Source organism: Toxotes jaculatrix, chromosome 19 (assembly GCF_017976425.1).
Source record: "Toxotes jaculatrix isolate fToxJac2 chromosome 19, fToxJac2.pri, whole genome shotgun sequence".
Lineage (NCBI taxonomy): Eukaryota > Metazoa > Chordata > Actinopteri > Toxotidae > Toxotes > Toxotes jaculatrix.
The window spans coordinates 18,352,931-18,425,019 of NC_054412.1; the positions used below are offsets into that span (position 1 = coordinate 18,352,931).

Here is a 72,089-nt window from a genome sequence, read left to right on the forward strand (position 1 = left end):
ACACCGTTTTTTCCAACACTGTACAGACAGAAGGTTTTTAAGTCATCAACAAAACTTGGGTCACCTGTGGGAATTTTTTGCATTCATTTTCTTCCATTGCTGCAAGATGAAAGTTTAGCAGTTCCTTAATCCCTGGAACAGGCCTGTTTTCTGTGAAAGTTACATGATGATTGGTGACCTAAACTTTATTTTTTTTCACCGTGGGCAGTTTTCTGATGACCTTTGTGTCTTTTAATGTTGTTCACTGGACTCGAACTGCTGACATTTCAATAAACACTGGAAAAATTAGGGTGTTGTAAAACTTTTGATCAGTAGTGTGTATCAGAAAATGCTCAGCTACGAGGCAGCTCTGCAGCCTTAATCCACTGCATCACTTTTTGCCATGCAGACTCCTCAGTCGGTCAGTCAGTCAGTTGGTCTATCTATCTTTGCCTGTCTGTCTCTCCTCCTCACAGACATCCTGTCTGTCTCTCATTGGCACTTTTGCACAACAACTTCTTGACGCCTCACAAAGTGGCCGTCGGTGCTGTCATATCGCCACATGTATTGACAAAGTACAACACTGTGACAGCGGAGTGGTTGAGTGTCACAGTGACAAAGATGAGTCCCGGAGTGACTTAGCACAAGTGTGTGTGTGTTTGTGTGTGTGTTTGTGTGTGTGTCTGTGTGATGAGGCTGAAGTGGATCTTCGCTGCTTGAGAATGAAAAGCTGCACTGCAGCAATTTTCTGTAACATCACAGGAGGGCTGAGTGACAGGCTTAAGTGTCAGACTACAAAGCTCTCACATGAAGATGCTCTGAAAGGAAGAAGACGACAATTTAGTGCTCTGCCTTCTTTTTTTTTTCTATTTTACTGAGCACTTGTCATGCTGTGGAGAAAATGGGAAGGCATAAATGATGCAATGAACTGTAAAATTGCCTTTTGCTTGTTGGAATCTTTTTCACTGTTTATCCCAGTAGATCCAAATATATCTCTTTAATACATTACCTCTTTAGTTTAAGCCATTAGACCCAATCTGTTAGCGTACTCAGCACAGAGTGTATAAAACTGAATGCATAGAATGCTCCTGTGATGGCAGACTGATGAATGGCCTAAATAACCTGTAGTTCAGCACATTGTGTTGTCAACACCAACATTTGATTAGTGTACAAGTCGTCAGTATAACCATGTTTTAGAAACTGTGTCTGGCGAACTGATCCAAGACATTAACCAAAAACTAAGAATCAACATGTGAATGTCAGCTGTAGGGTGGATTAAAACTCTTTCTTTGAATTTCCACTTGTTTTGGGCACAAAATCTTCCACGAGTAAAATGAATGAACCAAATTAATTTTATGAATCCAATTAATGAGCCTGATATCAGAAGTCAGGATTAAATAGATCTCCACTTCAAAGGAACAGGCGCAAGACAACAACTTGGTTTAAATCAGGATTTTTAATTTTAAACAGAATCTACTAACACAGGATAAATGCAACGGCTGACAATTACACAATGATGAGCAAAGTGGAGCAAACAAACAATGTTGCTGTGTGGATGATAAAATAAATTGTATTGAATTGGACAATGGTGGGACAGAACATGATTAAACTATTTACTGCATAGCCATAAAACTACTTGATCCTGAGATGTCTGTGAATGAAGTTTAAGGATTAAAATCTTACTGCAGAATCAGCCCAGTTATAAGCAGAAAGTAAGGTGGTCTTGACAACTCTGAGCAGTGGTGGAGCTGTTTGTGGAGACTTTCCTGAAAGTATTTGATGTTTGAAGTCAGAAACCTCTGAGGTATCTGGTCATTGCCAGGCAACAGGTTCTGCCAGTTTCTTTCAGCTGTTTGGTGTTTGGAGATCTACCAGCAGACTTTTCCCCTTTGGTTGTACTATTGTAGGCAGACATACGGCCTGTGTGGTTGATGGCAAAAATAATTCACTAATTACTGTCCTTAACTTTTGCCTGATAACTTTAGAAGGAAGTGACATGAGTCAGACGACACAAAATCTTTGAAAATGTTCCAAGCAAAGCCGTGGTAATAATTACAAAAAAAAAAAAATTATAAAGATGTTCTCAGGCACGTCTGCCCTTCTTTTGATGGTGTTTGCAACGAAGACTGATTTGACACACAGGGTAGTTGGGAAGGTGACACAACATCACCACTCTCTGATTTAACTATCTATTGTTGTTATTATTATTCATCTTCTTCTTCTTCTTCTCATTATTATAATTATTATTACAACAAGTATTTAATTAATATGTGTAAATTTACGAAATTGTGTGTGCAGGATAATTGCAGTGCACGCTGTTGTGTACACTGTAAACATGGTGCACATTATATACAGAAGGCAACAGAGCAAAAATACACATACCTGATCTTTTCTTCATCCAACTAGGATGATTAAAACAAAAACAAAAAAAAACATAAGTTCTATCAGAGCAGCCTACGTGTTTCCCAGGTGTCCAGACACTGTAATTTACAGGCAGTTCATAAAAGCGTCAGACGGTGGCGCCAGTCCCACAGTTTAAATACGCCGTGTGCCTCAGTCCAATCAGACAGTGTACTTCCTTTCAAGTTAACAATTAAACAGCATGTTTCACTGAGTTTATCCTCGGTCTTACTGATTACTTTTTGTAAAATAACCGTACTTTAATTATTTATTCAGTATTTCCTCTTTCATTAATCCTTTTAATGAATTTTCCTTCAGTATGTATATTGTATTAGGTGGTTAATCCAATTATTGTTTACAGGTGAATGCAGCAAATTGAATGGTAATGACTTAGCTATAGATCCAGCAGTCACAAAAACAGCGGGTCACCTTATGGTTCTGGGTTAAGTGAACGGATGGAGTTCACTTAACCCAGAACCATCAGCAGGTTCAGGATGTTCCGAATCATTTGGCACCATAGATATCAACAGAGAACAGTCTGCCTTTATAGCAAGTGTCTTACCTACTGGAAACTTGGACACACACATATATATATATATACACACACACACATATACCAGCAACACACACACGCACGCACGCACACCGGGTGCTGCGTTTTTAAATCCACCTGTTCACGCGCCTTCCTGCGCTGCTCCCTGCTCGCTGCTGCTGATAGGTTTGTGTCAGGGAGTGAAACCAGCATTTATCAGCGCCTTGTGCATGAAGTGGTGAGGAGCCCCTCACACAGCACCGTCACAGCACAGCAGACAGAGAGAGGAGGACTCCTTCTGCCGCTGCTGAATGGATTACCTACAAATCCACCTCTCCCGGATGCTTTTTGCGCATAACCTCGTCATATCAATTTCCTGAGAAAACTGTTTCCTTCCCATGATTACATGATCATCTCACCAACACTGTGGACACTGGTCGCTGATCATGCGAAGTGCACTGATTTGAGACCAGCTTTGACTTCAGTCACATCCCCGCTGCCGGGTGGACGCACGGCTGATCATCTGGAGAGGTTTTCTGCAACAATTTGTTGCAAACATTGTGAAGGGCGAAATCATGGTGCCGGTACCGCCTCGGCTTCTCATGGCACCGTGAGAACTTTCTTCCTGGCCCCTGTTTTTCCCCTCTTTTCCTTTAGATGTTTGCCAGTGGGATCGTGCTTCTTTGGGAAATTATCCATCGTTTCCCTTTTCAATTATGTTCACTTTTGCTGCCTTCTGCTACATGCTGTCTCTGGTCCTCTGTGTGTCCCTGATCTTCTTTGCAATATGGCACGTAAGTACATTAGATTTGGTATATTTTGGAATTTGTCTGGTCTTTTTTTTTTTTGTTGTTGTATTTGATAAGCAGCAGACTGTCTCATCATCGGGGATGTGTGTGCACATTGGACGCGCAGGTGTAATATTTGTGAAAAAAAAAAAAAAAAACAGACTAGACCGCGCACAGCTCTGAGCCTACGTTCATTTCAGATGTTCATTCTCGTTGTTTTTACACAGTTAAACATTTCAGGAGGTTTTTTTCTTTTTTTTTTGGTATTTTGGCAGACATTTTCCTCAACACGACAGGTGCGCACCTGTGTCTTCACGGACCAGGCTCCATCATTCATACATGCATCCAGCATTTCAATCACAATTCTCTCTTATTTGGCTTCTTAGCTCATTCGTGCTGACCCAGTTTGAGATGCCTGCACCCCTGTGCAGCATCTTAGATCAATTAAACACCCTTCCTTCCACATCAATTAAGAAATCTTGTAGAGCATTACCCCCCCCCCCCCCCCCCCCCCCCCCTCCCCATCTTCCTTTGCTCCCTCTGCCTTTAATCAAGCCTCAGCTCAGCAACATATCAGTGCCAATATGACTGACTGCATTATGATATTTGAATAATCTAATTATTTGCTCCCTGAGCAACATCTCCATCATGCAGGGCCTTATGTAAAGACAGATTTGGGTCAGGTCTTCCAGCCTATAGCCCTGTGGCTGCCTTTTGTATGGAAACAGCTACAGACCTGATGCACTTGGGATGACTGATCCTCTGGCAATTACAGCTAATAGTCGGCCTGCCTGTCTATCAGACACTGGCCCATGTGTCTGCTCACAGAGCAGAAATAAAGACACCAGGGCAGGGAGAGAGCAGACACCAATGATAGTGCAGTCAAAAAAGGGATTATGTAAAAAAAAAAGAAAAGAAAATAGAAATAAATAAAAAATAGAATAAATACACAGCATCCTTATGATGGTGGTGACTAAGACACTGACTGACAAAGACAAACATCTCCATATGTCTTGATTCGTAACACAGGGCCGGAAACCACAACACTGAACACCTTCAGTTCTATCTCAGATGTAAATTCAGCACTGGTGGAAGGATCACAATGGAACACATTATTCTGTGGCTTCAGCAATAATCCACATCGCACCAGGCTTTATTTTGCATTCTGCTTAACGCGGCAGAAACAGTAGAGATGCCTCCTCCACTGATTCCCATTCACGGTGACATACAGACATGCAGCAATAATAAGCTGGGGCTCCATACTGCGAGGAAACATAATTAGGATGAGGCTGTGAGGTGGGAATATGTGGAGCTGTGGAAGCCTGCAGCGGAGCCAAGGCTGCACATTAACACCAGCCACCTGCCAAATGCTGGGAAAATTTTAGCTTATAACTGTTTCACTTCTATCAGTCATTTTGGCAGGTGGCCATCGCTCAGTCTTTTCTTTTCCTCTTTAATTTCATCTGGTTTCAAAGAACTTATTAGAAAAAAACCCAACAACAACACAGTGGCCACTGTGACAGCAGGATGCAGGTTACTTTTACGCCCTGAGCAGCAGCCCATTGCTAAAAATGAGCAAGTGTGCTGAGTCAAACTACCCAGGGTAGTTTTACCCAGGGCAAAATCAAACTATAAATAAAATAAAACCAGTGCAAATGAACATGAAAAGACAGAGGCTCTGAAAAAGGACACGCAGAAAAAAACAATGGAAGTAAAATGAGTAATGAAGTGCTCTGACTCAAACGTATTACCAGTCCAGTCAGCAGGTAACTGAGTCACTGAATCACAGAATGACAAATGGCTGCACACAGATGGACTTCTGTCATTAATTGGCCATAATCAATCAAATCATATGCTACAGAGTAAATGAGCTCATATGTATGTGTCTTCTCTGCTTCTCTACTTATTTTCAGGTGCTGATAAAGCTTTCATTAACTTGTTTTAACTCTCAGTCAATGTAACCGATTCTTCTTCCATTCCCCTCATTTATACATCAAGCTATTCTGTCAAATCTGTGCAAGGAAAAAAGAGGAGGACGTGTTTGCTGTCAGAATGTCTCTTATCATTTATCAGTCCTCTCTGGCCACCCCTGGACTCAATGTGACCTCATGTCTTCAACAAGACCAGGTTGAATAATAAGAAAAGAACACAACTAGACTGTGGAACTATAAATGTTCATTAAAGCTGCTAACCATGCTATATAATCCTGGCAGCTGTTTCAGTGGTGGGGAGCAACTAAGTGCATTAACTGAAATAATGTACTTACAGGCAATTTTGTGGCACTTTTACTTTATGCGACTGTTCCCTGTTATATGCCACTCGATACTTTATTTTTAACCACTATATTATTTTACTCCATTTAACTCCACTACATTTATAAGAACTTGACCAGATAGAACAGGAAAATGTGACTTAAGAATAATACAATAATACATTATCTACATAGAACACAGACGCTGACTGATTTCAAAACTCAACAGAAATTCCAGTTCTCGCTGGTATGTCCCTCTGTTCTCATCTCTCTATGTACATAAAGTAGACTCACAGAGCCCTGCATAGGTTTAAATTTGATGCTGTGTATAAAATTTGCTTTGTGTAAAGTACCAGAAGAGAAGAGTCACAATGTCAGTAAATCAACACAGTAAATGTCTGTCACATTTATTATATCTTCATTCAAAGGTTTTCCTTTAATACCAATTCTTAGAACCTGGCCTATAAATAATAAATAATAGATAGAGACTAACTCTTTGAGTAATAAAAGATTTTGGCAGCTCACCAAAATATATCTTTCCACTAGGATTAATATAATATTAATGACAAACATGTCACCGTACTTAATGTTTCACTTCCAACCAGATGCAGCAATCGGCAGAATCAATCTGTTCGTCACATAAAGTGCCACATCACAGTCACCCATGGGAGTGCTCAAGTAAGCGATTTGAAAGCCATTTTAATTAACATACAAGGTGAACTGCGGCCTCCCCTGGGCTCTACGGTTCAGCGCTTCAGCAGTCCCACTCTGCCTGAGTGATTCTCCTCCCATGTAACCACAGCCCCTAATGCGCGCTAAGTGTCATTAAAGTTGGGAGCAAGCCAGACGCTCCGCCGCTGCACATCTGATAGATGGGAAAGCCCTGTGGTGTACATATGATGTAGAGGCTGTCCTGGCTCCGTGGCAGAGGGTGAAATGTCAAAGTGACATAATTTACTCTCCCAGTTGGGGTTTCCATTACGATGTGGCAGTTTTGGTATTTAGTGAATGGAAGGTGCGGTGAAGTATGAAAACATATTTTAATGCGGATGAAGCAACAAGTATGGCTGAATTACCAACTAGGCACTACTACATCAGCAGCACCCCAGACCAAATAGAAAGCCCTGGGTTTACGGTCTGGTTTATATTAGTGATAGCAGTTTTTAATAAAGCATCCTTTATGAGAGGCTATCAGTTGAAACTTTATTATTATTAATAACTTTACTCTTAGTTTTGCTTTTCTGCAAAAACTTTTCCTTGATGTTTATACTCTACCACACTTGCCTTTTACTGTTTAATTCTTCAGGAAGATGAATTAACAGTGGCCTATGGACCATGATTCATTTATTAACTTGTTAACATTTACAGCTGCAGAGTTGATCGCTTATTGGAAAATGAGAAAGCATTAAATAATGGATCATCAGCATGTAGAACTGTATTATGGCCAAACAGAAAGTATGAACACCAGATGAAGGGATTTTTCACAACCTGGCAACCCAAAACTTTTTCTGATTAATGGTTTCTTTATGGCCAGTAAAACATTAGTAAATAGTTTACCATTTTTGGGAATAAGAAGATAGATGCCGCTGCTCATACTCCTACACTAATGGAACACTACAACCATCCGAGCTTAGCTCACTCTAAGAAGTCTCGGACCCAACTAAGAAACAGTGTAGCTGATTCTAACTTTATATTTAGCATGTAGACCTGACAATGATATCAATTTTATTATCTGTCTGCAAAAAGAGCTAATCAGTTCTAGTAGTTCCCAAAATGTCAAACTGCTCCTTTAATAAAGCCACGAGTTACTGCCTATAAAGCTTATATAAAGGGACGCCTTATTACAAAGTGGTAGCCTACTGTCACATCACTTTTATCAGATGACTTTATTTATTCTCCAAAGAGCTATTACAAAAGTGAAAACTTAAAACAATACTAAATTTGGTCATGTTAATATGCATGAATAAAACGCAGTGCAATGAAGGGGACTTAAAAGCTGCTCCTGAATTATTATTATTATTACTATTTTTTTTAAATCAAATTTTGAAGTTGTGTCTTTTGAACAGGCACTGTATCAAAACTGGGTTTCAGTGTTCACCACATTAAATTCAAGACCTTTAAAGAGCTTTTTAATACCCCATAGAATACAGTTTAATATCTAATACAAAGAAATGTGATGGAAAACTAGTAAGACCAATAAGACAGTACTTCCTATCTGTATATAACAATAAATCCTAGCAGTTAAATTAATTAAATAATCCTATAGGTTAATATGGCCCTGGCAGAGAGGGAGGGATGCTTTTATTTCAGAACCTCTCTCCTCCTCACCCTCTCCCTTCCACCTGCCTTCACCTAAATTACCTCACACAAAGCAAATGCTGGTTTAAATAACACCAGGGCGACACTACACATCAGGATTACATGCACACTTCAGTATGGTTGTGGAGCGGAGCAGCTCAGCTAGCATCGCACTTGGCGTTGCTTCCTTGCCGAGCGTGACTTTGCATCACACTGAGATTTTGACAAGTACAGGGCATTCACAGGTTTAACAGAGGTGTCGTGTGAATAATCGTTCACGCCGAACAACCATAACACTCCCTCATCTGTTACTGTCTCTGTGGTGTTCTGATGATGGAGCAAAACAAATTGTTTTTTGGGTTGTTATGAGCAGCAGTGAGAGAGGAGCTAAGGGTGCGTGACAGTGGAGAATGACTTTGAGGAAATGCACTGGGAAGAAAGCAGAAAGACAAACTTTCCCTCGATGAAATTTAGAGGTTAGGGAGGTTGACTTAGTTTCAGACAGTGATATTCAGCCAAACATGGTTTGTGCTACTTTCCTTGGCCTGTCAGAGGCCTAAGCTTGTTCGCCTCAGACATCTACTGTATGGGTTTTCTGGGGATAGACTGGTCATGCCCTAGAGGAAAGGGACAGAGAAAGTCACAGGAAGATAGATGGAAGGGGGATGAGTCAGTGTCTGCCGAAGGAGAGGGAAATGACAGGAGCTGCAGGACTGATGAGACGGGGCAAAGGCCAGAGACACAATGGATTTCACTTACTAGACCAGAGTGAACTGAACTGCATAGATGACTGGAGCAGAATACAAAGGGATAATCAGACATGAAACACAAAGCAGATAGGATGAGATCAAGGGGAAAAAAAAAAATCTGTGTTGGAAGGTTGAAGTTTCCTGGGCGAATAAGGGAAGAGTCCTGAGATGGACCGAGCCATGCTTTATGTTGTGGGGAGGGGATTCTGTGAATGATTTTTGATGCAACTTTCTGGTTCATTCTGCAGTTAGATTTTAGTTCTATTTTTATAGTGTTGGCCATCATTTCTTATGGTTAGGACAATGTATGCATTAAAAGAACTTCAGAGATTTGGGAACACAGCAACAGTGTCACAGTGAAGTAGCCTGATTGCTCAACTCTCACTGTCCACATGTTTGATTTTGTCTCAGCAGTTCAACTGAGCCAATCAGAACTTTGGAGGAAGGACTGAGCTCCTTCCTGTGTAGCTTGCTGGCTATTTGCTGGCTAAATAAAATAGTGACAGAAGAAGAGAGACAAGAGTGGATGACACTGACTCAGCTGTAAGGACAGGTTGCGAGCACCACTAGCCAGATTATATAATCTACTTTTTTGGGGTGGGGGGGAAACCAAAAGTGAAAACATCTTAAAGGTAGATGATAAAGAAAGGTGAACAGGTTAAAGTTTCTCTGGGACGTTCTGTCAGTACACTGTGATGGATATTTTCTACAGCATTTTAACTGTCTATCTCATCTTTCCCCATTTTGTACATCAGGCCAGCCTGGTGTGTTGTTTAAGACCTGTATTTTCAGACCTGAGCAACAAGTCAAATGTTATTATCACTAAACTATAATGAAAATAAGACACAGGCTTAATGAAACCAAGATTTGCTTTAAGATTGAAGCATGCAGTACTGCTGCCATCTTGGCCTTATTGTGGCTTAAAAATGCAGTGATATCCCATTAAATACTATATACAAAAGATGAAGGAATAATGAGAGGAAAAAGGTGGGGGGTATCATTCAATGAAAGCCGATAAGGACCTTGACAGACAATGTTATTTAATGAGACTGTAACAGAAAACCCAAGGAAATATAAAGAGGCAGAAATGTGCTTAAAGCTGGAGACATGTCTGTAAATGTCAGAATAAAAAGAAGTGAATTCAGGTCCTCTGGGTTTCACTGTGTATTTAGCATACACAGTCACTGTGTTTTTCCACCAGGCTCCCCTGAACTGTACAAATGAGGAAGTGGCTCATGCCCAAGGTGCCCTAGTAAGACATCAGGGGGAAGAAATGCACAGGTGATACAGCTGATTGTAATTTCAATGAAGCAGACAGTCAACGGGGCTTTCTGGCACAAGGCACTGGAAGCTAATGGAGGTGGTGTTCAGTATATAGCGTGGTTGGTTCAGCATCGATCCATGTGTTCATTAACCCCTGCTGGCTCCCCATCCATCATTCTGACTCCACTGTTTCTATTGTTCCAGTACACAGTCAGTGCACACACTGGAGGATTATATGGGTGATTCTTGTGCTGTCTCTCCGTTTCCAGTTCTTTCTTTTTTTTCTTCTTACAGTATGTCACATGCTACAGCACCAGCTCTTCACATCTAAATAATAACATAATCGGTGACATTTAACAGCATTGCATTCTTTTTCAGTCTCAGTCATTTGCTTTGCCACTGATAATATAACAAGAGACTGGTAGGAATTTTACAGAAACAACAGGACAAGTCTTCCACCCTTTAATGTCTTTCCAAAAGTCCTGACTGTTCCCATGAAATATCTTCATCATAGACACAATCTCTAGCAACATCAGACAAATGTTTGGTGTGTTTAGTTTCTCAGACTTTCTCTGGGCCAAGTGATCACAAGTGACAAGGGAAAGCTTGTGTGGATTCGTGGATTAAAATCAACAATATCTGCAATGATTATTTTTTTCTGCATAAAGAGAGTGTCACTTCATATATGCAGTAGTGGGGAACAGTCAGTGTTAGGTGCAGAATGGGGAGAAGGAATAGAACTGATGAAGAGGCAAAAATAAGAGGTACAAATAGATCTGTAGGTTTATTAATTCACTAATTTTTTTGATCATTAAATGTAAACACAAAAACTTGTCTGCTCAAACAGCTGAGCGGCCGTCAGTCATGTAGAAATCATGCCTTTCACTTGCAAAGTTAAGTGCATCGTGATTTTCCACTTTTCACAGATTACTGCTGGAGTGTAATGTTTCAGAGGCAGTTTAGCAGTATAGCTTAGTATTGCTCAGTCAGACAGAAAGAAGATAATTAGCAGCTGTGCTAACTGTGAGTGAAACACAAAAGATAGAAAAGAATGTTGTCTTTTCTTTATCCGCTAAACTCCATCACAGGCTATAAACACTGGCTGATAATCACTAGGTTTTCAAACACTAGATGGTCATGCAGCTTCAGGTATGCAACACAGATGAACCTTCACAATAGTGTCTCACTAACAGCCTGAAAGATTAAGGAAGGAAATGCTATTTCAAGCAATATTTCCATGGTAATCTAACGCCTGCCATTGATTTTAGGACAAAAGCCAATATTGTCCTGCAGTAATGTAGTCACAGCAGAATACTTCCTCTGGCCAGTCAGAAGATGCTGTGACAGCAGCTGGTTTAATGTAAACAAATGTTCTGTATGTGCTGAATATGCTTCAGTTGATGATCTGTCCAGTAAACCTGTCACTCTGCATATGTGCTTATCATTTGCCTATGGTTATATGCCTATTCCATGGCTGAAAGTCCTGATAGCTGAATCATGCATACAGAAAACTGATATAGGAATTTTTGGAAAGGAAGCGCTTTGTTTCCTTTGATCTCGTCACAGTAAAGGAAGGGGTTAAACTGTGCCAACAGTGTCTATTCAGGGAAATCAGGGAAACTGCCTCCTCCAGCTGTCTCCCCCTGGCAAGGTGTTCAACACAGATACAGCTACCAAAGTGTTCAGCACAGATACAGGCTGACACTGAAGGGAGCATGTTGGTGATTAAAAAACAAGCCAGTGACCTCTGGGAAGTCGGCAGTATGAAGTCGTAGAAGAGAAAAACTGATCTAAAAAGGCAGAAACTGAGAATCCCAATTCATTCAGTGTCGTTTTACAGGTTAAAGGCAAAAATATGGCAAGAATGGAACCGGAAAACTCTGCTTCTATAAACCAGCGTCAATATGTGAAGCAGGTGATCCTTCCTTTAGCGAGAATCCTTGCATATGGATTTGTCTGGAAGGCATCCAAACTGCTCTGAGCATTGCCAGCCATTTTGATTGCAGAACATTTCAGTACAAAATCTGCCTTTGCTAAAAAGTGAATCACAAGTAACAAAGACCAACACATCAGACCTCTGACTCTTGGTTAGCTAGGTTCTGCTTTTTACTCTCTCCGCCCGAGATAAGATAAAAAATTAATGCTCCTCATGGGGAAATTGGGTAGCCTGTGTTGTAAACTTTGCATCATGGCTTTTGGATAATGCAAAGATTGCATGAATTAAGCCCAGCACTGTTCAGTTTTCAATTGGCTGCATGCATAGTAGGCTTATTGTTTGGCTCCAGCTTCACTGGGTTGTAAATTGCGCGTCCGATTTTGGTGAGGACTGGTTTAGCAGAAAATTAACTCATATTGAGTGGATTTAAAGTTCCAATGAATAATTGAGGCAAAACTTTGAATAATTTACGTGGACCTTGTAGTCTTTCACATTAGAGTCAAGGTTTCCGCGGATTGCTGTTGTTGTTGTTTTTAATCTATTTCTACATGAATTCTTTGAAGATTGCGTGGAGACAAAAGCATGTTTTTGGTTGGTCACAGCTTCAGCCAAGCAAAATGAGCACAAATTTAGATCCATGGACTAAAACTTAACAAATTAGGCTACATTCATCACTCTGTTCCCCTCTTTCTCCCTTGCAGACACACACACACAAACACATACAGCAAGATGTCAGTCCACTAGCAGCCACAGTCTGCATTGAAACACAGAATTCAGCGTGCCAAGAGGGGGACAGAGTGTGCCAGTATGTTTCTGTTTCTGCTAGCCAACCTTGACTTCAAAGCAGTCTGTTAAAGTGAACATCCACATCAAAATAGAATTGGATTTGCAAAAACAGAATCCACAGTCTTTGCCACGGATCTTCTGCAGGAATCACCCTCTGAGCATGTCACATATTTGAGTGTTGGTCCGCTGGTCTGCAGCTCAGAGGCAAACGTTGCTTCTGATCGCTGGCTGAGCAGTCTGAGATCAAGGAAATGAAATTCAGCTTTAAGGTGGATTTTCCCTTAAAGGATAACACAACTTCGTTACAACATGGGCCTTATCTTTATAGCTTTAATCAGTATCTGTATTATGCTTGCTTGAGTTATTAGCCAAGATCTGGAAATGATGTGTCAATGCTAAAAATAAGTTTGATGGGGTAAAAAGCTCCAGTAATCAGATGATTAAACAGCTTGTAAACAAACCTCTAGGTAAGGTAATTGTTCCCCAAACTGTCCATTGTAATTATCCATTACTACTGTCTACTGTCCGATTTTCTGGTTTCATTTTAAAATTTCAACCATAATAGGTTCAGCTCACCAATGAGAGATTTTTATACCCACATTCTGGGTGTGCCCATTTTTGGCTCTACCACCAAATAAAGTGGTTTAGCCAGATTTTGCAGTCTGAGCCCCTGTGCATACCAGAGCTGCCCTCCTAGACCTAGCTTTAGGAGGAAGTCCCACCTGGGTGGCTTTCTTACAAAGTTGTCTCTCAAAAAGGGTTCTTGATCACCCCTTTCTCTGACATTGGACGACCTTGCTCAGTCTCCTGCGACCTCCACCTCCTCCTGAATAAGAGGCAGGAAAATGGCTGGATGGATGAGGTGGATCATATAATAATCCATCCTACCATCTAACCACTCATTGGTCCTTGCTTGATTAAACTTTATTTTGGCAATGTGATTATGTTCCCACAACTCAGCAATGACTGAGTACTAAGGGCCAAAATGACAGATATAAAACCAGAGTTGTACTTAATTTGAATGATCCTTTAAGCCTTACATCACTCCAGTGTTCATCTCATGTGGTGCACATAAGGATATAGACGAGGTATTTCTGCTGCACTTTCATGTGTGTGTCTCTGTGAAATGGTGTGTTCCTATGCAAAGTATGCACAGTGCAGCCCTGTACGCATGGATTTATGCACCATGACGACTTGTATGAGCGTGTGTGTGTGTGTGTATTCCCATTGCCCACGAGGAACAGCCTCGGGGAAGATAACACACTTTAACACAGCGAGGCAATGAGCCAGGGTCACTGTTGGGATCCACTGGGAAATAACATGTAAAGAGCTTCCTGTTAGTGTGTGGGCGAGCCCAGGGAAATAACCCGGGATTGGTGTGAACCTCTGCTGTCTCTCTGATGTTAATTCCCCAAACTGGACTGAAACATTCACATGTACAAATACACACGCCACTGCCTCCTCTGTTTCTTGCTCATATACACACACACACACAATGCATGGATAAAATTTTCATATCACTGATCCAATTTTTTTCTTACTCACACACTGCACTGCACACAGACACACACACTCATTGCTGCTGTCACATCCTACAGGCCCAGCTAGTCAAGAAATAACATCTGTCTTTGCGGTGCAACTGCCTCCATTGCAACACATGCAACACCAATGGAACTGTGGTGTAGCTTCTCTGCTTTTCCTCAACACTTGATGTTGTTATTACTAAGAGCTATCCCACAGTGTAGCAGTGGGTGGGCGGCAGGATCAAATGACACCAATCCAAGGGGTTCTGATCTATAAGTCTCTTGCATGTAAATGTTGTGCCTCTGGGCAGATGTGATTCAACTCTTTAACTGGTGCAGACTGCGTTAATGGTGACGAGGACGGGGAGCTGACTCTGAAATGGAGGATGTCTCCTAATAAGAGCAACTAAGAGAGAGTGCCTGCTACACATAATGTTAATGTCAAGGGCTGTTTTTTTTTGCCAGACACTGCAGCAGGTGGAGTAGTTTGTTCAGATAAATCAGTTTGTAGGATCACAACCTTTAAGGATAAGGTTGTCGTTATTTTATATTTTTCCAGCTGCCAGCAAATCCAATAAAAGTCTGTCTGGTCCGTTGGTAGGTTGATCCACCACTTTGGTCCAGATCGAAATATCTCAACCACTCTAGGTTGGATTGCCATGTAGCTTTGTACAGGTGTTCATGGTCTCCAGAGGATGCATTCATCTGACCTTTCTGTCTTTTCACCCTGAGGTCAAAATTTTTAATTGACCAGTACTTTGGTTTATAACCTTATGCCTGCAAAACTAATGACTTTCCCCTCAAGTGTGCTGTGTGTAGAACTGCTGATAAGCAAATGTCAGCATACTAACAATCAGCTCAATCAGTGTGTTAATATGGTCATAGACTATTTTTCACTGCAGACATTTTGACTTGTCATGGCAGGAAAAGCACATATGAAACAAATTGTGTTAATGTTGGCTCAGTTCCATCAAGTGTCCCAGTAAACCATGACAGTGTGGCAGTGAGTCAGCATGCACGATACCAGGACCTTGAAACTAGCTCACCTAAATGGGTTGCAGTCATTTTTATTGTTATTAATTACACCTGTGCTTTTCCTCTGATGACATGCCAACTCTGTCTGCTGTGAAAAAGGCCTGTTGAGACAATGTTAGCACGCTGACATTGGCATTTACCTCAAAGCCTAAGCACAGCCTCACAGACCGGTTGTTTTGGCTGTGTTTGACTCTTCGTCTAGAAGAGCCGGGCAGTGTAGTTTTTAGAAAACATTATTTAAACAGGCATCAGTGCTGCGGTTTTTGGTTTCCTCTAACACACATTTGGTGCGCTACTGAGTATTCACTGGAGCAGGACAGTGTTTGTAGGGATTACTCAAAAGAAAATACAGTGGCCATATGGTCATTTCACTAAATATCAACACATCTTTGATGTGATTTGAATAATTTTAGTGGAGCTCTATGATACAGAGGAACATGCTGATATTCCAGGTTTTGGCTACACAGACAATACTAGTTAGTGAGAGCAATTCTGCTTTTTTATTTGATTTGTGGGTAGTAATTAAGATAAAGCACCTCACTAGCTGAATCCTTTAATTGTGCCATGATAGTATATTTAGTGTAATTTAATATAGTAGAGATAATCTAATAACATGGTCTTCTGCAGCCCAGCTTGATGATATATGAATCTTTGGCTTCTGCTGCAGGTGAGACACACAGGAGGCTTCTGGCAATAATGAATGTGCTTTCAGAAGCTTTCAGCACTTTTATTCTACACTGTCCCTCTGTTTTACTCATTATTTAGTCATCACTTCTTTTCCTCTCTCTTTCTCTCAGATAACGGCTTTTGATGAGCTCCAGGCTGACTTCAAGGTGCCGATCGATCAGGGCAATCCACTCCATGCGGTAGGTTTCCTTTCCCTACTCGTTTATACATTTCGGCACCTGTACATGTTGTCTGCATGTTTCTTTTGATTAGAGTCTTTTGTTTATGGCAACTGTTGTGGCAGTTGAATGGCAACTGAAGGAACATAAGGAAAACTCAAATCCATTTGCTAAGGGCCACAGACACTAAAACACTTGACTTCCATGCTCTGTCTGTCTTTCCCAGACCACATTCCTCTACCTTCACTCTTTCTCTCTCTTCATTAATTCTAAATCGAGCAGCTGGCAACAGACTAGTTTTGTAAACCATCCTCTCCTTACTTCCTGGCTGACAAGCAGACTATTATAGGACTTCAGGGCAAAGCATCAAGCATGAATGAATCATCATTTACAAATAACCCCTGAATTTAAATATAAACTAGAGGCCATCTTGCAATGGGATTACACCAGCAATGATGCCAAACCAGTGTGTGTGTGTGTGTGTGTGGTGCAATGGAACACACAGCATGAGAGAAGTGAGTTTAGTGAAACAGGTGAACTGTGCAAGATTTATTCAACATGTTTGAGCCCATTGCAAGATGGTCTGTAGTTTTACCTGCTGTCCTAGAGTGGATGGGAATGATTGAAACAGGGATACAGTGGTTCGTGACTGAAAATAAATGTGGGCCATGGGTGGAGAGCTGGCAGGAGCAATGGCCCCTTCCCTACTTCCAGCACCACACCTATCTTCAAACTCAACCTTCCTACAAGGCTTTGCAGTGCTAATAAGATCATGCTACGTCCATCTTTGCTTTTGATAGACAGTCATAATTCACCCTACCACTAGAGGTCCTTGTCAAGTAAACCAAAAATAGCTGTTGCTGTTGTTTTTCAGTCCCCATGTCAGCCACTCTTGGACATGGAGCTGTTGGGCATGGAGCTGGCAGCTTTTACTTTTCTTGCACCCAAATAAGGGGAACACACACCAAATGCATGTGGCATCTGTCAAAACACCTAAACCGACTGCTTTTCTATTTATGTACGCACATCGGCAGCACATAGGATATGCCACTGTTTTATTTCCCAGAGTCAATAGGTATCAATTCCACAGAAAAGCAGCCGGTTTATCAATTTGATTTGGTCCCTGCATCGGTGCATCTTTTGCTGCCATACCTTTATTTTTATATGTGATCCATCTGGTGTATGTGCATAAACTGACCCAAGTCAAATGGAGCCGCTCTACACGATGAAAAAAAAAAAAAAAAGATTTCGCTATTGTTCACTGTTGACTGTCATTTTTTATCAGGATTGATCAAATTTGTACATTGCACGGAGGGTTTTAGTGTCACCTTGACAGATACCAGCAGACTCATTGTTGGCCACACCCACAGATAATGCTACTCATTTCACTTTATCCCCATTACATTTGAAAGCCTTTTTCAGCATTTAAGCTTTTTAGTGATACTGTGCATCCCATCTGCTCTTTAAATAGGAGCGCTTATTTATTTCAGCTTGCAGAATATTATGTTTTAACAATAGTCAAGTCACAGGTTAATACGCTGGATTATACATATATCCCCAACTCTCCCAGGCTGTCTCATAAACAAATCGGATGTGAAGTGAATGTTAAATAAATGTGGTGGTTTAAAGTGGATCTGCATTAATGTATAAATATATTTACATATGTAAGTGTAAAGCGAGAGAAAAGGGTAGTTTGAGTCTTGGAGTGTTTGTTTTGTTTTTTTTCCTGCAACACACACGTTTTTCACCCCTTACCTCAGTCTCATTTCTTTGTTTTGCCTTCTCACACTCTCAAATTCTCACAGTGAGGAAATGCAAAACAGCAAATGTGTTCTGCTTCATCGCTCCTCAGAAATTTGCCACAGCAGCAATCAGGAGAAGTCGTGGAGAAAGATGTACATTAGTGTCGGCCAGCGTAAGGAAAGCTGGCCCGAGTGAAGTTGCTTTAGGATGAATTCCAACGCTCTAAATCCCTTTCCCTCGAGTCTTCTAGGCTTTTACTAACACAGTTGGCTCTTAATAATACATGGTGCTACAGTACAGCACAAACAGTTAGTTTGGAGGTGACTTTGACTTAAGAGCTCCGGACTGTATAGCTTCTCTGGAGTATTGACTTCTACAGTTCCTTGGGGATGAGCGGGAGAGAGAGGGGAGAAACTCTGGAGCAGGATAGAGAGAGAGAATGATGAAAAAATTGCAAACTGGGTGAAAAAGAAGAGTAAGAGATGGAGACAGACGGAAAGAGGGAGAGATGGATTCAATGAGGATTTCTTAAGAGGCCAAATGAAAAGAATTCTTCTGCTTGAAAGGCATTTTCAAGACTCTGAAAACAGTGCATTAGACCAGATTTCCACACTCATTGGCACTTTCATATTTTGTCATATTTGCATATCATTATGCAGCGCAGAACGTATCAAAGAATCCAGCAGGGGAATGGGTACAAAAGTTCCATCTAATTTTCTCTACATTTATCTTTCTTCTCACATTCCCCCATGTTCCCTAAACCCACCCTTCCCCTTTGCCTCCTGCTTCTTATATGAAATGCATCATTGCTACCCTTTTCCAGATGAAACGATGGCCCTAAAACACCAGGATTTCTCCTTCAAAACATCCATGAAACACATTGTTAAAGTTGCAGTTACTCTTAAAGTGTCCTACTGAGTTCGACCAGGCACCAGAAAACCCTAGAAAATGTGTGGATTTAGGAAAAATAATAATTAAAAATGACTTATAATGATAATTATTCTCAAGTCAAGTCACATTGATATCAGTGATATCAATCTCATGTCTGTGTGTTATGTACAGAGCTATGGGCAGGATGTGGTTAGCCTATCCTAGCACTGGAAGCAGAGAGAAACAGCACATAACTCCTCCTAAAACCACAAATAGTTTTTATTTTGTTTATGCATGAATTAAAGAAACACAACATGACATGTTAAAAGCTTCAGACTTGCTCTTCCCCTGCTTTCAGTCTTCATGGTAAATTAGGCTAACTACGTCTCGACTTCAGCTCCATACCCAACACACACACAAAGGTCAGGGACGACCTTTTCATTTTATCATTTCATCTCCTACGTTATACATGATATGCACATGTTAACTATGTCTGTAACAAGGAATCAAGGCCACAAGCTTCATTGTAAACATTCCAGTTTCACCACAGGTGCACAGAGCTGTGGTTTAGGTGTTAAAGTAAATGACTCGGTGAATTTAAAACACAGGTGATGGTGTGTGACTGTAGGAGTAACTTCCATTCTGTCTTTCAGGTGACTTGCATCATGTTGTGGAATAAAGTTTAAACATCTCAAACATTTCCTCCATTTTTCCGTCACTCTTTCTCTCTCTCTGTCTTTTTAATCCAGCAGGTTGATGGTTTCATGCTGAATGCAGTAAGCAGCTGTAGTTCACAGCACACATCACACTCACACACTTGCAGTAATGATCCATATGATCTGTCTCTCACTGACTCTTGCATAATGTCTCCCATCCTGCTTCCCTTCCTTCCTCTCTTTCTGTCTTCGTCTTTCTTCTTTCCCCTAGGCAGTCTAATTAGCAGCTCCTGTCAGTCTTCACCCTCAGGGAGGAACCTCACATTGTGCAGTCCCTTCACACACACACACGCATGCACGCGCGCACGCACACACACACACAGGTGCCTCTCTCAGTCCTTCCCTCTTGCACACACATTTGCAGTAAACTCAGTGTGAAACTTGATTAACTTACTGTCTCTCTCTCTGTTTCTCCATCCCTGTCTCTGTCATACATTCACTTAAAACCTATACTGACAAGTTGTAGTCAAAGAGTGCAGAGGAAATAATACAGTATGAATAATATCTCAGAACATGGAGAGGAATTGTTCATGCCCTCAGAAAGTTTGTTGATTTGGAGAAAAGTAGGTCTGTTTTTGTCAGAGACGCTGATGGTGATGTTTCGAAAACAGTTTGTTTTATAGATGTGTTTAAGTGTGTTTGGCTGAGTTTGTCTGAACTAGAGTCCCAGCAGATTGTTGGTGAACAATGTCACTCAATGACCTGTTTAACTATAGTTTTGTATACAGGTCAAGATCTTACAGTCTTATGGAGAGAGACCCAGGAAGAGGGGGAGAAAGAGGGGGGAAGATCTATCATCAAGAACTTGTGTGGGGGCAGAGTTGAGTTAGCTGTGCTGCGTTGTATTGACACATGGCATTTGGAGTAAAGAACAATGGAAGTCTCTTCTTAAATAAGCTTACAGCATCATCAGACAGAAATGTTTGTCGTCCATTATTATGAGCTCGAACGTTGCTTAAAAATGGTCAGACAAAGGAAGGTTTCGGGGAAAACTAATTAAATGTTCAGTTTCTGTGCCGTATATCAAAACAAGAACAAGGCTGTGATTAAAACTGTGAGTGGGTTCATTTACATTTAGAGAAAAGCCAGTTGAGTCTAACAGTGAATTAAACCCAGAACAGAGGCTGTCACTGTCAACATCTGCATAAATGTTGAACTCACCCATTCAGCAGGTAATTACACAGCAGAACTAGAGTGGCACTGAGTAGAGAGCAGACCTCTACTAAGGTTGTACATACACCAGACTTCAGAGGGAAAAAAAAAGAAAAAGAATTCATAGTAAATGCTTGATCTCTCAAAACTATCACAAAGTCTTCACTCTGTGAAAAAATATATTCACTCAGAAATCAAGAAAGTTGCTCCAAAAGGTTAATATGTGGGGAAAAAAGTGATAAAGGAGCCAAACAAATTGTATGGAGAGAGTCTCCCGAGAAGACAAAGGCGACACCTTATGTAGTGACTGGCCCCAGGTGTTCCCAGGTTATCCCAAGTCGCCTACCAATTATCTGTACCTGCAAGAGAAAGGGAAGCAAGGCATGAGTAAACAGGCCAAAGGCTCTTAGCCATTAGCTGGTAAGCTCCAGCTCTGTGAGGAGTCAACTTCCTGCACCTATCTCATGAGTGCTGCTTTCTGGTGTGACTTGGCTTTTCTTGTCAGCAAGAAGCAAACAGGCGTATCTGAAAACCCACAGACATGCATTTATGTATACACACAGTGTGTCATGCATGACAGCATACCGTCTTCCATACTATAAAAACACAGCTTGCTTTATGCTTGTCATGATTTCACACTCATCACTCCCTCACACGCAAACATAGATGTTCTGTGATGAAATCAGATTTTAGCTTTAATTGCATCGTTTCCCACTGAGCTAAGAGTTCAGTTTCCAGAGCTCATGGCATCTGTTGCTTGTGTGACTGTCACACACACACATATAAACACACACACATACACATACACACACACACACACACAAACACACACTCTGCAGACGGACTCCAGTGACTCCACACTCTTACATACGTGCACATACGCACACACATTTTATTATGAAGGGATAAAGCCACAGCCAGGAGCAGTGATAATATCGTCTGATTCTGAAATCAGAATAACTGAGGAAGGAGATGAAGGATAGAGGGTTGTGTTTTCTTCTTCTTCTTTGTTTTTTTTTTATTCATATGTTTTATGGATGTTAATTCATTACTGTAACGGATTGATGTTCATCAGCTTTCCACCAAGGACACAAGCACAAGTGATGACAGCTTCTGCAGCCTCTTCACACCATTTAAATCCCCCCCCCCCCCCCTCGAGCTTATCAGTCCATCTTCCTCGCTGCTCCACGCCTGTCTCTCCCGCTTAAGTTTGAGTCTTTCATGAGTCAAAGGGGAAATTTATTTCACAGTAGTTAAACTAGTGAAACATTAACACTGTGAACATCCTCTTCTTCTTCATCTTTAACCGTTTATTGTACAATCATGCTTACACGAGGTAGTTCCTGCAAATGAGAGTTTGCTCTTAATTGGTCTGCCAGGTTGAATAAAGGTCACTCACCCCCGCCCACCCTCGCCCCCCACCCCACCCCCACCCTGCCGTCTTCCAGCTCTTGTTTATACTGTACTTCTGCGCAACTCTCGCTTGTCAAGCAAATTCTCTCTGAGTAACATTTCAAAGAGCCATCAACCTAATTGCTTGCTAATGAGCAGACAGTTGCTGGTGTGTGCACACACGTACACTGACAGACACACACACATACACACACACAGTGCTGCTTTGAGTGCACAATATTTGCGTGTCCTCGTTCAAACCCGGCAGCAGATGAAGGCGAGTGGAGATGGTGCCGTGCAGGAGTGAATTGGTCCAGTTCTGGTCACAACCAGAAATAGACATTAGCTGTATAGATAATTGGCTACCAGACCAGGCCGTGCACGGCTGTTATGGTGTGTTTTTGTCACAAATACATGTGCATATCCGCATATATAAATGTTGTGTGTGTGTGTGTCTGTGTGTGTGTGTGTGTGTGTGTGTGTGGAGGTCATATCGAGGACAGGAGGAGGGTTAAAGTTTTGAAGAACATGAAAGAGTCCGTGTACGCGCTGCAGGAAAATGTAATCCACCACTATGAATACAAATTCTTTCCCCGACCACACTTTTCCTCTGTTCCTCCTCCCAATCACAGATTCCCTTTTTTGCCCATCATGCCACTGCTGTACATTGCACTTCAAAGTCAGACTTTCTTCTGCTGAACTGGCTTCTCCTTGTACTTTAAAACATTTGAAATAATAAAAAAGCAGCGTGATTTTCAATTTTTTTTTTTTTTTTTTTTTACATTTTTTCCCACGCTTCCTTCTGATGCTCTTGTGAAATGAGGTAAAGTCCCATGAGACGTTTTGGGGAGATGGGAGAATGAAGGAGTGGAAATTGGGATACTTTTATCAGCAAGTCTCGACACATACCCAGCTGCACACATATGCAAGACATGAATGTTACCAAATGATACAACGGTCACCCTCATTTTCACACCGCTGTGCACTTATTGTCTCCACTCTCTCCATCCGTCCCTGTTCTCACAGTGTTCTCTCAGACACGTCTGCAGCCTCCCACCCAGGAACCTCTGTGTAAATTAAATGTTTTCCAGGAGGAAGTATCAGTCCAGAATGTAGCAACATGACATGATTGAGGTTTTAGGTCTGTATTCAACACACAATGTGTTGAGCTGTTCTTTTAAATAAAACTTGAAATCAAAGTGTTAGGCACACATACTTATCAAGAAAGAGCAGAGGCTGCCAAAAAAAAAAGCCATAATAACACATTCAAAAGTGTAGTAAAATAATCTTTAATTCCACATGCAACAACACACAGTCAATCCAGACTGTGGGTCACTGCAGATCTCCTGCTTGGCCTTTGATTCCTGCTTCTAAACGCAGTGCTGCTGCCTGTCTGTCCACATGCACGGGAGAGGAGAATAAACCAGTTTAGCCTGTCTTGATAATGATCAACAGTGAGGAAACATAAACTGAAAAAAGTTGAACACAAATTACAGTGAATTTACAGGGAGCGAAGCTCTTGGGTAAATAAAAACCATATTTCTTGGGTTACTGTTTGTTTGAAATACTGAATGCCAGTTGTAAATTGGCAAAATCCACCTCTGCGTGTGTGTGTGTATGTGACGAGAGCTTACATCTCCTCTACACTTTCACAGCTTTCACCCAGTGAGCTCCTGCTTCTGTCTCTAATTGACACACACACACCAACTGCAAGCTTTACAGCCGGTGCTGTAGTTCAGCAGATGCAGATTCTCGTTGGCACATTTTCACACAGCAAAATCAAATTCACGGGCTTCTCCCCTGCACTCAACATTAAACACACGACATAAAAAATGCACAGGTAAGTTTAAAAGCATAAATGTAGGACACAGTATGACATATATAGAGACACAGATGGTGCGTGTGGCTTTCAGTATATGAAAAAGTAAATCACAATAAGCAGAAACACGCATAAATGTTGTTTTCATAAGCAGCAAAATGTGTTTTCACTCCAATTATTTCAGCACATTTTCATCCATTTTAATCCTGTTTTCCTTGTGTGGTTCTTAAATATCAATTCAGCTTCAGACACGCTGGCTTTGATGTTCTGTAAGAGCTGAATAATTCTTTTTCTATATTTTATCGTTCCCATGGAACCTCTGTTGTTGACGTTTTTATGAGGAGCAGAGAAAAAGTCAAAGTGACTGTCCACAAGCGCAAACAGTGTGACGCTCAGTTCAATATATGATTCATAAGCTGTGCATCGCCCCCTGTGGAAAACCCTGCACTGCCACTCGTTGCCCACGTTGCATCTGTGTGGGGAATTAGTTAATATTTGATGATGATGTTAAAAGCTTTGGTGAAATGGTGGCTCAGCGTTGTGGTGATTGCTGAATTAAGCATTTCACAGCTTAATATACACACAAAAAGAACATACAGATATTAAAATGTACTAACTTATATAAACATAATGACTAACATGCAGATATTTTTTTTAAGTGACCTTCAGAGCTAAAGAAAGCTGGTAATACGATACACAACAAGTTAACAATACATGTTGTTTTTTTTCTGCACTTCACATTTTAGATTCTCCATCTTGTACCAAGAGATGGAGAATCCTTGACTTGGCTTGACTTGGGTCCCATGTTGAATCTCAGACACTGGGAGCCAAGTGGACCCGTGATGACCTCTACTCATTTATTTCAGCGTTTAATCACATCAATATTTCTTTTCTGTTTCATCTTTCATCACTCGATGTCAGCATACTCAGCTGTCATAAATAAATGAAGTGTTCTGTGAATCCCAGGACTTACCTTTTCTCTGTTTGCCTTCTTACAGAGAGAGAGACTGCGAAACATTGAGAGGATCTGCAACCTGCTGAGGAAGGTAAGCAGAGAAGGACAAATCACATCTCACTTGTGTCGTGCAGCTTGTAGATATAAACAATTAGTAGCTGTTATGCCAGTGATAAAGGACATAACAGTTTGCTGATGACACCTTACTTTCAATGGATGTAAAGTACATATAAAAATATTATTTGCAACCCAAATTTATGTATATTCATATCCCCTAAATATTGTACTCTATTCTTAGCAGCAGTCTCTCTGAGCTTTTTCTAACTGCAAGGCTGCTGCGTGAGAATGATGTATTCAGTTTTTGTGTTGTGTGACTTTTTAGAGCTGCAACTCTAGTTTCTGGTGGAACTAGATGTGTAGTTTGTTAATGAATTTTTGATTTGCACAGCGATGTTTTCTTTGTCTTCTTGCCTCATGTTGGACTGACATCAAAAGGGAGACAGAGATTGAGAAGTTCTGTGCTGTGCTCTGCAGATGCATGCTCTGTGTGTGTGTGTGTGTGTGTGTGTGTGTGTGTGTGTGAGTGTGAGTGTGTGTGCAGACAGTTTGCCTTGAGGAATCAGTATGAGGATGAGAAGAGGCCTCCTCCCAGCCTCAATGTGACATCTGTTTCTCCCTCCACCTCTCTTAAACTCAAGCTGTGTCTGCATGTTTCATGCATGTGTGAGTGCAAGTGTGTGTGTGTGTGTGTATGTGTGTCTGTTTATGCTGGAGGTTCATTAGTTGAACAGCTGATCTTAGTTATCAGTGTTGTCAACTCGAGCCCCCAGGCCTTCCACTGGCCCCTGGAGAGGACGTTCTCCCTACAGTACTTATGCAGAGACAAATACACACATGCATGAACACACAAAGCAACATACAGTACATGTACACACACACATACAGATGCACTGTCCTTGCAGCTGTGACCTACTGTGCAGGGATCACTGGAGGTAGCTGTAGACATGCTGTCACAGCACAGCTTAAAAGCAGAATATCACCCATTTTCAGTACTGATGTGTGTCAGTGCAATCAGCACTTTGTTTCAATGAAAAAAAAAACTTCTCCAAAGGAACCAGACAGCTTCTACACCTCTAATGAAATCAGTGTATTAACTCAGGCAATACATATTAGATTGATTTTTGGTGACACACAGAATTGTCATTTCGGTGTGGCACAATGTTATGGTCCTGCAAAGATCATGTACTGTACAAGCAAGGCAGGATTAACCTGCTACAGGAGCCCAAGGCAAAAATTAGCTGACCCTGTTGACTCAACAGGCTTGTGATAAACTGGCGACCTGTCCAGGATATATCCCGCCTCTCACCTAGAATCAGCTGGGATTGGCTCCAGCTCCCCTGCTGGGCCACTAGACAGATGAGTGGAGGTAGATAACAGAGCTTGCTAACCCCGCTCTGTACGCTGATGGAGAAAGACCTTAGCTGTGATTACTACTGTAGCTCTGGGATGACATGACTTTGGCCACTGGTGTCGCTGCTCTTTGGTTATAATTATGACTGCAACACATTTGCTTTTACTGTGTGTAACATTAACTGCATGCAGGGGTTGTACGTGTGTAGCGAGCTGACATGGTAGTGCTGGCTGAGTGTTGTATTGAAGCCACTATATTCTTTAAGCCTTGTCAATGTACTGGTAGCATATCTATCCTATCTGACTGAAGCACCATTGTTCAAATCCCACGTGGCTTATTAAAGCAGTACGCTTTTTGTAGCCATATCCGTAGATTGAACCACAAATGTAGCCGTTGTCCGAGCCATAACCACACATCCATGGCTTCACCCACCACTGCCAGGCAGAGTAGCTGCAGCTGTGCTCACAGCCAGTGGCTGTATGCTGTCACGGTTCAGCTTTTTGAAATGAGAAATGAGCAATAACTCCAGAATGCAAAGTGTCACACCAGCTCTCCTTTTCGTAGTGTCTGCAGAGTGTTTCGTTGAACTCCAGTGTATTATAAATGGAACTCGACCAACGTGATTCCATGACTTTTCTTGTAGTACCTGTGTTGACACAGAGACGTTTTTTGAATTTCCAGCAGAGCTCCAGTCAGCTTCAAAATAACCAGGGTAGGGGTCTCTCCAAGTAAAGTCACAAAAACACATAGTTGGACATGATCCTTAAGACGCTAAACATTTATATTGATATTGTGCATATCACCAAACACCAAGACCTAATCTGAGAAGTACAGATTGTAGTTAGAGATGAATTTATACCTCCTCACTGATTATTTATTAATTGACTGATTGGTTGATTGATTGATTGTCTGGGAATCCTTTCAAATATTGCACAGCGAAACCAGTTGAGAGATGGTTAATTCAACTGGAAAGATAATTTATAGATATCTACATCAGAAAAAAGAGGCAAGGCAAAATAGACAAGCAGACAAATGTCCATCATCTTACAGTGTATATACAGTGTATATACAGTCTTACTCCAGTGGATGACAAACAGTATTTTATCATGGCCCAAGAGCTAAAAAAAAAAAAAAAAAACAGCAAGAGAAAACATCATTGCCAAGTGCCTCAACTGACAAATCTGGTCTAATTCACTCAGTTCATGAGCTATATGCACACCATTTAGAAACTATAGTCTTCTTCAGTTGCAAACTGTGCCTGTCAGTGCACAGTTTGCCTGAGGTCTTGATGCAAGAGGATCTGCTGCATTGTGAAGGTTTTTCCTTCTTTCTCCGGAGCTGTCCTTTCCTCCTCTGAAACTATACAGCTCGCTCCAACTGGCACAGTCACGACATGGTGGTCCTGATTGATTTGGTTCAAAGCTTTGGCAGCGTTTCCTCACGCTGGCTTCCCTTTTTGATAGTTTTTAAAGCACACACACACACACACACACACACACACACACACACACACACACACACACACACACACACACAGGGATATGGACTTGTGCCATTTTTGGTCTCAGGGGAGTGTGTTGTGTGCTGATGGGTGTTGGATGGGCGCAAACCCAGGAAGATGACAGAGGCTTGAAGGGATGTGTCCTGTACTCACAACCATATGTGTGTATGTGCGTGTTGTTCATTAGACGTTCAGTCTTGTGGCTTGAGCCGGCCCCGTTGTCACAGCAACTGAGCAAACCTGAGTGTACTCATTAGCGCTCTTCTTCCCTTCATGTCTCACCCCTTTTCCTCTCTCTCCTACATTTCTCCTCCTCTCCCACCCCTCCCTCTCTCCCCGCCTTCCAAAGTGTAGTAATGAGCAGGTGATGGGAGGATGAGCACAGCACGTTACAGAATCGGTTTATTTCTAAAGTTCCCGAGGGCATTGGTTTTAAAATCGCTGCCTCAAAACTTTCGGCTGCTTTTCACGTGTGTCATCAGGTGATTATCAGTTTGGTGAATTTTAAAACAGTGTTAGCATCCCTGTGCAGAACAACCTTCACAGGTTGTCACAGAGAGAACAGGTTACAGTTTGAGATTGAGAGACTGAGACAGGTTGTCTGATTGATGATAACTTTGGCACCCAGATTTTTGCTGGACTAGAGAGAGCTGAGGGGAAACTGGAACTTCTTGGTTCTGGTTCAGAAGTAAGAAAAATCTCAGATAAAATCCCATTGACAACTCTAATAACTAAAACTCCAACAGCTGCCTCAGCTCTGCCATAAATTCTACTTCTACAAAGATTATACATGTTCAGTTTTAGCTGACACTGTCAGAGCGGTGATAATTCTACATTATATTTATTATGGAGGTCGTAGTGGGTGGTCTTAATTTACTGAATTGTAACTGAAATTGTACTGAAAAGGTGTTTCTAATACAATGTATCCCTTGATAAAAAGCAGGATTGACAGCAGAGCTGTTGTACTGGATTGGATTAGGTTGCACCTAATAAAGTGGCCACTGAGCGTACATTACCGTTAAAGACTGTCTGTCTTTATGAGCAGCTGTAAAGAAATGAGCAAAACTCCAGAGATGTTAAGAGAATGGAGCTGGACTGACTAACATTGATCACTGGTTAGAGGGGGGGGGGGGGGGGGCCATGTAGGGCAGAGGGGATGGCCGGGAGCGTGGGGACTGGACTGGCGGCTGGTTGTGTTGAGCAAGAGAATAGACAGAGCTGAGCGGAGCAGAGTGTCTGAGGAGAGGAGCAGGTTAGGCACTGATAACAGGCAACAACAGGAGTTTAGATGTGGCAGGGCCGTGGCAGGAGAACTGGGTGTTTGTAGAAGTCTTGATTGCAGGATAGGATGCAGCTGGTGGGGCTCTGCTCCGACTCCAGCTCACCTGTCTCCACTCAGACAATCACACTCACACAAACACACAGGGGAAGAGAGGGGGGAGAAAGAGAGAGACTACAGGCTAGGCAGGGGTGGAGGGTGTGACATTTTAGCTGTTTTCCCATGTGAAATCATAATAATGGCAGACCCTCACTATGGTAACATCAAACTCATACAAGCACCTCTAACACATAACGCACACTCTAACAGTGTGATGATGCAGGTGAGGACACACTCTCTGTCCACAATTAGTTTCTTAGCTGTGCTCATTAAATGTTTGTTTAGCCAAAAAAATGATAATAAAGTTTTATTATTTCTGATAATAAAGTTTTTTTTTTTTTTTTTTTGAAGTGTGTGGTCATCTCTGGCTTTTTATCTGCATATCTCCTGCATGAGATGACAACATGTGTAGCTTCTGCTTCCTGACGCTGCTCACAGCAGCCTCTGGGATGTTTCCTTGTAATGAACAGTGTGCTGTTAAGGTTACTGTGCCTCATTCTCATTCTGCTCATTATCACTTGCTCTTTTCTATTATTACTCCTGCTTCTTACCACCCCCACCTTGTTCTGCGTTGAACGTCTTTCTCTTTGGCTTCATGGTTCTGTTGCCACTTATTATTTATTTTGCTCCACTCTGAGCTTTTTCACTCTGATTGATGCTGATATCAACATTTCTTTTATTTACGGCTTGCTTGGCCTGCCTGACTGCGTTCTCATTTCAGGACATGCCTACATATGCAGGCCCACACACATGAACGTCTTCTTTAGCTTAACTAACTATTCTTGAGTGTGTGAGCAGCATTTCATAGAGAAGATCCTGATGCTTTTTATGCATTAGTGGATCTGTGCAAGTGCAGGAACTGAATATATGAGTGTCTTTCTTGATCTCCTAAATCTTGATCTCTCTGAAAATTAGCTAAAGTTTCCTCAGACCTTCTACATTGTAAATGTTTGTACCATGCTATTATATATTCCATCTCCACCTGGTGCAGTCTTTCCATTCTCAGCCAGTGCCTTCCTTAACTCTCCCACGTTAAATGAGACATTTTGCTGATCGTCAGCACCATCTTTTCCACATAGCACCTTCAGATTTTGTTTTCTCTCTGCCTCGTCTTCCTCAGGCTAATAATTGGAGCTATGTGCCAAAACAAAAGTGTTTACCAGAAACTCAGCTTTTTCGTTTTTTTTTTTTTTTTTAGTGTCACTTTTACTGCAACTCCACTCCCTCCTGTCTCCCTTCCATCTTCTTAATTATTCCCCACACCTCTCTTTCCTCAGCAGTGTTCCCAGCTGAGTCACAGAACTTTCTCCAGCATGTCCTTGCCTGTCTTATGGTCCTCCTTACTATACCTTGCCTTGCTTCTATTTATTATCAAGTGTATCTGTGTCCATATGTTCTTCAGTCTGACTCAGGAACACACTATGGTCTTCTGTTATCAGTGATGTAGATACATTTATTTTGTATACGACTGGATGATGGTCATTGTCTATGGTTCCTGCTTGGTCCAGTCACATAGGACTAATGTGAGCACTGATTCCTTTCCAGTTTCAACATCTATTCTTGTTCTCCTCCCTTTGTTAAGGCTGTGTATAATGTTTTATCCCATTAAAATCTCTGCACACATACCACATTACCACACTGTTTCCTTCATCACTCCTGCCCATCCCTGTTGCCAAACTCCTGCCATTTCAAACACCTCACTGACTTTGATATGTACTCTCTTACTCTATATTTCACAAATTGAAAACCATAGTAATCTGTAAGTGTTGGATCCCCTCCTCCTCCTCAGCCTTGTGCTTCGAGGAATGTGAGAATTAAAATGAGAAGAGGGTGTCGATTCATTTAGACTAATATATTCTAATAGTACAGAATAAATCAGTTTGATGATCAGCTATCAAATTGCTGACTAACTGGGGATTTAGATGAGATGGATCTAAGCTTAGCTCTTTTGTTACACGTGTATGATGGTGGCAGACCTGTAAATAAATAGTTTTTTTTTTCTTTTTAACCTGATGAAATCTCTTGTATCTGCCTCCGAGCTCCTCTGGTCAGGCTTCCCCACAAACATCGATGCTACAATGAAGTTGCCTCTCTACTGTTTGTCTGCCGCCACATTCAATAGATCCTACATAAACACTGTTCACGGTTGGTTTAATGTATCTGTGAAGAGGCTTCAGCGCGTTGCATTTTTCACTGCAGTGAGCTGGAAGCCTGAGTCCACTGGGATCCTGTCTGTCTCAACAAAGATCCTCAGGCTGCTGCCAACAAAGGCTGGAACTTAAAATAACTAATTAAGCAAAGCGAGCATATGAAAGTATGATTGAATTGACTGCACTCAAATGTGAATTTCTTTTGACATGAATCTTATCATTAAAACACTCTTCAGCTGATCAAAGTAGCAACACATTGTGGTTAAAGACCTGTTTAGTTTGTTTCAAAGACACTAATGTGAGCTTTTATTGTTAAAAGATTTTATGGAATGGGGACTTCCTGGGAACATCCTGTGTCTTTAGTGGTGACCTCAGGAAGAGACCGGGGTGTTAAGATCATTCTCATTAAATCAGTCTCATAAATGATTAACCACTCAGACCAATCAGATTTATGACACCAGTGAAATACCAATATGATCAAAGAATTATATAATTTTATACAATATTATAAAAGCATTAACTATACAGCCAATACTGAGTATGAAATAACACAAAGCACAAATGATAAACCCTTCCTAGGGTTTACAACCTACAACCTAGGGATACAACCTACATACACACATGGATACACACACATATATGTGTGTGTGAAATTAATAAATCATGAAATCTGTTTAATGTTTGATTAAAATTATTCAAATTGTCTCTGAATTCTTTTTTTTTCCAACACCATGAAAAGTCATTTCACATATTATATTCATAGAAAGTTCAGCTTCTGCCTCAGAACAACTAAATGCATGCACACGAAACACTGAGATACATTTGTGCATGTGCTAAAGATTATAAAAGGGAAATTATGCAACTGCCAGACAGTAAGTAAACCAAAACAATAACAATGCCATCCAGTCTGCTGCTGATAAAAGGCTGCGCGAGTGTGATTTCTTCTGTGTGATCCATCATGCAGGAACTGTGTAAGTTCTCTGTCAGTCAGAATAATGAGCTTATAGGCAAACCACAGTGCTTCCTTGATCCCACACACTGTTTGCCACAAAGAAGACCGGAGAGGTGGAGGGAAAGGTGAAAAACAAATGGGGAGAGGGGGAGGAGGTAAGAGATAACGGGCGGGAGCGAGGGGGAGGAGGGTGGTGAAGGAGAGTGAGATGAAGAGGGGGAATCGGGAGAAGGAGGTTAGCAAGAGAAGAAGAAGACGAAGTGGTGGGGGGGGACTCGTCTTTGACAAGAAAATAGCAACCACTGTTGGGCTCAGCAGGAAATGAATATTAATAGTGCTGCTTGACTTACACTGGAAACAGCTCAGATTTCCATGGTTATAGTCATCATGAAAGAACATATTGTCTCTGAGATTTTGTTCTATTTTTCACAGGAAAGGTTCCATAACCTCTGCTGTTACTGGGGCTTATAACAGTCTGAATTCTGGTTTGACCCTCTACCTGTATATCCTGACAGAAATACAACAATTAGATGGGGTAAACATGTTTGATATTAATTTTGCTTGACTGATGAAACACCTGTGTAACCAACAGAATCACATGTACAGTACACATCCACCCCTCCAGCCTTCTTGTGAAGGAGCAGCATCATATACCATTCATCAGCAGCACCTTGGTGGAGATAGACTGTGAAACAGATGTGGTGCATGAGAGGAAATCTGTGCTAACACATAGGAGGAAAGGTATTGCTCAGGATACACTCCAGCTGCCAACACCTGGCTGATTTCATGTTGTCAGCAAACAACACAGACCGTAATAAAAGATCATATGCAGCGCAGATAATATTTTGCATGGTTTTAATAGAAGTTGGTTTGCTTGTTTCAGAATTCCCAAACTCTGTACAAACACCCCATGAGGTGCTACCTCCACCCAACCATCTGCCCATCCAGATGCTACTTTTAGGACTTCAGCATCTTTCCCTCCACACATACATATAAGGATACTTCTCTTAACTTACAGCTTTTCACAGATGAGATTAGCAGTCCTGAATGCAGCATTTGCACTTTGTGCAAGTCTCTCTAAGAATATAAACTCAGCCGGTCAGCCTTCCTGCTGAAAGTTAACTCAGTCACTGTAGATTCAAGCCCAGGGCAAAACAACACTCACTGCATTCAGAACACTCCATAAATATTCATGAGGATTGCTTGGTTAACCACTTAGCTGGTGGAACAACTTTGACAGTTTGAATCTGCTGCATGACACGGTAAGATAAATCAGTAATTCTGCACATTATGGGTTTCCCGTTTGCTTGAATAGGATAAATCATAATAAATGAGGATGATTTTAATCAACATATAAAAGGGGCACAGCTGTTTCCTAACATAAATAACAGAACTGCACCTGCTCCTGACATTTCTCAGTGTTAACTGTATGTGTTAAACATGTTCACTTGCTGTATGTATGCAAAACATAGGAAACAGGTAGCACTAAAGTAGATACATTTAACTAGATTATGTTGCACTAACTACAGTGAAGTCAAGCTAAATTTAACTCTGACTTTAATAATTAGCTTTATTATTGGCTATTATTGTTTTTCAAGACTGTATCCACTATGGATGAAATCATGAATAGAGAGGATCCAAACACTGGTTAAACACACTCTAAGCTTCATTGTTCTGGTTCACTCTCATGGCTCTGTAGTGTAGTGTTGTTTCCAGTGAGTAGCTGTTTCCAGTGAAAAAGGCACTAAAAATCCACTGTACACGACCTGATCAGCACCAAACAACAGACAGACACAGTTTGTGACTAGCTGGTGAACATAGTGGAGCATTTAGCAGCTGAAGAGGCAGATATTCTACTCAGGAGCAGGTGGAGACCAAAAACAGAGCTAAAAGAGTGTAAATATTGAACTTAAAAATTGCCAAGTGGCCAGATATGTTGCTCTGAAACTGCTGAATGAGTAGATAAGCAGGTCACCACATCAACTTGAAAGGTAATGATATGTCAGAGTTGTGTGTTCACAGTTTGTTTCTACTTTCCCCAAATGGCCAAAAAGTAGCAAGTCTAAACTCAACTCACATAGTTCTATCTCATTAAATGTAGCTAGGAAACTGTGAACCTGAAATATATTAGAGCAAATGAGTCAGACACATACTGTGACCTGCTTCTCAGGACCTACTCCTGTCTCTTTCCTGCTCATCACTCTGTCCGTCCCCCTGAGTCCCAGCAGTTGAGTTTCTGTGCTGGTCTCCACTTTGCTGAATGTCCGTCACTGGAACATGAGGGCTGCATGGAACATTTCCTTCATTCCTGGTCCTAATACAAAATAATGAGAAATAGGATTCACACCAGTCATTGATTGAACTGAAATACTGTATTTGAATGTGTATATGCGTCACTGTAGCCTACTGTAAATGCAGGGATGGTTTCTGAAGAATTGATGGAAAGTTATTTCATTGTTCGGAAGCTAAAATCTAAACAGTTGCGGGCTTCTTCCTTTCCTCCTGCATGCTACTGATGTCAAGGTGAAGCTTGCGCCACGTTTCAGTTCCAGCCAATCAGATTTGAGGATGCAGAGCAGTCAGATGAGAAAGGGAGGAGGAGGGTCCCCTGTGGTTGCCATGATGCTTTTGAAGTTTCAGTACAAAGGTCTCTTCGCCTCCTTCCCTCCCTCACCCACCTCCCATCTCTCTCTGACTCATTCTCATTTGCATACACACACACACACACAAACATACACACATGCTGTATATATATATAGACAGCCCATAGAAACCAGCAGCTGGGCATGCAGGTGATGTAGTCTGTGTGAAGTGTATTGTCTGATGTGGGGGCCACTGAGGGCCTGTCATGCATACTTTGATAAAACTCTGTGAAGTTTGCCAAGACACAGGACACAAAGGGAAACTGGCTGCACTGCACAGATGGTGGTTCTGTTTGTGGGATTATAGCTTTGAATGCGTGTGTGTGTGTGACAGACAGACACATGTGAGGATGCATTTAGACTGTAAATTTCTCCTTAAGGTTGTGTTTGTGGATGGAAATTGTTGCAGAAGGTGGACGTCAGTCATGCCATCCTTTTGACTAATGTAGTCAATGCAGATATTTTTAAAACAACAAATAATGAAAGGGACACATTTAGACTGGATCTCTTTCTATTCATGCTCTGAAAATATCAGTGGATGCTATGGGCTCTATTTTCCTGCATGTGCACTGCAAGCTTACAGGCAAATGCGGTTTTTATACTATTTTTCTTGGGCACAGGATTTTTTTTTTTTTTTTTTTTGTACCTACCCCTGTTTTGATAATTTCCTGGTACCAAACAAACGTGTTTTTACCGATGTGGCAGGAGAGGCTCGGCTGAGGTTGTGTTTACACTGATTAGGTGACTCAGTGCAATTCTGGTTCTCATTTTGGCACCAAACTGCATTTGCATTCAAACCTGATTAGACCACCTCTTATTGCACATGCAGACACAGGGTGATTTTTTGTGGCTTCCCTTGGCAGAAGTGCACACACACAGACCTCTAAAAAAAAAGTGTCATCTTTCTGTTTGCTACACTTTTTTTTTTCATCGACTGCACATCGACTTGAAAAAAATCATCACCAACAACATCAACTATTCTGCAAAAATGTCCATACTGCTGTTCTATGTGATGGGTGAAGTGCCAACAACAGCTTGTAGGATGTCAGATCTTTTCTGTGTAGTTCATTAAATCCGTGTGTTCATCACATTACAGAAAGGATACCCGTTTTATCTACAGCCTCTGATTTGACAGAGGGGTGTTGCACAGTTTTACATGTGGGTGACACAGCAGCGCAACTTCATACGTTCAGATCTTTAGATGAAGCACTGAGATTTAAAGTTAACTCACCCTGTACTTTTTTTTTTTCTTGATGGTAACGAGCAAATTTCCAAACCTTATTTTGAATTTTGCTTTTGGATAAATGAGGCAAATGCATAACTGAATTCATTAGAAATCATCCCCATTTTTGCAGAAAACAGAAAAATGACAATGTCAAATGTTTGAATCTTACTCTATCAGCACCTATGAACTGAACACTATTTAAGTTAGAATGAATTAGCTAAATGACTCCTACCACATGAAGGCTTGTGGGATGTGAGCGGTCATGACTGAGTCATGACCGCTCATACAAACTATTCAAGCCTGCCTGGCTGGAAATAGTTTATCTGAGGCAAACACTTTATTAGGAACACCTGTTTATTCATACAATTATCAAATCAACCAATCACGTAGCAGCAGTGCAATGCATATGATCCTGCAGATACAGGTCAGGAGCTTTAGTTAATGTTCACATCAAACATCAAAATGGGGAAACAATGTGATCTGACTGTGACAGGGTTGTTATTACCACACAGGTTTATTTAAGAACAGAATTTCCTCAACTGTACAAAGAAAGATGGGATAAAGATGGGTGGGTAAACTCCTTGTGCCTGTCATATAATGTGCATGCCAGTTAAGCATAATGTACATTTCCACCACTTTAATTTAATAAATTCAACAATGTAATCCTGCTACTTTCACCACTTTGTTGTTCTGGATTACTCATCTTAAGCATTATCGTCCTATTTCAGTCACTCTGTCTGTGTGTGTGTATCCACTTTGCTTTGTCATCCTTTAATCCCATCCAGCTGTTGTTGCATATGGTATGCCTGCAGATGTTTCAAAATAAAAGAACAAGGCTTTGCACTGAAATATAATCAGTTCTACTTATCGAATAGAGGGAATTAAAAATAAAGGCCTGGCTCTAATACAAGCCTGCTTCAAATGAAGGCCTGTTACCTTCTGCAGCTGAGGTAAATAAATAGCCCCACCATTTGAGGAAATATGTTATGGACATTGTAGTAGTGGACATTGCAGATTATGTTCAAAGCCAATGGGCCCCATGCAAGAACCACTTTGAGAATGTGTGGTACTCGGAACTTTTCTCATATTTAGGATTTTCTTTTAGGTACAAATGAAATTCAGGAGAGGTCCCAACTTCTCATATGAGTCATGTGGAGATAGCCTGCTTCTCTCCACAGGGAAAAAAAAACACTTGTCTGAGTTGAAAATTATAACGCTTTAATCTGAATGTCTCTGACTGCCTCTCATGTAAGTCATGGACTGCTTTGTTTTTTTTTTTAAAAGACATTTAATTTAGTATCTGACTTTGGACTTAAGGCTCCACAGTGTAAAAGGCTTCTTTTAACTCTTTTGTAACATGTCTGTGAGTGGAACCTGCTCAGAAACAGAGCAGCCTCACGAACAGGTGACATTTATCAAGCTGAAAGGAACAATTTAATGTTTGAGTTTTAAATCTTTTGTGAGAACAAACCTCACAGAAAATAACTAAGACAGTTTAAGGGTAAGAATGTGAAAATGTTCTTACGTGAGGCCCATTGTTTCAATAATATGGGCACACAGCTATGGCATGATTAAGTTTAGAGGACAGGGTATGCTCATGGTAAGGAAAACAGAACATTACTGGCACTGTACCACCTGCACTGAAAACAGATGTTGGCACTGGATGTAAAATGCAAATTGTAGATTTGTATGAATGTAATTCCTTGGGTTATTTAGCTGTGTATCCCACAGCTGAAGCTTAACAGAGTGAGCTGTCACTGCAGGTGCATAATCCAGGTTACTCACATACTAAGTAAGAATTTACTTCTGCGGCTTTTTCCTTTGCCTGGTTTCTGTCTGCTCTTTTCTCCAATGGAAAGTCATGGGTCTATACCAAAAAAAAAAAAAAAAAACCACAAACAAAAGTTCACGCATCATGCTCAAGCGTCAAATATTCGAGACAGCTGCGCTCTGTCTCCTTCCCACTGCCACTGTCGACCTCAGGGACAAGGCTGCCGTTATGTTTAGTGTGGAAACAACGGGGGTGGCAGCAGTGTCTGAAACCACCTTTAGACAGAAGCTGTGTATGTGTGTGTGTGTATAAACAGCACATTTTATAATAGTAGTGACAAACACAATGTGTGTGTTGTTCTCTATGGGTGCACATGTACCAGACTGTGTGTCTTCTGACTGTCTAACCTGGACAAGTTCTACATCCAAAGCCAACACCTGCTACACGGGCAAATAGGTATGTGTGTATTCATGCATGTGAAAGTGTGTGTGTGTGTGTGTGTGTGTGGACTGAGCTAGACATTTTTTTTTTTTATATTGGTTTGAATTCAGCTTAAGTGTCTTTGAGGAAGACATAAGATCGACCTCCAGGTCTGAAGTTATCACTGACTTCTGGAGAAAGATGATCATTAATAAATATATTAAGATAGTAGAAACATAGTAATGGTTAGTGGCAGTGTTTCAGCTCAGGGCGAAGATGTTCAGTGATGGAGGAATAGATGCATTCCTCCTGCACCACTGCTCCTTTCCCAAAGCAATTGCCTGGAAAATTTAAACAGTATTCTCTTCTTAGTCATTCAGTCACAAGCACAAGCTGGGGCATACGTAGGATACGTAGGCCCTCTGAAACAATGTTGCTCTAGGCCCCGCTTAATTACTGTTATTTGTGCATCCCAGTTGAATTTTTATAGACGGCAGACCCCTATAATCATCATCACTTCTTACCCGGGTGGCGACAGCACTGGACTCCAGGAGGAGTGGCAACATGTTATTCAAGAGACCTTTGCAACCGGGAGCCAGTGAGAACTCGTATGATTAGGTTTGGTTTATTGGTTTATTCACAAATAGACGATAATGAATGGAAGAAACAATTGATTTTGCTCTTCTTGGAACATTGACTGATTTATCTATTGTGAAACGGTTGCTGATGTAGCCACTACTCAATAAGAAAGCCATCTAAAAACTAAGGGTGTACTTTAAGTGCTGGAATCTCTCTGCTCCTTCATCATGGTGCATCTGAAATGGCTACCAATGTACATGCTCTCCCAAACGGAGCAGGCTATAATCACACTGAATGGCTAGGCCTGCCCAAGACGAGGGGATGCAGAGGAAAGAGTGGGAGTGGGAGGGCTCATTAGCTTGTCACAGAAGTGTGTCTGCTCCAAGAGGCCAGGCAGAAAACGAAGGAGGAGGCAGAGAAAGTGAAAGTGCGAACCAGAAGAAACAATAACGTTAGGCACCGTTTCCACATGAAGTCATGCGTAGCTCGGTTGGAAAAAGATTCTCAGCCCTGTATCCATAGGAAGTACGATCACAGTGGACAATTCTGCGCCTGATGATTTACATCCAACGCCAATGTTCAAGCAGCGTGTCCTTTATGTAGCGAGGTGGAAATTAAGGGAGGGGAGAGGTCAGCGTGGTGGGTGGACGTGTAGCTCGTCTGACTTTAATGCACAAGACTGGAGTTTGCGTCCAGTCACAGACCAGCAATTAACATTCACCTTTTTATTAAGCGTAACCACGATCTTTTCCTAACCTTCAGCAAGTGTTTTAGTGTCCTAACCCTAACTATACCATAGTTTATGTGCCATAACCACAGTCATTAGCTGCCATGCGCAGATACTGAAAAAAACATTTGTGGACAACAGGGCTGAAAATGAAATTAAAGCTACACCAAACAGCTTTAGGAGCTCAGCATAGACTTTCTCTCGCAACTGCATCACCACTAGAATTTGTGTCAGTTTTATCCTAAGAACATATCAAGACCTTGAATGGGATTAGAAAGCAAATAGGTAAAAGAAAGAATATCCATTACCGTAACTGCTGCTGTAACTACACAAGAAAACCTGATGCTTTCTTTTTACTACAGACGATGGTGATTTAATGGACACAGAAAACCAGAGGATTCAATCTGCTGTGAAGGGTGCTCCAGTTCTTATTTGTCAAGAACACTTACATCAGCAGCTCCTTCAACAAATGACTTATCTTAAGTGAGATTATGATCCTGTCACCTGCTTTCAATAAGACATGATAGTGTGCGTCTGTGTGTTTGTCAAAGTCAGAAGGAGATTCTCCTCGCTTTCACACTCAGCTGAAGTCTTTCATTACAAAAGGAGACATCCCACTTTTGATTCGGGGACACCTCGTAGAACAAAATGGTAGCTGACATCTAAAAAGTCAAACTTTATCTGGCAGTTATTTTCTATTGACAATGAAATACCGTCTTCTTTTCGGTGTAATCTCAAAACGATGTACAGTGACTGGAATAAATCTCTGACTTTATTTCACCATATGCGCTTTGTCCCACTGACCATCAGTTCCTCCCAGCTGAAGGCGATATTGCATATGTCGTCAGTCTCAAAACTCCACCCAAGTGCATAGAGGCTTTTAGAATATATGAGGGGGGGGGGGGGGCGGGGCCGCTGTCCTCACCAACTCATGCAGAAAGAGAATTTCATCAACTCAATTGCAAAAACAAGACTCTTCCAATTTCATGCCTATCGTTCCTGCCCTCAGGGGTGAAAGGGCATCAGCAGAGTGCTACTGAGTGCTGCAGTGATCTGAGCTTATTTGAGCTGAATAAGAGGAGCCCCTCATGCCAGACCCTTACATCTTGAAAACGTCAATATTTTTTAGTAACTTGCATGATATTTTCATTAATGTCAGTATATTTAAATAAATATAACAACAACAACAACAACAATAATAATAATTTAGTTGGACCTAATGTTAGTTAGAGTTCAGTAATCACTTTCATGCAGTTGTGGACAGATAACTATCTGAAGCCTATATAACAGTTAACAAATCAATCTGTCAAAAGCCTAATTGCTTTGTATAGTGTGACATATGAACCGTGTTGCTGGCATAGCCGACTGCATTGTTAAACTATACGTCTAAGGCTTTACACATATCAGATGCATTAACCAGATCAGCTCATGCTGACATGGGTCAGTTGACATGAGTACAGCTGACGAGCTGAGTATCTACACGATGCTCAGTGGTTGCCATGGTATTCATACAAGCCTTCGACTACTGAATGTTGTAGCTTCTTAGCACTGAATCAATATCTAATATGACAGAATGTCACCTCACTTTAAATGTCTTGTTTCTTGTCTTAAACAAATTAGGTTTCGTTTTATCTAAAGATGACCTCCATTAATAATGAGAAACCAAGGTGATGTTTTTATCTGTCTATTATTTTTGATTAGTCATTCATAGAGATGCTGCAAATGTGTCAAGAAACCAGAACACACTGACTAAGAATATGGATGTGTATATTCAAGCCATCTTCAGACAGGAACATCAGAGGCTTCATCTGATTTCTGTCTTCCTATATCAGAAGTTTGAATCCTTTCAGAGGTGCCAATCAGCCAAATCAAAGTTTGAGAGTTTGGCAAGAGAGTAAATCTGTGTGTCACAGCCACCCTGTACTGCTGAGGTCTGTGCTTTCATACACGCTTGCTGCTCTGTACAACCAGGTGGGTGACAAACCAGTCAGTGTGACCAGGGTGAGATGAAGAGTGGAGAAATGAAGCTGTGAGACTGGTGTGCTTGCTCAGCCGCACACAGAACACACCACATCTTTTCTCCGTCTCATCTCTTTTATCTTCTATTTATTTATTTCCCTCATTAGCTGTGAGTGTTGCCTCGGTGACCCGGCGCTCTTCCCGGCAGTCCTGCCTCAAAGCAGGACTGCCTGAAAAGTCGCATTTGAAAAGCTCTCCAACCTCTTCTCAGCCGTGAAGAGTGAGCGCGCTCCGTGGCGGGTGGCCTTACTAATTGGACCTGGAGAGGTCGAGGCCGTGTCGAGGCGGCCCTGCCAGGTTCCGCTCGGGCCCTGAAAGAAGCGTGGGCAGAAGCTCTCATTTACCATGTTGGATGGCGATTTGCAGTAAGAGGTCTGAGAGCTGTTTGCCTCGGCACCGGGGTAATGAGAGGGGAAAAAAGAGCATGTGAACGTGAACAAGCAGACACTTCTTTGTGGAGAGCGTGACAGTGGATGAAAATACAGGTTGTGTGGAGGAGAGGAGAGACAAAAGATGACGGAAAAGGGAATTCTCACCACATCTATTCTGTAATACAGTTTACACATGCAGACACTGAAATGTATGTTTATATATATATATATATATACATACACATATATATACACACACACACACACACACTATATATATTTTTTTTTTCTAACTTCATGTGTTTCAGTCTGTGTGAGCACTATTAAATTAATAATAATTAATTGCAGGACATAGATGTGAGGACTCACAAAGAAATAGTGGTAGCACATAATTCACCATAACACCACAACCTATAGTAGAGTGCCAGTCGTTGTGCTAAGCTAGGTCCCTCATCCAGAATGCATTCTGCTGTAATGAGCTCAACCATTACTGCAGAGAACATGATACACGATTATACTCTGTGCACGCTGTTGTTTGTGTGTGGTTGGAGCAGACTGCTCAAATTCTGCCTTATTTTAAGCAATGGTAAGAAGGCTTTTAAATAGTGGTGAGCAAGTGGGGAAAAAATTCACAGTCACCTTCCAGCTAATCAGAGTGAAGACGTCCCACCGGCAGTGGTAAAATGTTTAAAATGGACATACAGCGTAGTGGGTGCTTCTTCTTGCTTTAGTTTACAGTTGCGCCTGCATCTGAATTTTTTTCTGTTTTGTGCCTCAGGATATGTATCATAAATGATGCAGGGTGAAATGAATCATTATGCTTTTCCAGCATATTGAACATATCAACCTATAGTTTACATACTTTTCAGGACCTTTTTCTTTTTCTGTAGAGCTTTTTTTCTGTTGGCAGAAAGGAACCAAAGTTAAAAGCTCTCTTTCCACCCCTTCTTTCTTTCTCACTCTTCTGCTCCTTTCTCACTGTGTTCGTAATATATAATTCATACATAATTAATGTGAAAAATTCTGGATTTTGCAGGGTTCTAAGCGGATTTATGAGTGTTTATTCCTAATGGACAGTGGAGATAATGATACCCTCGGGAAGTGTAAGTCACACTGAATCTAAAAATATGTGTATCATGTCTGTGTGAGTTATGACTCTGGAAGAGTGTGAAACTCTTGTGAAAAAAAGAAAAAGAAAAACACTGTGGGCTTCAGCTTTAGAATTTGTTTACATTTTGGCAAATTGGAAAGTTGGGGAAAAATAGTGGGATTTCTTGTGAATTAGATTCATCTGAATTTCATCTTTTGGTCTGTGTGTTAATAAGCTCAACGCACCTCACATTATAATGCAATCCAATGTAGCCATGGGAAACAATGTTTGTTTGTGAGGCATAAAAATGCAAACTTTCCATTGGGAGTGTATCACAGAGGTTTAGCCACAGTAACGTACATATATCTATACTTACTGTGCATGTATGCACACATACGTGCATAGTGCACAGTGTTGTGAGTTGTGTGTGCATCATGGGACACTTATAGTTACTGGGATAAAATATAGATCCTCACATGAATGAAGCCTTGTCAGTGTTGCCGCTGGGTGGATCAGATGGGTATAAGGGCAGCCCCTGGGCACTGCAGCCAGAGAAACAGATCTCCAGTCCCAGCCAGGCACAGTCCCAGATGGGTCCCTCTGTCAACACACACACAGCCTCAGAGGATCTGCTAGAATGAGGGACGTCTGTGATTGAAAGAAGGGAATAGTTAGTTATCCATTAGCATGAAAATTATGGAAATTGAATGTATATGGTCCAACACACACACAGACACACAGACACAGACACACACACACACAGTCACTACCATAAAGTAAATATGCTCCCTGAATACAAAGGAGTCACAGCAGGGTCATCAGCAGTGCACAATGCAGTTTAATAACTGTTAAATCATTTGCATTTCTTGTGTGTGTGTGTTTGTGTCCTTGCAACAAACTTGTAACAACAATCTGAGCCATGAAATAAAAAATATCACAGCTCAGGAGGACTGCAGGGTCCGGTCTGGACCTGACAGGGTTTCGGTGCTTGTGGACTGAAAAATTGGTCCAGCTTGTTTGTAACATCAAACACTAAACATAACCACTGTTTTTGTGTAGTTCAGTGTAAACAGACAGTGATTAAATGTGACAAAATTCAACACAGCTGTTCACACACATGGGTCTGACTGTTCAGCAGACCTTGACTGAATTCATGGTCAGACCATTGAATTTAGAGACTTTCTGCTCTCTGCCCTGTGAACTGTGAATAGCAGAAAGGAGTTGTCCAGCTCTCAAACTCTGCGCTGGAACAGGAGAGGGAATGCTACCCTTCGTCATGGTAATATTTGTCGACAACACAAACGACAGAGCTGCAGTGGTAACTCCTGGAAGGATGAGAGTGCCTCGTTATGCAGACATCAGTGTTTGTGGATAGTGTCCACGAATCTGCAGAGGAGACTGGGAGCAAGTCAATCAACCAGCAAATATTACATGATCCCTCACTGGCTTCCCACCAACAAATACCCAGTGTGTCAAATAAATAGAGCAGTTTTCAGTAATATCCTACGTTGGATGTCATTTGTTAAATTGCAGCTAGTTGGGAGTTTAAATTTTAAAGAAAAAAAGAAAGTATTATTGGATATGTTAGTTTGACTTTGAGTCACTGGTTTTGGATGATGGCTGATGATCCGCAAACATAAAACCATGCACATTACAGACGACTGGCATCTGTTTGCTTTCATGCTTTCATATTAAATGGCTATAACATTGTAGTTATTTCACATCCTTTGACAAAGCCACTTGGGGACACAATGCTGATTTCATCTTGTTCACATCAGATTCTTCTGTTGTCTTTAAAGTTTTATGTACTTGTCAGTGTTGTGTAGTTGCTGCAGTGACAGATCATGTTTGTACCTTCATCTGAGAGCTGTCGGCCAAACTTGCATTAGGGATTTGAAAAAGAGGGGGACAGAAAACTTTGGGTTTTTTTTTTACAACAAGCATTTTGCCTGCGTGTGGGGAGGGGAAAGTTTGGGTCTGTGTGTTCTGTCCATGTAGTGTATCCATGCTGGACTGGTGTGTGTGTGTGTGTGTGTGCGTGCAGCTTCCCTGCTGTATGTGTGAAAGCAAATGGATATATTTAGGTTTTGTCTTAGCAGCAGTTTTCTGGTCTCCCACTGTTGAAGAGCTCTTCAGTGAAAACATGTTTTTCGGTTATTAGGAGGCATGTAGCCATCTGAATAATGCATCTTTAACACAGCCTTGTTATGGCAGCATATACAGTAATGTTCAAGGCCCAGAATGGTACCATAATGCGCCGCCTTGTACGCTGTTAAATATACATGAGTAGTGAAGTGGCTTTCTTTGTGAATAGCATTAACTACGGTGGTGAAAATCTGCTGCAGATTTCAGTGGACTAAGACTATGATTGGGGTTATTCACATGTTCACAGGGATTTGCTTGACACTCAGTTTTAGCCATGTAATAAAATTGGCTGAAGACCCATATAGGGCCATAAGCCAGGTTTTACTGGTTGCATGCCAGCTCCTGTAGCAGCTGGCATGCAACTGACATGTAATGTGTTTAGTCTAAACTTAAAGTTACAGTTTGGTTCTTCAGCTGCTAAATGCTCCACTGTGCTCAACCTCGCTGACTCGATATCTACCAGTAAAGAGCTGAGCCGATGGCTACAAGAAACACCATTCACATTACACATAGTCATTTGGTCCATTGTTAATATAAAAATATTGATTAGTGCAACTTTATTGATCCACAGAAACATTGTTTCTGATATACTGCAATGTAATCTAAAAGTACTTGAGAAATAACTACATACATATTCGACTTTTTGGATAATCCACAAAAAAGTGCAAGTGTATTTCACACTTTTTTTGGAAAAAAAAAATCATGGTCAGTTAGAAAGAAGATGTTTTTAGCGATGTTCATTCCCTTCAAAGTGCATTTCTTATGGCTGGAAATCTAAGCCTACTTTTGCAGCGCCTCATGGAGCCTTGCCAAACTGAGCGCAAGCAGAAGAAATTCAAACTTTTTGTGATGGATAATTACAAAACTGTACAAATATAAGCTTCTTTTTTTTCTTTTAACTTCCCCAAACTTCTTACTTTGGAGAACAAAGGGGAGCCTTGCTGCTTGAGGGGGAGTGGTGGGATTGGCGAGGACTGGTGGAGAGGACCCTCACACATATACTCACCCTCACTGTTCGCCAGGAGGTGGTCTTGCTTGCTGCATTTGGAGGGCCGAGCCCTCCAGTTATTATGATAATGATGGAACCCTGCCATCAGTGTGTGCTTCCCATTGTGAAGCTAAGCTCTCCATAATCTCGATGGAGGCATTTAGCCATTTGGAAAGCATGCAGATAGACAGATTTCAGTGGCTAAATATAGGCTAGGCTATGGATTTGAATGCTAATGATGCTTGATGTGTACACCTGTGGGCATTAAAATGATAATGTGGCATCTGCTAACCAACTGCCCTTTAGTTGAATGTAGTTCTGGTTCATTTATGTAGTTCTTATATTAGTGCAAATGACACTCAAGCAATATCTGCATTTAGCAACACAGATCATCGGCAATGCAGAAAAAAAGTAGATGGAGAAACAGATAAACTTGAGTGTTTATTATTATTTTTCTTTAGCTTTCTGATGGTGATTTCAGTCTGAATAATCAATCACTTTCTCTCTGACTAATCCTCCTCATCCTGTAGCTGGTGCTACCAGAGTACTCCATCCATGGGCTCTTCTGTATCATGTTCCTGTGTGCCCAGGAGTGGCTGACTGTGGGTCTCAACATCCCCCTGCTCTTCTACAACACGTGGAGGTAACTGTTGGATCTGTTGTATTGGCCGTGTGTGTGTGTGTTTGTGTGTGTGTGTTTGTAATTCTATACTTTTCAATCTATATCTCTGTTAAAAAAAAAAAAAAAAAGTATCCTGCTGTGTTAGGTTTTAAGATTTGGGTTAAGATTAGAATTAGATTTATGTAATGGGTTTGCATTAAATTTAAGATCAGGCTCACACAGGCTACAGGCTGCCGCAAGAAAAAGCTGTAGATAAAAGTAAGACTAATGATATACTTGCTTTTTGCCATTACATTATAGCTTTCTATTTATCCTACAGAAGGAACTCAATCGATATTGTGCGATTCCACACCTCACGGCTTACATTCATTGCCAAATTATAGTGTCGTATTTTCATTGCCTAGCCCCTCACCTGTCTTTCGCTATGTGCAATGTCCCTGTTGGTATTTTTAATAATAACAGTAATAATAAACCTACTCATCTTCTGTTTTTGTTATATGTGATCTTTGCCTATTTTTTTGCTTTTTATTTTGAAACACACTGAGTCTAGGCCTGTTCTATGAAATGTGCTATATAAATAAACTTGGCTGGACTATGCATAACTTAACCATTATTTATTGGCCATAATCATACCATAGTTAGCATGCACATTTCAAATAGAGAATTATTAAAACATTGCCATTATCAACTTTCCGGCACAGACGCAAGATGTTTGTTTTCAGTTAGTTCCATATACACAGTTCTGCTGCTGTAAATACTTTATAGTACAATAAGCATGTGTTGATCCATGCACAAAAGTAGTATCACATAGTATAAATACATTCTCAAACACCTGCTAAAAACCACAGCGACCAGCTGTTTTAGGAAATTACTCTCTCTCTCTCTTTTTCACAAATGGAACAATACATTTATGACAGTGTTTTAACTACACAATGTATTTAGTTAGTACTATACTAGTATACTCTATATATTTGTGAAACCATATATTGATGTCTTCAGTAGGTATGAATAGGCTTGGGACTGACAGCCACAGACAGGGTGGGGAAGTCATAAAGTATTGAGGTGCTAACATATCACTGGTCTTGGTTTCCTCATGGGATTTGTTGACAAGAGGAAAAACAGAAGGTATTGTCAGTCTCATCATTTAGGATCACGGCAGAAAAAGCTGCAGCTCCTTTGGTTTCTATTTCAAAGCTTTTCTAAGCACGTTGTTGTTCTTTGTACAGAGTCTGCTGCTGACCTTACTTCACTCCACGATAAACCGCCCTCACTATTCACGTGTTTCATTGCACCTTGCAGGGTGTGTAGCATTTCTGAGGACAAACATTAATCTGTAGGAAACGTGTGGTTAAAAGCAAGTATATCAGTGATGTAAACATCCCCTGAAAATACAGATCACCAATCAGTGAGCTTCAGATTTCTTTTGCTGTTCGCTCTGTGTCTGTTTTTGTCTTTGTTGCTGTTCTTCCCGCTGGTTGTGGCTTGGATGTAGACCGCTGGCAGCCTGATTGGTTTAAGCTCATGTGCTCAGCTGGTTGAAGTTACAGACTGAGCGCAGAGGAGAGGAGAAAAACATCTTGCTGTCTCATTAATTGGAGACTGTACCAGATGCCCACCAGCTACAGATGCTGCTTCCTGCACAGCTGAGAGATGAGGAGACAAGGAAAGGAGGGAGAGAGTGAGACAGAGATGGAGGAGGGTGGACAATGAAGGAAGGAGGCAGGAAGGTGTGGCGAGAGAGAAAGCGAGTGAGTGATGGGAGAGAGATCTAATATAGACAAGGTGATTCAGAAGATAGGGAGAGAGGGAGGCAGGGAGACACTGATGGGGGAAGCTAAATGAGCACAGAGTTCATGGACACATGCAGTACAATCACAGCAACACATGGTGTGTACGTGTGTGAATGCATGCAGAGCTTCTCGCTCATGTGTACGTTTATGTGATGCCAGAGAGGCCACACTAACGCCTTTGCTAGAAAAATTCACAAAAATTGACAATACAAACTTGTATTGAAGGACGTCTTGTTGCCAGGACAACCAGCTGTCATAAATGACCCACTTGAAAGGACTCAGTCACAGTGGCTTTAGAAAGTTTTCAGGCCCCTGCTCTGAGAGGAGGACTCTGAGAGTAGTATCTGGTCTGATGAGACAACAACTCTAAATACTACCAAGCCAATTATTTGCCAGGCCAAATAACACCAAACACTGCTCATCATCATCTGACTAATACACCATGCTTCTCTATGGTGAAACATGCTGGTGGCAGCATCATGCTATGGTTGGGCTTCGCAGCAGCAGCAGGGACAGAGAGACTAGTCAGAGCTGAGGGAAGGATGAATGCAGCCAAATACAGAAAAAGGTCCATGAAGAAAACCTGCTCCAGTGAGCATGAGACCAGAGACCGGGGTAACTATTCACCATTCAGCACGTCAGTGAACATCTGTGGAGAGACCTCAAGATGGCAGTCCACAGACACTTCCCATTCAATCTGATAGAGCTTGAGAGGATCTGCCAGGAAGAACGGGATAGACAGCCCAAATTCAGGTGTGCAAAGCTTGTAGAGACTTAGCCAAGACGACTCGAAGCATTAATAGCCAATGGGGGGGGGGGGTCTACAAACTCTGGAAGTAAGGGTCTGAATACTTTTGTGAGATATTTTTCAAGGTTGGAGCACAGGCAAGGAGGACCCAAACACAGACACACAGGCAGGCAGGTTCTCTAAGGGGGGTATAAACTTAGATTTTGGAGTTACAGAGGTGTACAGGATGTACAGGATGTACAGGATGTACGAGGCTGTGTCACCAGGATGTCCTAACTTAAAGAGCTTGAAAAACCTGGGCCCTCAGTGGCCTGTATGAGCTTTCACTTTAGCATACAAGATAACCCCGATGCCTCCTTTGTCCCTCAGACATGAAGGAGAAATAGTCACCACTGGCTCACAGTGCGACAGAGCACCATGCAGACAAACTGTGCTTGGCCTCAGTGGAGAATTATTAATGACTAAAACTCCTGTGATGATGTAACTGACTGCTCCATTCATGGGGAACATTTCCTTGTTTATTTAAAAAAAAAAAAAAAAAGAGGTTTTGACAGAATAAAATCTCTCACAATATGTGAATGTGGGGGTGTGATGGCAAATTTCAAGAAAGTCTGGCTATGTAGTATATACTGCAGTTTCTTAGAATGCTTTGGTTGCCAGCTGAATCCTTTTCAAAGTCTGTGTGTGTGAGTGTGTCTGTGTGTTTCTCACAAACTGACATAAAGCAAGAAACGTATGTGGCAAACGAAAGTCTTCCTCTTGTCTCATCCGTTACCTTTGCTCGGGGGAACAAATGGTGTCAGAGGTTGTTTTTTTTTGTTAATGACATCTTAATAGTGTATTGTATGTAGCAGATTGTTAACATAAGCCAACCTTGTTTACCTCGTCATCAGTCATTTGTGCATGTAGAGTACATGACATTCTGTGACTCATTACATGACCTCCATGTCGCACTCTGAACACATCAAGATGCATTTTCCAGTGCATTGTTGAATATTTCACACATGCATCATTGGCCAACAGAAAGGTGAATTAGAGAATGTACATTGTGATTAATTAATGACAACCGAATGTACAATCATTTCACAGTCATGAACGACCAGCTTACATGAATTGAACATGGAGTATGGACGTGCATAAACCATCTGTTCGCCTCGGTTATGACAGAACGGGACACATGCATTATGACGGCAGCTTCCTGGTTGGACTTCATTGTCCATTAAAACCCACAAAACGTAATTTGAATCTTTAAATGAGTCAAATTCTTGATGATGGGCTATAGATGAAACGAGTGAATAAGTAATTAGAAGCTAACTATCATAATGCAACTGGCCTGTGACATTAATATGCAGTAATCCATTGTTACAGAATCCTGTTCATTTGTATCAACTCTGGGGTCCAATAAAGGCAAATTTCACCCTATAAACCAAGCACTGAGGACATTCTGTATCAGCACGTGAACAGCTCTCTCTCAGAGCAACACACGACGGTTCCCTCCTCGTGTCTTCTCAGAGCGACTCTATTTCAGAATTCTAACAGCCCCCCTGAAATAAGTCTCACTGGAACGGAAAAGCTCCTGGAAATATCCGACAATTCCCCAACCCCCCCCGCTCTGCTATTAATCACCGCCAGGTTTTGTGTTTTCGGTGACATCGCACATCTTCATTTGACACAGCCTTAAGAGAGAGAGCTGTTTGTGTTTCCAAATATTGATTATGCTAAAAGCTTAGAAATATTAAATGCAGATTCTCTTATAGGGTGGATTTTCTCTTCAGCTTTTAAATCAGTCAGCGGCTGATAAACGACTGAAGTCTGAAACAAGGGAAAATGCTTCTATGATAATTCATTATAAAGAAACATGACATGGCGTTAAAGGACACGAGAAAAGCAAAATGAATGACCTAAAGAAATGCTGGCATGTCATTCATATGCCCTTTTGATGAAACCAGGCTGAGCTGACTGGATTTAAAAACTTAGAACAAACCCCACCCCTGATACCTTTAGTCCATAACAGACCAGGGTGAAAATATATTTGAATATCTCAAAAATATTGAATCATCTTTCTTTATCTTGTTGGAAACTTTAACAATTTGCACCACAAGATAAATCACACCAGTCACTCTTTATGGTGACATCTCCCCAATGGACTGTTTGCTGCTCTCCTTACTCGTTGTTGCTACACCTGTCAGGATTTCCAGTTAACAGATGATAACTCAACATCTGTCTCAATAGATACACATGATATCATACTAAAAGACTGAGGCTAAACAACATGTACCAGGAAAGACGTCAGCATCCTTACCCTCTGACTATTCATGTAGAGTACATGAAAATAAGTAGCTCCATCTATGCTCTGTGTAAAGGGCTTTTTAGGGTAAAACTCCAACCATTATTCTAGATCTGTTATCCAGCAGGGAGTGTAGGTAGAGGTAGGACTGCTGGTAGGAGGTAGGATTGCTGGAGTGTAAAAAGTACAGGACAGAACCAGTAATATTAACTCTTAGTATACTTGCTCTCGCAAAGTTTGGGAATACTGTAATACACAGTGGCTATTCCAGTCTAATTCAGAATAGAGTTTTTAATTTAATCTGTAGTTAACACAGTCAGCTGATGAGTTGTCCCTTAGCCATGGAAGCACCGCTAGGTTACCACTGTAAGTCTTAAGTTAGTTTGCAGGCTAACATTTGCAGCAAATGTTAAAGGAGATTAACAATACCTACACCTTTGCTCAGGTGTTTTTGGTTTTCGAAAAGGCCAAAAAAACCCAACCACTCTCCAAACAAGTCTTTATTTGACCACTTCAACATGTTGAGAAATCCAAAACTCCGGGAAGGTCCGGGAAGGGGGTTTAAGCAAACAGTCAATTTCCACAAGCATATTCAACTACTATTTCACCCACGTCTGCTGCATGATGGTGTCCCCCCCCCTAACTCATCATGCCATCTTTGTCCATACTATCTTCTTCCCCATTTCCTCCCATCATCTCCCCCCGCCTCTCTCCTCCCCCCTCCCCCCGCCCCGGGGTCTGGAACGGGTCAACTACCCGTGGTGTGGTCTTTGCCCTCTGTGGTAGGTACTTCCATTCCCCAACGGACACTAAGGAGCTGCTCTACGACCCGGCATCCGTGATGAACGGCGACACGCTCAAGTTCTGCCTGAAGGAGGCCTGGTGTAAACTGTCCTTCTTCGTCCTCTCCTTCTTCTACTATCTTTACTGGTGAGCACATGACAGATGGTGTAAAGAGATGAAGTAAAGACATTACAATGATCTGATTAGAACAGCTAGAGTAATCATATATATCAATAATACTGAACCGAAGCTACATTTAAAAAAAAAAGCATTAGATCTGTTTTGGAAGGGAAATGGTGAAAATGTGAAATTAGGAAAATTAACACTCACATCATTTTGAAAATGTGCCTGTTTGTTTCCAGCTGTGTTTCTATCACACGGTCACTTTACTTGGTTCGAACTCCCAGTTCTGATGGGGCAATGTGAGTGCAAATCACTGAATAAAGCAACCATTTCTCTGACAATCACATGCAAGTTCCTTCGTGTACCGTAGGTTTGTTAGGCTAATCCTTTTTATTTGTAGCTAATGCATGTGATGTTAAGAGAATCTGATTCTTTACTTCATTGACAAGCACCACTAAAATGTTCAGATGGATGGCAGAAGGATACAACTGCCACACATTGGAAAAAATCATTGTTTTTATGCATATAAGGCATATATAAGGTGACTGTTTTAGAGATGATGTTTTATCTTAATGAAACTGCTCATTGATTTTAACGTGTGTCTGACATTTACGTGTGTTTTTGCTAAGTATTCTGCTGTTGAATGATAGAAATGCACTCAATATTCCTGTCCATGTCTAATAATGCTGTTATTAATCACTCCGGATTCTTGTTCCATGTGTCATGTGGGTGCTGCAGTGTGTGGAACCTGGAAATATCCCTCTAATAGGTCTTATCAAGGGAAACACTTAAAGGTACAATCCTTATATTTTTTGACCTTTTATTCTAGGAAAGTGAGTTGAGACAGAATACCTATGCTCTGAAGAAAATCTGACCCTGACAGGCTTCCATACGGCCACAGCAGTGTTTCATAAATTAAAGAGGCCAAGCTTGCCTTCATTTATTAATATACCACGCATGACTGCTGTGGCTATATGGCCTTTAGCTCTAATCTCAGTTTGAGATTTTTGCGGAGTCATATCAGTTACAGACTGACTTTGATGACCCGGCTCCTCTTCAGCAGCTCAGACATGGCAGCTTAGTGCAGAGCGAAGATGATTTTTGACAAACTATTCCAGAACTGGAAAAAAAGGATTGCAACTTTAACATGGAGTTGTTCTTGTACGTGTGTGATAATGCTGTGATTAATCATTTAACACATGCTCTTAGGTCCCATCCTTGCAGGTAAAAGATGTGCTGTTTACATGTCTTCTATAGGTATGTTGGTAATAGTATGCTGTTAATATGTTTATCACAGCAATATCACACAGGTAGAAAAGCAACACCATGAGCACTGATTTTGAGTGTTGGTCTTTTCCTATAACACCAGATATTTCTTTAGGTGTATTTGTTTGGTTTTAATAAAAGTAGCAGTTGCTACAGTTAACCTCTGCAGCTAATGACAAAATATCCTAAACTCATGATAGGGCAGGAAGATGAGGCGCTGCTTTTTGTTAATTATTGTATCGTTCAAGACATTTTTCATGATACTATACTGTGAATCATTTAAAGAAAATGTTTAACTTTTTTTCTTTTTTTGTGATATACCTGGTCTCATTTCCCCGGAAAAAGCATCTTTTTCTTTTACAGATAATATAATACTGATATTATCATGGATTATGATAAAAATGCATACATGCACAGAAGCATGCAGTTAATGGCATATTTTTTATTTTAGTCTATGTTCAGTATTTTGCAATCCAATTTGAAATCGTTTGGAAAAAAATAACTTGTCCTGGGTTTTCTGAAAGCAGGACACATGGCACAGGTTCTCCACATAACGGGTCATTTTCTGTCTGAAGCAAATAAGTTTGTCAGGTTTTAAAAAGTTAGCTCTCTCAAACTATGTTCGTTTTCCTCTGACAGCAATGAGATTCTGTAAACTATCTGTTAAGATGCCACATATGTTCTGGCTATGGTATGCGACCTACAGTATTTTCCACATGCTACGCTACCAAAAACATGACTGTAGTATGTTCCCTCCTGGCATAATATATAGTGGAAAGAATTAGAAGAATAAGAAATTGATTTATATCTAATTGATTTAAGCTCACATCTCATCCATTTACATACGGGAGCCCACATCAGTCTGTAAAGTTCAGTCACGTAGGTTCAAAAAAGAAGAAACTTTAGGTGTGACTGTAAAGGACCATGCTGGTGGTTTGCCATGTTTTAGCCCATAAACTACAACAACACAAGGCACTAGAGGGCTGCAACTTTAGTGGATCTCACCAATGATTATTAATCAACAGTTCTTATTAGTGTTTACCTATATGTTATTTATGGAAAAGTAGGTCTCAGGTAGTGAAATGTAGTCCTGTCGTGGACACTGGGTATCTATAGCTACAAAGCAAACATTCATCTTGAAAGTCAACCATCTTGCTTCTCCATCTCACTCCATCCTGTCCTGCTCCAGCTCATGTTGGATTGATCTGATGTTTTAGAGACCACTGACAGCAGCAGCAGCAGAAGCAGCAGCAGAAGTGAGGTATTTCTCTACAGAGCAGGGTGATGGCCCATTCACTTTCAATTCCATCAAGCCAAAGAGAATTTACTCTTTTTTTTTTTTTTTTAAACTTAGACAAAATAGTCGCAAAAAACAGTCACAGGCCAGCATCAGCCTGGGAGTTGGGCATCATGTGATTTCAGCCATTTACTACTGTCTGAACCAGGTTGTGGAAAACTGACAACCAAAAGGTTTCTGCAATTCTAACTGTTACAGGGAAAAGTACATGTGAACCAGTAACCAATTTAGGAAGTGAATTCTCATTTTATAGAAACATAATGGAGGTCAATACAAAAAGCTGTTTTCATGTGTATATAGGACTGATTGAATTGGAAGTGAAGCGCCCTGAAACCTGCTCAGTGGAGTTTGTTTCTGTTTCCTCGCCTTATGACACCGACCCTTCTTTTTCACCGCAACCCGAAACCAAACAAACTCCAGCACCACTCGCCTGCATCTGTGACCTAAAGATCCTTCACGCCCTCACAGTAAATCTCACATGCACACACACACAAACAAACACAAACACACACACTGGTACAAAATCCCATGTATGCACATAATGAAATTGTGCATGCCCTCACAGACACACAGATGAAAACACACTCTGCACCTGAGCACGTAGCTCCACACCTGAGTGACGGGTGATTTAAAATCCTTTTTGGTTGCTCACTGGAGCTGATCCGGTGCAGATGATCCGCTGGAATCACTCTATAAACTCCTGATTTTGTCCATCTGGACACAGCAGGACGAAAATAGCTCAAAGGGAATTTGAGCAAACATATATTTCTGATATCACTTCATATTTTGTTTATTGATCAATGATCAATGTGATACTTCTATGAATAAATCAAGAATTAGAAACGTAAAAGTAAAAAAATGTATTGTCGTTTAGACTTATATCTCACTCTCCTCAGCAGTAGCTCTTCCTGACACTGGATGAGAATGACGCCCTGCTTGACTACCGGAGTCCTCCCTCAGAATGTGACCTTTGACCTTTCCCCTTCAACCTCTCTCTTCCCTTTCTCCTCCTGAGTCTGTCCTTGCTGTCACAGGGATGCTGTGTGTAATGTGATGCACTCCAATATCTAATACGTTTTTTTCTTGTAAAATAAAATACCCAAGAACAGTTGAATCGAGGGCGACCGGACTTGGTTAAAGATACCGTGAAGATGTTTCACCTCTAAACCGAGAGGCTTCTTCAGCTGTGGAACTAAAGAAGCCTCTCGCCTTCGGCTTTCAACTTTTCTTGGATAAGCGTGACCTGGATAAGATGGATACAGGCTTCTGTATTTTCTCGGCTTGGTTTTACCCTGTTCTCTAAAATCCCGGTCCTCAGCATGCGGTTGGATGCTGCTACCTGCGTGCAAGTTCTGTTTCCTAGCATGAAAATCTTTTGAATCCGGCTTTGCTATTTGCTCACACACATTACACACATTACACACAAGCACTCACACACAGGCACACAAGGTTAACCTCAGCTCATTAACTAGACAGATGTTGAAAGCTGAACTGAATAAGCGAAATCTGCCACTAGAGAAAAGGGCTTGATATAATATGTTTCCAGTAGACAGGGAGTAGGCCTTACTGTAAAACTATGATATAAGCCCGTAATAGTGGGAACATACACAGAAACATATTGATCATGTGTGTAATTCTAACATTGTCATCATGTACTGGGGTTATGTGGGTTATGTTTTTCCTTGTTCACTGACAGCTGCTGTACTATGGACCAACATCTGTGGTCGAGGAAACACACAATCTAACTATCTGATGTTGGCAAGAACCACACCAAAAGGCCAAATTAGAATTTGGCAAATTTAGTCAGTGTGCTGTCTGTCAGCCAGTGTGTCAACAACACCAGCGGAGTCGTTACTCTTCTCTGTTGAAACAACAAACTTATCAGTTTCCGTAGTCTGAATTATCTGAATTATCCAGTTATACTTTCTTGAAAATCACAGTAATGATTCAAGCTGATGTTTCTTAATTGTATGTTACTATGTAAAAACATAGTAACAATAAAACACTGAAGCTGTACTGCAGTAACATCCACCATTTAGTACATGTAGGAATGAAAAGCAATTAGAAGCAACAAGACCCAGAGGATCAACACTGTGTTTTTCCACACATTCACCATGCACAGCAGCATCAAGCAGTAAGACATATACAAGTCATACATTAACAACAGCAGCACTGATGCATAAGACACAACTGTGCCATGGATGTCGTGGATACAGAATATTGCAGTGTCTCAGTGAAAATGAACTGGATTTGCCGTCCTCTGTGCGTTTCACCTCACCCATTACATGCAAGGCTGCACCACGCTCTAATTAGAGCCACAATAATTGGATGGTACCTCATTAACACGTGTTGTTCCTGTGTAATAAGGTGTCTTGTGAGGAGATTGTGTGTGTTCAGCACTACTTCACCTCACATTTGCTCCAACGATCGTGGGACTTAATTGGACTCGGATACATTTATAACACAACTCCTGGTCTACTGGGTGGTAACACTTTAACAACAGCATCCAACCTAAATGGACCTCTGCAATTAAACAAACATGGAGTTTCTAATATTGTTTGTCTTCCCCTTAGCTATTTATGAACATGAAGTTATTACATGTGGTTTTAAAAGGGATTATCATTATTAGCACAGACTTATTTTCCACTGTTCTTCATGGTGTTCAGGAACCATTTCCCGCTGGACTTTGAAAACTCCACAGGTGCTGTGACTGCTTCCTCTTATTCTACCTGGGCTCAGGTCCAGTTTGGCATCATGTCAACTATCGACATGACTCCATCAAAAGCAGCAGAGCACCATCTTTCAGCATTTACCACACAGTGCAATCTAGAGCGGCGCTGTTTCACAATTAGTAAAAAACCAGCTGATCTGTGTCACTTGTGATTCCACAAGTCAGTCTGGACTTTAACAGAACATCCAGAAAAAGTCTGTCCCTGGCTCTCAAAGATTTGAATGGGAGGAGGTGGAGTCCCTGAGAAGAAACCAGATACTCACTCTTGATCTGTCTCCCCTCAGCTCAGAGGGGTGAATCATTGGTTACTGTAAACCAACGAGACGCCAATCTGTTGTTGTCAAGTCACAGCTCAGTGTTGATTTCCCAGTCTGTGATTTCTGATGTACTTTCATGCAATCCTTTACTCTCCTCTTTTTAAAAAAAAAAAAAACAGATAAATGTTTGGTCAAATAATCATATAGTGTTTCGACCACACTGCAACTGAAGCTCATCACTGTCAAAGGTTTACATGATGTAAAAAAAAAAAAAAAAACATTACTGAAGTGAAATCCCATCTCCACTTTGCAGCGATGTATGTTTTGCAGTTTGTTTTATACATGCTCATTGCATTACACGATGCTCATCAGCCTTTGCTTTTTTTCATTTTGCATTCAGTGGCAAGTTTTCCCACAGCTGTAGGCGTTTAGGAAATAAATAAAGAATTAAATAAATAAATAAATAAAAACAGCACAAACATGCCAGGAAGGATTGTTGTTTTTACATTTTTAGGTCATGGTCCCTAACTCCTCTGCTGTCGGGTTTGTCAGGCTTAAACCAAGACCATGTAACTTTTGCTAAACTGTTGCCGCTTTGGCCACGTGTTACAATAAACTGCAAATTATTGACACCCGGAAATTGCAGACACATTTACAAAGTTCAAATTTGCAACTTAGCTTGTATAGTGCAAATTTGGAGAAACAAACTTGAGGCTGCTGCTTTTCACACGATGCTGACCTCAGTCTGAAACACAGCAAACTCAGTAAAGTCAATTTCATATATATATATCCATTTAAAGTTTGCTAGCATTAGCCCAAAAAAAAGCTGCTGCTTACACTAAAGCTGCAGCAGCAAAACCTCAGGGTGAGTTTTATTTAACATGAATTCAACTTTTCTTTTCTAAGAAGAAGAATGTGTCATTTCTTCTTTCAAAAGTTACACTCATCTGGCTTTAACTCTGATTATTACTGCTGCTTTAATCCTGCCAAATTCTATGTGGACCAATTAAGGTGCACAGCAGGATCCCTGACACAGCAACGTATTGTAGGTACAGTACCTCGACGTCTTGGTGGCAAAACATAAATCAGCCTTTAGAAAAACAAACACAGCGTGTGAACGCAGCATTAGTCCGAATAATGCAGATTATGACAGGGAGGCTTCAAAGAGACGTCACGTATAAAAGTCTGCTGTCAGAAACCAGGATAAATAAGTCCACTTCTGAGCGCCCATCTTTCAAGTGCATAAACAAACAGACTCCCCATTAAATCTGCAAGCAGCTGAGACAGCAGAATGAGATGAATCACCAAGAAAAGTAACTACGGATCAATGAAACGTTGAGCACACACTTTGCTTTATCTTAATGCTTTAGAAATGGGCCGCTAGATGATTTGAATCTTTATGTAATTTTTTACGTTGTCACCTTCTGCCTTGACTCACTTCCTATTTTCTGTTTCTTCTCTTGTGTTTCAGTATGATCTACTCCTTGGTTACCTCATAACAACTGATTTATCAGCAAATGCAGAGAAATAGAACAGCCTCTGGATACACAGACTGCCTGTTGGGTCAGTCTAGAATTGAACGACAGGAAATTTGAAAGTAAAGAAGATCAGAAAAAAAAAAAAACGTGTTTTTTTCGCTGTGAAGCCAAACAATGAACATGCTGGGGCCCGAAGCTTCTTCTCTGCTCTGCCCCCCCAAAGAAGAAAGGACATGTTTTATGCTCGACTGTACATAAAAACCGAGGACTAAATCTGCTGTTTACAGTTTGATTGGTCATAGCGAGACCCAAGTTAATCACTGCCTGGCCAATGTTTGTACCACGCACTCACACACAAAAACACACACACACACACATATACACACAAACATATAAAAACACATCCTCTGGAGTGATACCGTACTCACTGTACAGTAGCAGCGCCGGAGGCCCAGAGGAACGAAGAGCACAGTAGCGTTTACACAGTTTGTCTCAGGCTCAGCACGGTGAAGCACTGTCCAGCCCAGCACTGCTCACCGACCCTCAGTCGTTCCTCGTCCACGCCTCACCAAACGTAGCTTCACCGGTGAGTCGCACACATGGGGGATGGACGGACGAGTGGATGGACGGATCACACTGTACAGAAAAGAGAAACAGTCTCTGGAGGAAGCACCAGGGTGGAGAATTCTCTTTATTTTCCCCACAGACGGCACACATACAGTCCACGGCCTGTGGATCTTTTCGTTCTAACATTATGTGAATGGCTTTTGTGACGTGTGCATTTTGGTGTATTCTTTAACAAAAGGTATTTCTAATTGATCTACAGCAAAGGTATTCTATACAGCAAATGCCTTCTTAGTGTTGTCCTAGTGTTGTTCTATTGTGGGAAACTTTTCTAAAACTCAAACTAAAGTAAGGAAAAAAAAAAACAAACCTGAAACCCGTCAAAGCTTTTATAGTAGAGGAGCACACATTCTTTGCACAAATAGTGTCTTTGATCTTGCACAATATTCGCAATATTTGGCTATATATTAGAAATAATTTATGATAGTCTAGCCACACAGGTGAAGGTCTTCCAACATGTAAAGAACTATCCAGCCCTGTTTGAAGATGGGGAGACAATGTGAATCTTTTCTAGCTCTATTTACACCATGGACCAAAATGTTGTCTTTTCAGTATTTAAACTAATTTATTTGTGTCTATTTGTGAGATCCTGATGGCTTGCCTCCATACTTTAAATTAGAGAAAACATTATTTTTCCATATAACCACACCACGGTAAGACAGAATGAGTGGTGATTAAAGCAGCCGATGAGAAAGGTGCCTAGCATTAACCTGTCTTTCTATGTGATTCGAACAAAAGCAACTGTAGCAGATGATGCAAATAGCATTTAAGAAACTGTCTGTTTATTAAGACACTATCATGATTTCCAGAAATAAAGTCACCTTCCATATACAGGTTAGAGGTCAGAGGTTGCATCATCCCTGCAGCTGCAAGGAAGTCAATGCAGTCTTTCTCACAGACACTTCGGCAGTGCAGGTGCCTGGATCTCCATGTTCCACATGTAGCACAGTTTTCTAATCACCAGACCGCTCTTTAGATCTTCACCATCGTCCTCACTGGACGAGCTCACTTTGTAAGCTGAAACTCAAGGAGCAGATAGGAATGCCCAGTTCTTGTTGTTTTCTCTTATTCTAAGTCAAGCATTTTCTATCCTTACCGTGTATGTGACCAACCAAGTTAAATTTAGATATTGTTTATGAAATAAAGTATTTTAAAATCAAAGGCTTGGGTGTTTGTATTTCCACTCCTTTCACTGTGCTGCTGGTGCAGATTCACCACAAGGGAACATGGGAAGAAGGAGATGAGGGGCAGATTTGGTATTTAATGCTTGATGCTAGGTGTAAATTAACTTATCATTCACACAGACAGTGTCATTGAACAGGATCTGTGTCTGTACCTGGTGCCATGATCTTGATCTGGTCTGTGCATGTGGGTACACAAGCACAAATCCTGGTAATGTTGATGCCAGATTGAACTGCACTCCTAGACTGTTACGGTGTTTTCACACCTGTACCGGTAGTTCGGTCAAACTGGACCCTGGTTAGTTTTCCCTCTTGGTGCGATTTGTTTGGGCTGGTGTGATAACAGTAATCACACTCAGGTGCAGAAACAACCGCACCAAGACCCTTGACAGGAGATGGTCTCGCTCCAGTTCCAGACAGACCCTGGAGTTTTTTTTTGTATGTGGTGGGAATGTGATCGGACCTCGATCTGACCCAACTAACAGGTGTTCTCCACCAGTTTCAGTTAAACAGCTCCTGTAGCCAGGTGTGCTTTGCATTCTGGGATGCGGGAGAGCACGCAAACTGTAGCAGTTTGGGTAGCTGCAGCAGCTAGCTGAAGAATGAGCTATGTGGTTGTGTTCCAGGGCAAAAACATGTGAACTGCACCTAATTAGCATGCAAACCATCGCAATGTGATTCATTGTAGATGCTGTAGATTTGTATTTCTGCGTCCTCTGACAATAGCTACCTAATTCACTATTGATGATGTTTTAAAACAATATATTGTTCATTTTAATAATTTTAATACTAAAGATTTTAAACTTATAACTTATATGCTTTGTAGGAGCTTTCTTAGCACCGGCCTGAATATGAACTCGTACTGAAGGCTTGAATTTGTAATAGTCTATTAGTATTTTCATGAACAGTGCTGTTGCATAAGCTCTGTGACGTTTAGATGCTGTAGTTCAGATAACTGTTATCCCTTTTTAGGTGAGGGAGAAACTTCAAACAACAACACCCAATTATGAAAAAGCAAGAGAGCCAACTATCACAGCTCAGAACACATCCAAAACTAGTTCAGCTGATAATGGGCTACAGTCATTCATGACTCAACAGAGGAGGCAGCTGGAGGAAACGTATGAAGCTGAGCAGAAACATCAAAAACAGGAAAATGAGGCCTTTGACCGAGTGATGAGGGCACAACAGGACACAGAGGAAAGGAGATTCCAGTCTACGAAAGCCCCATGCAGATAATGGGGCAGTGACTGTCATCACTGCTTTGTGTCCTGGTAAACAACAGCACCCACAGTCACCGCACTGGATTCATCCAGCTCCCCCCGTGGGGTCAGCCGCTGCTAGTGCCTGGTCTATGCATCACTCACCTGTGCCACAGCAGGCCATGTCGGCTATGGCCCAAAGGAATGACGCTTGTGACCGTGCCCACGTAGCCCAGTAACTCAAGAAGTTGATCTGACTCCAAAATCAACTAATGGCTCACATGGAAAGCCACCAGCATACTGGTATGACCAGTGGTACGACAGCATCTGCAAAACGTAACACTGAATTATCATGAAGATAACACAAGCGTATTGGATTATACTGTACAGCCATTTGTTACAGTTAGGAATTGTCTTCAGGACTTATTTACATTTCAGCAGACGCTACCTGCACATGGCTGCACACAGTGCATGTCATTATTTATTGTAGTAAAATGTATGTTTTCATAGTCAGTAAATCTGCAAGTCACATTTTTTTAGCAGTTACACTGCTGAGCTATAGCCTTGAAATGTACATGCACAGTGCATTACTGGTCTCGTGAGCCCCTCCTTCCTCCCGCCTGCTCACAGTTTGTCATTGTCCAGTTCATCACCTTCATCATCTTCCTCATTGTCTCCCTCAGTGAATTGTTCATTGTGAGTCTTACAAAAGTTATACAATACACAGCAGGGCAGAGAGTACACAGCTGGCAAGAGTAATGTATGCCTCATTTTGTTTATGGAGGCACCTCCATCGCTCTTTGAGGAGGTGGAGGTGCCTCCAAAGCTTCTTTCTACAGTCATCCGTCCCTGATTCAGCTGCTGATTAAAGGTGACCTGTGCAACTGTTGCTCCTCTGGATTGTGGAAACAGATCCATAAACCCATGGTAGTCATGGACAGGCTAGGTTACCCACAAGGACCTGTGGCACATCTATTCCAGTTTCTGTCCATCTTGGTAACAGTCTGTCGTTAAGCGTTGGGTGGCGCCTTGATGTTAATGTGTGCACCATCAATAGCATCAAAATAAGCTGCAGAGGGTGCTTGATGTGGAATCATTTCATAATTACAGTTACTGTTTTAACGTTCATTTTAACTCTTTTACATACTGTTAGGTTGTTTAATCTTGGAAAATGCCTCGTATTTTACAAACTGATGAGGTTTGTGTATAAAATATGAATCTATTAAGTATGTAGAACCTGTAGCTTTCAAGAAATACTGTAGAGTAGATGTAAAAAGTTGCATAAAATAGAAAAGTACTTCAGTTGTACTTAGGTACACTAACCTGCTGGCCTAACTGATAACTTAAAAAGTGCCAGTGGGTTTAAGTGGTGCAATAAACTGCAGATTTTACAGTGAGGCCTGGTACTTCAACTGACCACTGATTGTGATAGAACAGTTTTAAAGTGACTGTCTGTGTGATTGTAACACAGAGAGGAGGTGTGTGTTTACACGCAGGTAAATGAGCGTGTGTCTGAGCTGTGGCAGACACGCGGTGACAGATTGGTGACAGCTTTTCTTCCCAGTATGCACCTGGGTGCTGTCCACATCACTGCCATATATTTCAACATAATTAAACCAGGCACACATTGTTGACCTTCTGGCTCTTCATTGAATGTGTATGTGCTCAGACTGGCAGTGATGTATTTGGATAAGCCCCCCTCCTCTCCCACTCCCTCCCTCTGTGGCTGTTCTTTTCCCCAAATCCTTGCCAGCATCTAGCACTCCTCTTAAAGCTGTGAAATGACACTGAGCTCTTGTCCTGCGGCTCTGGCACACTGCGCTCAGCCGTCTAGAACCTGAGGTTTATCTGTAAAATTCTGTTTCTTCAACTTTTCACAGCGAGGGAGCCAATTTTAATCTGGCTCTGTATGGGTCTGAAGCTCACTGATGCATATTGCTACTTTCTTTCTACGTGAAGGCCCAGCAGAAATAGGCTCTGTGACTCATGCTGAGTTCAAACACACACTTTTCCAAACTGTGAATATAGGACAGTGAGTCAACTTTTGTAAAATGGACTGACATGGGACACAGGAGAGCTATAGTTTTTCTAGGTCAGTGGTTTTCCTTTTGTTTTTTTTCTCTCCGTGTGACAGCAAAGCCTGAGATTCTGCAGGTTTTCATTCCAACCAAACTCTACACGGCACCTTTGTTCATGAGTGGCTCAAGTTAATGTTAGCAAACTTCAGATACTAATTCAGTGACAAGTTTTTGAAAAAACCAATCATTACCACAACTTAAAAATGCAGAGAAAGGTTCATATGTACCTTTTCATCTTTAAAGCCATCCTTGGGAAACTTCCTGTTTGTAAAATCCTTTCTCCTGTTTCTGTCAAACCGGATCATCTAGATGGATAATCTTCAGTGTCCTCAGCGTCTGCTCAGATCTGGGTAAAACTGCATCTTCCTGCTCTCCACCCATGGCCTGGAATATTGCAAAAAATAAACTTCATCTCAGAATATTGCCTTCAAATCAGGCATTCAAGCATCACACCGAAAAAAAAAATGCTTCATGAGGAATGTAATTGTTTTAAATAGCCAGGTTTTATCTCCACCATGTGCCTCAGGTCCTGTTTTGTGTTGCTATGTGTAACTGTTATATTGTATAGTCCAAGTATGTTACAAACACAGGAAAGCTGACCTCTGCTAGGAGCAATGAGCACAGGGAGGACGCAAAAAGTGGGCAGATGGAAAATGGCAGGTGTGGGGAGATGAAGGGACAAAGATGTCCAGGGAGACCAGTCTCTGGCTTTGTGATTTTGTCTTTAAGATCTACTGAGTCAACTTTTCTTTTTTTTCTCTCTTTTTGAGTCCTGTTCACTGACTCAGGTGCTTTGTCTTCCAAAACAAATTCAATAAATGCCATCTGAACACTCCTCAGGGAGCCACAGGCTTGTTTTTCACCTTATCACAAAAACTTGTGTCTTCTGCTGTTTTTTTGTTTTTTTTTTTTGCTTTCACTGCACGTCCGTCAGCCTCTTTCACTGTCCTCCCCGGTGATCCTTTTATCCTCAGACACAGAGAGGGAGAGAGAAGGGCAGGGGTGGCTGAAGCAGCTAAGCATCATGGGACTTGACATGTGCAATTGAGCCATCCTGCAGAGCTGGATGGGCAGTCTGTCAGCGTCCTGTGTGCTTCAGATGGCCAACCTGTCAAACTGCATTACACACCACCCCACAGGTGACCTGAGGATGATTTCACTTGCTTTCACCTGTATGTACAGACACCCACACCTGTGTACATCAGACAGTACTACTGTTCACCAAAAAGTTCAGAATTCCATTGAAAGCTTTATCAATTTGAAATAAACTACAGCAGATTGACAGCAGAAGTTCTGTTTGCGCATCTCAGAAAAGCTATCACACAGTCACACACACAATATTTGCACATCCCACACATGCTCTCTTCCTGTTTTCACCCTAATCCCTTCTTCTCACTCTGTATTTCTATATTTACCTTCTTTGTCCTAATTTAATGTTTCAGTTTCAGTTCTATCTACCACACACATACCCACCACAGTGTACATCTTCAACACTAACCAACACCTAAAATAAAAAAAAACAAAACAACTTATAATAAAAGGTTGTTACCGAAAATCTGCTGATGTTACAACATCATCACGTTATATAGTATGGAGTCAGTCCTGAACTGCAATTAAACTACCTGTGCAACCCAACCCCCTCCCCCATTCCCACAATGCATTTCCCAGGCTTGCTGTCAGCTGTCCTCTTTGACTCACGACAGTTTCAGTCAGTGTGTGGGCCCACATAAGTGTACATAGCAAGACAGCATAAGCAGGTTTCTGGCTCAGGTGAAATGATGGATCACAATCCACAGACCACAAATAACTAATCTGGTCAATCTGTATCTTCATATATATAAAAAAATAACCAGTCTAGTATTATATTTAACTCACTCTTTGAGAACTACTCTCCAATAAAATTTTAGCTTCCAGATGAGCTGTCATAGGAGTGGGTTGTTTTGGTTTTAATACGAGAGAAGACAGCTCATCATGAATCCTTCAACAACACCACTGATCTACCTGCATAAAAATGAAAGATGACGGAGAAAACAGACGTAGATAAATGGGCATCATGGCAGGTGCAAGCAGGTGTTCTCTTTTATCATCTACAATCCCTGGAATCCACCCAACACTAAATAACGTTCACTGGTGTTTTACAGTCTTTGAGATCGCAGCCAAATTATTTCCCCTATGTTGGCAGGATGAGCTTTCTTCAGGAAATATTGTAGCTCATTTTCCTATGTTACCCATTGTGCACTTAGAGACTAACAGGAAAAAAAAAACAAATCATTTACTGCAAACACATGGAGGACTGCAGGTGTCTCTGCGATGGCAAGATGCCTGTAGCACACTGAATCTCTCTGAGTGTTTGTCCCACCTGTGGGTTATGAAGCCTTTAGACTCTTTGATTGCTCATAGGTATGCATGTGAATGTGTGCAGAGAGTCCCCAGGCCACAGCAGAAGGGGCTTCTCTTAATTTAAAGTGATTAATAATTAAAACTATAAACTTTTATGTATTACCTCTAATGAAGAGGTGAACATCATAGCTACCACATATCACAGCCCCATCAGATAAACATGATATATATGCAAAATCATCTGAATGTATACAACCTATAATTGAATCTTAAAATCCTCTGTGTGAGACTGAAAGTGTCTCTGATTCATGTTCCATTCACAACTTTAAAGTGTCTCATATAGTTTAACACAGCTCAAGGCCATTAGGAGCAGTCCTAGTCTTGTTCTTATACAGGGACCAGTATAAAATTGTTGCATTGTCCAATTAACCCCAATTGATTTGGAAAAAAAAAAGTTGATTGTTTGTTGTTTGTTTGAAGTTTGTACAGAGAGAAACCTTTGACAGCCATAGGTACAAATGAGGCCAATGAGAGCTTCTAAAGAGCCAGACATTCCCCTCAGGAGTCAGTGGAGACCAAAACAGAGCTTAAAGGAGAATCAGTATTGGAATTACATTTGTCTGTTGGACATAAACATGACTCCAGTAAATGCTAATGTGCCTCATGCCTGCTTGATGTGGAAACAGACCACCTTTAGCTAACATGTTCACAAAAACGTCTTTATTTCTATTATTTCTTTATGTCAATGCCGTGTTTATAGCTTGGTGCACTGCCACAAGAGCAGAGAGTGAAGTTTTGATTTGGGGCTAGCATTAGGGCTAGTTAAGGTTAATGTTCGAGAGTACAGCACTGTACTATGAAAATGAAGCATGACCAGTTTCATTCCAGGTATTTTCTATTTCTACAACACTAAACCTGGTTACTGTTATACAGAACGTTTTCAGAGAGTAATACAGAGGTTATATAGACTGGAATAAGGCCATCAAAAAGGAAAGGTTTAAAGCTCCTTCCACTGTAATGTTGAAGAAGACTGCAAATGAACCCATCTCTAAAGGGCACTTGTACCTTCACAGCCTCTGGGAAAGACTCCAGTGATACAGAAGTAAAGCTGTATTTATATAGCACGTTTTAAAACACAGTTATAACATGCTTCTCATGCACACATGAAAAATATATAATGCGATAAATAAAGTAATATGTTACAATATAAAAGACAGACAGGGATAGAGGTCTATAAAGAGACTTGCCTATAAAGAAGAAGTTTTAGAAGAATCTGCCTTTACTGCCATTGGTACTGAAGGAACCCTCACCTGCTGTAATACATCAGGAAAGAGACTTTAAGTGACTCTCTCAGTGCAGTTATTTAGCTCTGAGTGATGGGAATGATTGATGCACTGTTTAACAGAACAGGTGTTGAGGTGTATGGGGGATGATTGACCACCGGATGAATTTCACATCAGGGCCACTGGTGATCCACCTGGTACCCAGAGAGGAGAGGGCAGCGTGCCATCTGATAGAAGCACCGGTTGAGATGCCTCTCTGCTTTACTCAACACTGACAAAGTGCTAAAAGCTAAGGTGTTGACAGTGTCAACAAACCTTATGTGTAATAGAAACACCTTTCTGTTTTACAGTGTTAGGTGGCAAAGACTGATTGTGTTACAGCCAAGTATCTGAAGGAATTACACAATTTACATCCAAAGCCAGCGTTCAATTTTTTTTTTTCACACTAGTACTGATAATCAACTTATTCCTGCTTTGCCTCTTAAAGTGCCACATCTATACTATCAACTATCAAGTGAGAATATTAAACTCCATCCTGCAATGATTCATTTTTGACAAACTCAAATTAAAGACTTGTTTAGTTGCGTTGTTCTTTTTTGTCAAGTCAATCCATGACTCAGGCCTAACCTGAGTTTGCCATAGTGCTTCATCTTTGTACATGACTTCATGGTGTTAGATGAAGCTTCAGTTGGGCTTTGTATGATTTTTTTCCCAATCCATATAAAGCTGGAAATTATTTTAAGCAATTCCACAAACCAGGTTTTTGGTCTAGTGATATGTAGCATTCTTAAAATGTAGCTGACAGCAGGAAGTATATTCACTGATTTTGGAAATCAGTATTTGACTTTATTTTATTAAATATTTATCTCTCTTTGTTGCAGTTCTTAAACCTACATGTGTTACCTCTGTTGGTTTCCAATCCTTCTTGTATTTGACATTCAGTTGTTAAGCCATTATTTTCTGATCTTATTTTCTCAGCTTGTGGTTTGATGATTAGACTGAATAAAGACTCTGAAGCTGGGCATTCCTGTTTTGTTCTTTTAAAATGATTTTTAGTTTCGAATTCAGGTCGTTTGTTCCTACCGATGCCACAGGCCTCCATCTGTATCCACTGCATAAAATTATTTCCGAACCCTTATTTTTGCAGAGTACTTAACATAGAAACCCATTCAAAGGCTTTTTCAGTATCTAATTTACACAGCACTGCAGGACTGAATGATATCATTTCCTTGTGTTTTCAAATGATTGCCAGTTTTTCAGGAAACCAGTATGATCAGTGTGTATCAGCTTTCTGACTACATGACCTAATCTTGCTGCAAGAATTTTTGCCAGGATCTTATCTAAATTTGATAAGGATATTGGACAACAGTTGAGATTTTTCTTTCTTTCTTTCTTTCTTTCTTTAATTATTGTAGGATGAGAAAAGTTGAATAAATTAGATAAATCCTCTCTAAACTCCCTGCACAGAAGTATGCATTGAACCCATCAGGTCCTGGAGATTTGTTTTTGGAAAATTAATTAATGGTTAATGGTTTATTTTTACTTATTGGCTGTTCCGTTTTTTTCTTTTCTTTCCTGCAATAAGTACAACTTACTGTAAGGGTAGTATAACATTCAACATCACTACATACGAGAAAACAACCACACACATTCCATCCACATTTATGCAGACATACTTATATACATAGCACCTTTACATGTGATAGCTACCTGGGGATTCTGTTTAACGACCCTATGGCATTATAGCGTGCCCATTTCCAGGCCAGGGATTCTGTATCTGCGACCTGATGGAAGCAGCGAGACGAATGACCTGAAGGGGGCGTGCATGGAGTCCTGTGCAATAATACGTGTTCTACATGTGATGGCTTTGGTGTTATGGTCTAAGAGCTTGGGGGTTGGGGGTTGGGGGGGGTGCCAATAATCGTAGAGGCATTGTGTGTGATGTGTATGAGTTTGTTAGAGTTATTTAAAATGTTGAAGAAACGGCAGGAACAGTAGGCTAAAATGGGTTGAAGTATCTTTTTTTAAAGCAGCTGCAGAACAAAATTTGAACCTTGTAGGGCTCCAGTGCTGGTAATGGTGGCTGAGGATGTTACAGAGCCTACTCTTAACGGTTTACAGTCTGTCACAGTCAGAAGTGAAGAAGCCTCTCAGATGAGAAGTGAAACATCATTCTTGAATTGCCCCCCCAGGGGACAAATAAAGTTATTGATTGATTGATCTTCAAGATCTACAACAGAGTCCAGCTGCCCTCCATTCGACTCTTCTTGCATAAAATTCTTTACTTTTTCCAGCCATTATTTAGATTAAAGAACTGGATTAGCATTAAAGTTAGAGTTAGGAATGAATGTAGTCAATGAAAGCCCCTGAAAGTGCAGACATACAAGTGTGTGAGCTATACTCATGTGAGGGGTACAGTGGCCTCAGGGATGCACTGGTAAGAAACTCAGCCCGAGACTTTTCCGCTCTGACCAGTCCAGGAGGTGCAGCATGACCTCATGCCCTGAATGACAGGCACACAGAGAGAGCTGGTAAAGAGACCCACAGGGACGGTAAAAACTTTTCAGATGATCCACCGATGCAGTGGCCCATAAGGTTTTATCCTTATGCCCAAAGGCCAGAACACCGCTGAGAGGCTTGGTTACACTCTGACGCTGTGCTCTCTGTGGGAGTGCTAATTACCAAAGATATGTTCCTCTTCATGACGCTGAGGTGACCTTCAACACTGTTACATTAACCACAAGGCTGGCAGAGCTCACACAGGCTCCCACACACTCTCTGACACACACATATTGCTGAGAAATACTGTTACTCTCCTACTATGTCTGAGGAGCTGTTTTTCCTTGGCTAATAACTCAGAAACAGCTTTAGATATAAAGTCCTTCCTCTCCATCTGCTAACAGCTCAAGGCTTCAGGGAAAAATGGGCTAAGGCTATGATCACAACATAATGTGTTACAGAACAGAAATAACTGTGCTCACAACATGTTTAACTTCCCTTAAAGTTGCACTAATCGATATTTTTGATATTAACATCAGGTCTAATGACTAAGTGTAATGTAAATGGTGTCACACATAGTGAGGAGCCCACCAAGAGTTATCATCTGACTCTGTGGTTGGTTTTAGATAGTGAAACCAGTCTCACCACTGTGATTAAACTCATTTCCAGATGCAGCATCCAGCTGTTTTTATGTGGAAAAGTGGGGTAAACAGAGATAAGGTTTGCTAAAAGCTAAATCAGTGCTAATGTTGCTTTGTGTCTGCTGGAAGCATCAGTGTGATGAAGAATAACTTTATCCAGAGGTTTCATTCATGTTCTCAGATTAGCAGTTAGCATCAGCATCGCATAGACAGATTGGCATTTCTATTCGCAGGCCTACAAAAAAATGGAGGATTATTTATTAAATGAAAGCACTATGTACTTCACCTATGGCAGCCACAGCTTCCAACAGGCTGCTGTCAGAAAGTTAGGAGCTCACACAGGGAGACCAGGCAGGATGTCCTCGCTTTCTTCACTCTGCACCATATTTACTGAACCACTATCAGCAGCAATCCGCCAAGACGCCAACATCAAAAGGTATCCAGACACATACCAGGGTTTA

The 72,089-nt window shown here is 41.2% G+C and overlaps 1 protein-coding gene across 1 annotated transcript; it reads left to right on the forward strand.

Annotated features, from left to right (window-relative positions):
• The first annotated feature begins 3,627 nt into the window (after positions 1-3,627).
• On the forward strand, positions 3,628-59,804 carry cnih3 (cornichon family AMPA receptor auxiliary protein 3). Its single transcript, XM_041064639.1, has 7 exons — positions 3,628-3,705; positions 16,338-16,406; positions 25,076-25,123; positions 46,932-47,044; positions 48,023-48,025; positions 52,635-52,778; positions 59,777-59,804. Exons 1-7 carry the CDS (start codon positions 3,628-3,630, stop codon positions 59,802-59,804), a joined length of 483 nt encoding a protein of 160 aa, XP_040920573.1.
• The last annotated feature ends 12,285 nt before the right edge of the window (positions 59,805-72,089 follow it).

What these genes read in the sequence shown, in the direction of transcription:
- cnih3 (XM_041064639.1), top strand. Translation starts at nt 3,628, where the DNA reads ATGTTCACTTTTGCTGCCTTCTGCTACATGCTGTCTCTGGTCCTCTGT. An exon ending in AGGGCAATCCACTCCATGCG is followed by an intron (nt 16,407 to 25,075) that starts GTAGGTTTCCTT and finishes GCCTTCTTACAG; the next exon opens with AGAGAGAGACTGCGAAACAT. An exon ending in TTCTTCTACTATCTTTACTG is followed by an intron (nt 52,779 to 59,776) that starts GTGAGCACATGA and finishes CTTGTGTTTCAG; the next exon opens with TATGATCTACTCCTTGGTTA.